The sequence below is a fragment of the Elaeis guineensis genome, chromosome 8 (genome assembly GCF_000442705.2).
Source record: "Elaeis guineensis isolate ETL-2024a chromosome 8, EG11, whole genome shotgun sequence".
Classification (NCBI taxonomy): domain Eukaryota; kingdom Viridiplantae; phylum Streptophyta; class Magnoliopsida; order Arecales; family Arecaceae; genus Elaeis; species Elaeis guineensis.
Genome location: NC_026000.2, coordinates 4,448,091 through 4,520,179, shown reverse-complemented (window position 1 = coordinate 4,520,179; position 72,089 = coordinate 4,448,091). Strand labels below are relative to the sequence as shown.

General features: G+C 36.5%; 2 protein-coding genes across 2 annotated transcripts in view; one reads left to right on the top strand and one right to left on the bottom strand.

Moving 5' to 3' along the window:
- The window catches only part of LOC105050694 (uncharacterized), a gene marked incomplete at its 3' end in the record, with an annotated part of 692 nt that extends 271 nt beyond the window's left edge, over window positions 1-421 (bottom strand). The window contains 1 exon segment of the mRNA XM_010930809.4: window positions 1-421. This exon segment is cut by the window's left edge and continues 271 nt beyond it. Coding sequence (XP_010929111.2) covers window positions 1-325 — 325 coding nt within the window.
- Window positions 422-32,207: 31,786 nt separating this feature from the next.
- Window positions 32,208-70,591, top strand: LOC105050930 (protein ENHANCED DISEASE RESISTANCE 2). The gene is given in 23 exon segments (XM_073261753.1): window positions 32,208-32,556; window positions 36,154-36,228; window positions 36,382-36,435; window positions 38,089-38,154; window positions 38,488-38,543; window positions 38,667-38,743; window positions 43,460-43,585; window positions 46,082-46,116; window positions 47,220-47,320; window positions 47,401-47,496; window positions 54,116-54,180; window positions 54,890-54,961; window positions 58,462-58,629; window positions 58,859-59,058; window positions 59,192-59,258; window positions 59,757-59,932; window positions 61,460-61,561; window positions 62,299-62,346; window positions 62,966-63,109; window positions 63,200-63,295; window positions 66,587-66,611; window positions 66,614-66,687; window positions 70,383-70,591. Coding segments are annotated over 23 exon segments (2,202 nt in total). The 5' UTR covers window positions 32,208-32,364; the 3' UTR covers window positions 70,470-70,591.
- The last annotated feature ends 1,498 nt before the right edge of the window (window positions 70,592-72,089 follow it).

Genomic DNA, 72,089 nt, shown 5'->3' with positions numbered 1-72,089 from the left:
TGACCTCCTCCATGACGAGAGGCCTACGCGGCCGGATCTCGGAGTCCCCGGCGTTCTCCTTTCCCGGAGACCCTGTTTTCCGGCCGGACCGCTGAGGGTTCGATCTTGTGGGCTTCGTCGACTGGGGAGGCGGGGACAACCGTGCCAGCCGCGGCTGGTGACTCCGGCCGGCATTCGGCAGCTGAGATGCAGGAGAGATGGAGGGTGTGGAGCGTGGGTTTTTCTTGCGCGAGGGTTTCATCGGCGGCGGAGGACGGGATCTGAACGCCTCCAGATGGAGGCGGTCTTGCAGGCAATCGTGTGATCGGAGCACTTCTGTACCCATCGGGCCCCGCGGGGTGCTACGTGAGAATACTAAAGAGGGAGAATAGGAGAAGGATAGAAATCAGGCGGCGGCGAGAGAGGTGAGGGATGGGGAACGGGCTCGCTTTATATATAAGGGAGGGAAGAGGAGACCCATTTCGTCCGGCAGATTTTGTATACAGACGACCGCATATAAATTTGCATGCGGACGTATGATCCACCGTTGGATTTAGCAACAAATATAATCACGGTTTTGTCGTTTTGGCTAGGCTGGTTCTGGATGGCTTCTTATTGGCATATCCATGGCACACTCGTTGTCGGTATAGAAATATTTATGCGGCACTTTATTCGGAGCACCGTCCGCGTTTAGTATTGTTGACGATATGACGTGGCGAGAAAATCACCTGGGTACGCAATTATCATCGTCCTTAAGCTTATGCTCTCCACATTTAACAAAATTACATTGCGACCACCTCACGGGCTGGCGGGCTGTGGTGGTGGGGATGGCGTGCCTACGGAGTGCTGACGTGATGGCTCCGTTTTGTAATTGTGATGGGGCGTGGATCCCGAGTGACGGCCGCGTGGCCTGATCAGAACCATCGAGTCTGAGGATCATCTGATCTGAACCACCCATCCACCCTGGGCGAGAAGATAACTTTTCTCATCAGGATCGTCTGATCTGAACGACCGATCCGATGTGGTCCACCGTTTCCTCGATCTTCGATCGGACGGATGATAGTAATGCAGAGGGGAGCTCGACAATAATGCGACAAAAGTCCAAGCCTGAAGCGAGAGGGGAAGGGTGATTTCGTAATAACAAGAAGAAAAGAGGAGCGTTAAAAGATGGTCGGTTTGGAAGGCGCCTCGATTCCCGTGGTGTGGGGACACGAGTCGCCGTCTGGAATCTCGTGAGACGGTGGAGGTACCGACAGCTGGCGGGCTGCTGGTGGACCGACCTTGGAGGGCGGTTCGGAGGAACCGCCTTCAGTTTCTGGGAAGTGGGGCTGGGTACCGCCAGCGCCGGTTGCCGGTGACGCGCTCGCCGGATTCGTCGCTCACTCCGGGGTCCATGAAACGCCGACTTTAACCCACTAGCGTTTCACGTGATCAACACGTGTGTACGAAACTGATGGTCCAGAATGAGCACCAACGCCTACCAAAGCTGTTCGAGCGAACACCTTCAACCATAATCTTCGCACTACTAATCCATTGTCTTCTTTCTCTCTCTTTCTTTCTTTCTTTTCTCTTTTTTTTTTTTTTTTTGGTGCATGGTAGAAGCAGAAGCTACGTTATGCATAAATGACAAAATAAGATCCATGTGCTGAGAAAATCAAAACAGCAACGGTTCTGAACGGCAATGGTATACTACATAATCTCAAAAGAAGAAAAATTATAGCCAAAAAAACAGATAATTTCATTCTAATAATCTCAGGAGCAACCTAAAATGAAAGCCATGCAGTTACAATATAAACATCATATGTCCAAAGATATTTTTAAGCGGCTAGAAAAAATCTAAGTGCCCAAGATGTTGACTAAAAGAGGCTTAATAATTTCACGGTTGTTTGTTTGTATATTAGGGACTTGCTTTTGTTAATCCCACATGCATGAATTATTGTGGGATTGAAAGCACAGAGGGTGGGGATTCATTAGAAGAGTTGCAACGGTTTATATATATATATAGCATAATCTAATTATTTGATTAGATGCATTGTCAGTGAAGATTAAGGATATTAATTTTAGCCGATCCACTGGATGTTCAATCTGATTTGATTCAATTAAAATTTAGGATGAAAATGAGTTATAAAAAAAATATCTAAAGCAAATTCAATTTCGATATCCTGAATCCAACTAAATATAGTTTTGATCTGAATCTATTTTTAAAATTATAATTATTTTATAATATTTATATGATGAATTACTTATATGATGAGTTATTTATATGATCGGTATCTCTACCTGACTCGATCAAATCCAACACAAGTGAGTAAGAAGATGAAGATACTAGTATGAGATTTTTAATGGGTATGGATATTAGCTGACCCGACACCATACTCAATTTGTTGCCATCTCAAGTGAAGGTGGTGGCTAAGGCCAAGTTGAAAAGGGGATAAGCAAGTCAATGTTTTGCGAATAAAATCACGTAATTAAGCAAATATACTTCCATGCCCTTCGCTTTTTGATTTTGAATATGTAAAATCATTCCTTGCGTTTCTGGCAAAGCCCGACAGATAAAAATGAATGTGTGGACATTTTGTGACTGGCTGGTTCTGCTTGGAGTGCTCGCTGGTTTGCTGGGATGAACAAATCTATTTAGAGATGTGAAACTGATGTGAAAATAGAAGACAAAATACCAAAAGTCATCAATGTTCAAGTCAGATAAAGATTTTAAAAAATACCAAAGGTATTTGAGAAAAACACTACAAGTATTCTAGTCGTTCACGATATTTAAAAATTAAAATATTATAAAAATATAAATTATTTGATGATATTACGAAACATCGCTGATAAGATAAATCATTATGATATTTGAGCAAACATCATAGATTGTAACATCTTTGCATGATGTTTGAGACTAAAACGTCGCGTTTTGGCCTAAAAAAATTTTCTTTATTTTTTTTCGCCTAAGTATTTTTTTCTCCGCGGTATACCCCTGTCCCAAAATAATTAAACCCGTCTCTTACCTGTGCCCCAAAATAATTAAACCCGCGGTGATCCTTGTTCTCTCGACGCCACCACCTCTTACCCTCGCGACGCATGCTGCGGCCATTCGCCTCCTCTCACGGACCACCGTTCGCCACCACCGTCATTCGCAGCCTCTCACAGACCGCCGTTCGCCTCGACCACCATTCGTCTCCTCTCACCCACACCACCGCCATTCAAAGTCACCGACCTCCATTCATCTCCATTCTTCACCGATCTTCATGGTCTGTGTTGGACTTTCCATTTGCTGACCATCGTCATCAGTGAGGTCTTGTCTTCTCCCATCGGCATTTCCATCTTCCCTTAGAAAAAAATAGAACCTTCATCTTCTTCCTCCATCGCCATCGTCATCATCGATCTTCCTGTCTTCGCTCGTCACCGTCACCGATCTTTCCATCTTCACTCGTCACCATCATCTTCGCCGATTCAGATATTGCTTGTTCCCTAATTTAATCTTTCTCAAGTTGTTTGTTGCTGATCATTTTCCCTAATCTATAATTCTTTGTTCCTTGTTCATTTGGCTTTGCTGTGGCATTCTAAACATAGGTGGTGTTTAAATGGTCCCCTTCCCTATGGGCTGTGGTGATAGCTACCAATTAAATAAAAAAAAAATAATTTACATGCTTTGACATTAGTTTGTGAATATCTTTCCTCAAGTTAACATTAGATTGTGAATAATTTACATGTTTTGAGGTATTTGTTGGTTGCTAATTAATTAAGAAGATGAAAAAAAATAAATTTATCAGGCGAGATTATCCTTTATCTATTGTTTGTCACTAAAGTATGATTCAAGGAGGGAATCAAAAAAAAATAATATAAGAATCTCCTTTTTCTTTATTGTTTGTCACTAAAGTATGATTCAGGGAGAGAATAAAAAAAAATAATGGAGAACGCAAGCAGGCATTGTTAGTTCTCAAAAAAAAAAAAATCATAGTATATAGTAGGGCACACATTGCAGGACTGTCAATATGGGTGGTTTGCCAAGGTCAAAATCACATTTAAAAAAAAAAAGAATATGTCAAAGCTTGCTCAACTTTGACTAGGTGAGGAATTAAGTATGAACTCAATGGAATAATTCTTAGTTATAGGATATTACGATAATATGCAGACTTTTGCTGGCTATTAATTATAGTCCATACCCAATTCAGTGAGGTAGTTGGTTTTATATAAAGGAAAAACTGTCCTTTTCTTTTTGATTCGTGCTGTTAGAAATATGCATTCCATATCTAACTAGGTCATGATTTGCAAATACTTATCCTTTTGATCATTTTATTTTCATTTTTTCTTCTTTTTCGAGGAGAAAACTTCGAACATTTGCTTCCACAAACTTCACATGTTGATCCATGCCACTAGTCAGAAGAAATCAAGTGTAGTTGCAAATATTCTAGCAGTTCATATTTTATTATTGGAAGGTGTTAGCAGAAGCCTACTTGATTATATTTACCATCAATCATGCAAACATACCTATAGCAAAACCAACTAGTGTAAATTTTCTTAATTAAACTAGCAAGAATATAAGTTGACCATTCTCTTGTGCCACATGGGGTGTATGTGTACATATACATATACATATACATATACATATACATATTGTCACGCCCCCGACCCGAGATTGTGAGTCGAGGGTCATGGCAACCGCCGCATACTTATAGAATACTTTTTTCATAAGCATGCAAGGCATCTCATCATGATATCTTCACAAATAGTTAAATAAATTTTTCTTTATTCAATAATCAAACCTTGGTTCAAATAACAAATCAAAACTAAGTGTTCAAAAGAAAGTAACTGTCTGACAAAGCCAATACTAAAAACAAAACTAAAGGTCTTGAATCAATTCTGAGAAAAATCCTAAATCAAAGAGTTAACTCCATCTCTAATCGCTCTCCCAACCGAAATCCCACATCATGCTAATTTTCTGGATCTGTAAGAAAAACATAAAACTTATCATGAGCTAAATAGCCCAGTAAGCAGTGTATACCTTTAACTGAATAATCAGGCAAATAATACTATGCATAACAAATCAATATGTAATTTCATGAAATCATAATCATACTGTCAATCATATATAAAAGTCAATTCATCATAATTTCCAATTTTGCTTTTCTTCTTAAATTCATCAATTTCTTAAATTCTTCTTACCAACCATGACTATGACCACATTATCCCTGTGGCAGGGTCATAATACCGCGTGTCTGCTTGCGGTGGGCTGCGAATCATCTGGCAGCCAAGTCCTTTGGAACCGCTGGTCTAACTGGCGGTTTTGTCGCTGGTCTATCTGGCGACATGTCGCTGGTCTCACTGGCGACATAACTCCTCAGGACAGTCAATTGCCAACGTATATGCCCCCATTGACGGGGTCCTCAACACAGTCAGGTTGTCAATTTCATATTGTCTTCCAATTCATATATTATTTTCAAGAATAATAAAATTAATTGATATTCGAGTCAAATCAATTATAACATTCTTTGAGATCATATATCATCATAATAATTGCTCCACAAATAACTTCAATCATAAATAATTTTCTACAATTAACTTTCATCATAAATAATTTTCAATAATTATTTCAATAAATAATTACAATCGCAAGCATGCATAAATTTATTTAATTCATAATTTACCAGATAAATTCAGTAAAAGTAAACACTACTTACCTCAAACGTATTCCAATAAATCCACATAATTCTATAAATTTTCTTTCAAAAATTCTATTCGTAGATCATATCGCGATATCCCATGATCAAACATCCACAATCCTATACAGAATCAATTTCAATAATTAGAAAGAATACGAATACCATATTTCAACGGTTTAGATTGGGTCCGATCATCTAATTTTATCTAATCAAAATCTAATTAGGACCTAAATGATCCAAAGTTTGACTATCAGATCAAATCAGATTCGAAGTGATAGGATCGAGGTTTCTTCATCGATTTCATAAAATCAAGTGGAGAGAGAAAATCAGAGGAGAGAAAATTCATGAGGTACAATTCAAATTGATCAGGTGACACAATCCAACATTACGATTGGTCCAATATCTCAATTGGTGAAACCAACATGATCAAATCAAATCATGGCTAGATCGGAATCATGGATAATCAAATCTAAAGATTCATGGTCTGATTAAGGTGGGTGCTAGTACGCTGTCTGACAATCATGGATCAGGATTCTTCATTAGAATCAGATCAGACTTATTAAAAGAAATTTCTTCATTCACTAACTTTTTTTAGAGAGAGAATCAATCAAGAGAGAGAATATTTTAGAGAGAAAAATTCTAGAGAGAGAAAATTCTAGAGAGAGAAAACTCATCTTGAATTCTTCAGACAATATGATTTAACAAATTCTGATCGATCAGATCAAATCATGCTAAAATTATCATGTGAATAATTAAATAAGATCATGAGAAATAAAATCTAAAAATACCTGATCTGATCAAAGTGGATGTCGGTGTATCGTCCGACGATCACAGATCAAAAATCCATTACGAGAATCATTTAAATTCATCATCATTCTTCTCAAAATTCTAAAAATCTTAGGAGAGAGAAATAATCTAGAGAGAGAAAGTAGAGAGAGAAAATCCAATTCTAGAGAGAGAAAAATACTAATTCAAGCTGAAGAGAGAGAGGGAAGAGAGAGAAACTCTCTTTCGCATATTTTATTATTTATATTATTATTTATTAATTAATTTTATTTTTCTCTTTCTTCTTTTCTTTCTTTCTCTCTTTTTTTTTTCTTTTTCTTCATGGAAGAGAAGGAGAGAAAATCCTATTTATTATTATTATATTATTATTATTTTATTTTTTTTCTTTCTTTTTTTTTTCCTTTTCTCTTTTCTTTTTCTTTTCTTTTTCTTCTTTTTCTTTTCTTTTTTTTCTTTTCTTTTCCTTCTTCTTTTCTTTTTCTTTTTCTTTTCCTTCTTCTTCTTCTTCTTTTCTTCTTCTCCCGTGGGCTTCTTTTGGGCTGAAACAGGGGACCTTAAGGTCCCTCGTTGGGTGGCCGGCCGGCGGCGTGGTCAGCGTGAGACTGCCGTCGGCAGGAGGAGAGGCGATCCACGGTAAGAGGAGGCCAAACCGGTGGTCGACGGTGACCACCGGCAACGAAAAAACGGCAAAAAAAGAAGATTTTTCCGCAATAAAATCCGGCGACTTCGATCGCCGGCGAGTGTGCACATCGGCACGGGAAGGAAGGGGGAGGAGAGAGGAAGGGGAGGAAGCTTACCTCCGACGCCGGCGAGGTTTTTCCGACGAGAAATTGGATGGCACAGCGACGAGTCTCCGTGAGGAATCTCCGGCGATTGCCGCCGTTTGAGCTTAGGATTTTCAGTGGAAAGGAGAGAGGAGGGATCTCCTTCTTAAATAGGACTGGAGGGAGATCGTTTCCGACTCCGATTGGGAGCCGGCGAGAGGAGGAAGAAGACTCCGTTCGGGAGTCTTCTCCCCTGTTTTCCTTCCTTTTTTTTTTTTGGGCTACTGGGCTATCACATTCTTCCCCTCTAAAAGAAATTTCGTCCTCGAAATTTTTCTTGCTTGAGTCTTCATAGTTTCTTACTTGAATCTCATCCACAAATATTCTAATTTTTGATATAAATTCATTCTTAAATCATTTCATAAGAAAAAGTTGGTACATCAAATATTGATCTGAACGGAACCATCCTTTTTCTTATTTATCAAGATCACCATCTCAAAGATTTTCAATGTTTCAAGATTTCGAAATTATGATCTTATTTTCTGTAAAAATTAATATTCAATATCTCATGACTCAAATTAAAATCAAATCTATCTCTTGTGAATAGAAAAAGGTCAATGTCTCTATTCTTGCATAAGAACTTCATTCATCATTAAGTCATTTCATAAAGGTCAATATCACCATTGTTGATTGAAATCAATATCACTATTTTCTAGTCATTGAAATTCTCTTACTCAAACCCTCAAACTCTTAAAAATTCTAATTCTTGAAGCAAATTTTATCATTAAGTCATTCCATAATAAAAATTAATAACTCAAAAATTGATCTAAATCAAAACTATATTTTTCTTATAATCAAAATCAATGTCTCTGTTCTAAGTAAGTATATCAATTTTTCTTTATCTAAACATTAACAACTCTTAATTAATCGATTCATTATTAAATAACTCCAATCCATCTTTTATAGAACAATCGTCAATATCAATAGATAACCTCAATCTTTTCCATTCAGTCAGAGAAATAATAATGATCAAAAGAGTTCTAACTTCAAATTTCATTATACCCTGGAGATAAATATTTGAGTATAATAATTTAAGATCGAAATCATCATTCGATAAACAATCTCAAATTCTTCCTAGAAATTAGATAATTATAAAATTTAATTCTAGGATAGAAAAAAAATTATCTCTAAATATTCTAAATCTAAAATCAAAAATCAAGGGTCCACTCATCCTAGAATTAGGATGCTAAATATTTTTGTAGCATAGTAGGTGGAAGCACTACTTTTAAAAAATCACATTAGGATATCTAAAATGATTCAAAATTTTAAAATATTATTTTTTCTAATATCAATAATTTTTTGTATCAAACCATATCATCTATCTAATTCTTTGACTCAAAGAATCAACATTCCTGACTTACTCAAAGTAATCCAGATTACCATGCTTCCGCTGTGCACTCTGATCTAACAATCAAAATTTCTTAGGTTCACCAAAAAAAGTTTGATTAAATTATTTCTTTATCCGAAAATTTTAAATTTCAATTGAAATCAAAGATTAACTTTCGATTCTCATTCATACCTTTACTGGTGTACAATAATCTTGATTAACCCTTGAGTCCAATATCATATTTAAACCATCATATAGATTTACTATAATCAATATGAATCAAATCTCAATTCTCATATCAATTCAATTCGATAATTTTCAAACAAAAAATCTTTATAAGTCAAATCAACGAGAAAATTCTTCGATGCTCCATCAAATTTGGACATAATCTGAATATATATGAATTTTAAATCATTATTATTGTTATTTTTTTTTTCTAAAATTTCTATCATCAGAATCTTCAATATCTATCAAATATCCTTTCATAACAATCATACAAGCTTCAAAAATCAAATCTCCATTTAATAGTAGATTCAATTAAGGACCTCGTTAACAAAAGCAAAGGAACTCCATATCAATTCCTAAATTCAAAATTTCTAAATTATAAAATTCACATGGATCCCTTAGTCTGAAATAAATATAAATCAGATCTTTTATCTTAATCTGAAGATATCAATTTTTTATTAACAACCTCAACAATAATATCAGAAAATCTCTTGATCAACTTAGATACGAAGTCTTTAAATTAAAATTTCATACACATCATGTAGTCTCCAAGAGACATAAAAGATCCATTATTTAGATCTAAGGATGATGATTAAAGCTTCTAGTATGATGAATATCCTATAATCTCAAAATCAATTTCATCAATAAGACATAGGTTTCTTTGCAATATCCTCAAATATGTATTCATCATAATATGCCACTTTATATATAATCCACATACCAAATTCAATTTCGATAAATATTCCAATCAAGCATCATAAAAGATTTTTCTTAGCCCATTCTGGAATAATATTTTATTATCAAATCTTTATCTTACCAATAATAGTCAATCTCTCAACTAGAAGTAATATCATAATATTATTCTCACATCGAATTTGAACTTACGATTCACTTGAATAACCAATGATCAAATTAATAACCATAATGCACAATACAATTTTTATATCAATCCTTTTGTGATTACTTTCGATCAAGATCTAACTAATCATATCATGATCAATAGATCATCCATCATATTTCAAATTCTATATGTTATAATCTATTGTGATCCTTTCATACATAATCTCAATGTTTAATCAAAATTTATAAATATTTCTCCCACTACAATCATCAAAGATCTACACTATAATGTCGCTGGTGTCTATCCACTTACACCCATTCTATATCTGATTCTATGTTTCATAATTCATCCACTTATGCTCTGATACCATATTAATTATCACGCCCCCGACCCGAGTTTGTGAGTCGAGGGTCATGGCAACCGCCGCATACTTATAGAATACTTTTCCCATAAGCATGCAAGGCATCTCATCATGATATCTTCACAAATAGTTAAATAAATTTTTCTTTATTCAATAATCAAACCTTGGTTCAAATAACAAATCAAAACTAAGTGTTCAAAAGAAAGTAACTGTCTGACAAAGCCAATACTAAAAACAAAACTAAAGGTCTTGAATCAATTCTGAGAAAAATCCTAAATCAAAGAGTTAACTCCATCTCTAATCGCTCTCCCAACCGAAATCCCACATCATGCTAATTTTCTGGATCTGTAAGAAAAACATAAAACTTATCATGAGCTAAATAGCCCAGTAAGCAGTGTATACCTTTAACTGAATAATCAGGCAAATAATACTATGCATAACAAATCAATATGTAATTTCATGAAATCATAATCATACTGTCAATCATATATAAAAGTCAATTCATCATAATTTCTAATTTTGCTTTTCTTCTTAAATTCATCAATTTCTTAAATTCTTCTTACCAACCATGACTATGACCACATTATCCCTGTGGCAGGGTCATAATACCGCGTGTCTGCTTGCGGTGGGCTGCGAATCATCTGGCAGCCAAGTCCTTTGGAACCGCTGGTCTAACTGGAGGTTTTGTCGCTGGTCTATCTGGCGACATGTCGCTGGTCTCACTGGCGACATAACTCCTCAGGACAGTCAATTGCCAACGTATATGCCCCCATTGGCGGGGTCCTCAACACAGTCAGGTTGTCAATTTCATATTGTCTTCCAATTCATATATTATTTTCAAGAATAATAAAATTAATTGATATTCGAGTCAAATCAATTATAACATTCTTTGAGATCATATATCATCATAATAATTGCTCCACAAATAACTTCAATCATAAATAATTTTCTACAATTAACTTTCATCATAAATAATTTTCAATAATTATTTCAATAAATAATTACAATCGCAAGCATGCATAAATTTATTTAATTCATAATTTACCAGATAAATTCAGTAAAAGTAAACACTACTTACCTCAAACGTATTCCAATAAATCCACATAATTCTATAAATTTTCTTTCAAAAATTCTATTCGTAGATCATATCGCAATATCCCATGATCAAACATCCACAATCCTATACAGAATCAATTTCAATAATTAGAAAGAATACGAATACCATATTTCAACGGTTTAGATTGGGTCCGATCATCTAATTTTATCTAATCAAAATCTAATTAGGACCTAAATGATCCAAAGTTTGACTATCAGATCAAATCAGATTCGAAGTGATAGGATCGAGGTTTCTTCATCGATTTCATAAAATCAAGTGGAGAGAGAAAATCAGAGGAGAGAAAATTCATGAGGTACAATTCAAATTGATCAGGTGACACAATCCAATATTACGATTGGTCCAATATCTCAATTGGTGAAACCAACATGATCAAATCAAATCATGGCTAGATCGGAATCATGGATAATCAAATCTAAAGATTCATGGTCTGATTAAGGTGGGTGCCAGTACGCTGTCTGACAATCATGGATCAGGATTCTTCATTAGAATCAGATCAGATTTATTAAAAGAAATTTTTTCATTCACTAATCTTTTTTAGAGAGAGAATCAATCAAGAGAGAGAATATTTTAGAGAGAAAAAATTCTAGAGAGAGAAAACTCATCTTGAATTCTTCAGACAATATGATTTAACAAATTCTGATCGATCAGATCAAATCATGCTAAAATTATCATGTGGATAATTAAATAAGATCATGAGAAATAAAATCTAAAAATACCTGATCTGATCAAAGTGGATGTCGGTGTATCGTCCGACGATCACAGATCAAAAATCCATTACGAGAATCATTTAAATTCATCATCATTCTTCTCAAAATTCTAAAAATCTTAGGAGAGAGAAATAATCTAGAGAGAGAAAGTAGAGAGAGAAAATCCAATTCTAGAGAGAGAAAAATACTAATTCAAGCTGAAGAGAGAGAGGGAAGAGAGAGAAACTCTCTTTCTTATATTTTATTATTTATATCATTATTTATTAATTAATTTTATTTTTCTCTTTCTTCTTTTCTTTCTTTCTCTCTTTTTTTTTCTTTTTCTTCATGGAAGAGAGAGGAGAGAAAATCCTATTTATTATTATTATATTATTATTATTTTATTTTTCTTCTTTCTTTTTTTTTCCTTTTCTCTTTTCTTTTTCTTTTCTTTTTCTTCTTTTTCTTTTCTTTTTTTTCTTTTCTTTTCCTTCTTCTTTTCTTTTTCTTTTTCTTTTCCTTCTTCTTCTTCTTCTTTTCTTCTTCTCCCGTGGGCTTCTTTTGGGCTGAAACAGGGGACCTTAAGGTCCCCTCGTTGGGTGGCCGGCCGGCGGCGTGGTCGGCGTGAGACTGCCGTCGGCAGGAGGAGAGGCGATCCGCGGTAAGAGGAGACCAAACCGGTGGTCGACGGTGACCACCGGCAACGAAAAAATGGCAAAAAAAGAAGATTTTTCCGCAATAAAATCCGGCGACTTCGGTCGCCGGCGAGTGTGCACATCGGCACGGGAAGGAAGGGGGAGGAGAGAGGAAGGGGAGGAAGCTTACCTCCGACGCCGGCGAGGTTTTTCCGGCGAGAAATTGGATGGCACAGCGACGAGTCTCCGTGAGGAATCTCCGACGATTGCCGCCGTTTGAGCTTAGGATTTTCAGTGGAAAGGAGAGAGGAGGGATCTCCTCCTTAAATAGGACCGGAGGGAGATCGTTTCCGACTCCGATTGGGAGCCGGCGAGAGGAGGAAGAAGACTCCGTTCGGGAGTCTTCTCCCCTGTTTTCCTTCCTTTTTTTTTTTTTGGGCTACTGGGCTATCACACATATACATATACATATACATATACATATACATATACATATACATATACATATACATATACATATACATATACGTATAGTATACATATGCATGTATGCATGTATGTCTTTGTGGGAGAGAGAGAGAGGGAAGTATTATAAAAAGTAGGAAAATATTTAGATGTGAGTTTTAGGAGACTGTAAACATTTGGAGGTTTAAATTCAGACCAGCCAATACTTGATCTGAATAAATAATTCATATTTTCTTGTGTTAATGCTTGCTCTATTGCTCTTCTTTTTTTGCCCTTTTTTCCTTGCCATTTTTTTTGTAAAGACATGATTTAAATGGCACATTTGCTGAAGTTTGTTTGGATTTTAATGATAGGTATTGTATATAATATGGATAAGCATTGGATGAATTGTGTTCAGTTCTCTCGCGAATACATAGAGGGAGTTAAATCGTTTATGAATTTTGTGGCTCAAAACAAGGATAAAGATTGTGAAATCCAGTGTCCTTATTCACATTGCTTGAATATTTATACGGAGCCTCAAGAGAATATCTTTGACCATCTATTAAGATTTGGCATGGATCAATTATACACCCAATGGATATTTTATGACGAACGGATAGAATTTAATTCTCCGACAATTGAGATAGATTTTTATTTGTAGATACAGAAAGTGATGAGTTAGGCAATGACTCAAATGAGGATGATGATGATGACAGGATAAGAGACTTGCTACGTGACATCGGTAGTTTCTTTAACGATTGTCCTATTGAGAAAAATTTGGAGGCTTTTACAGGTGCTAGCCGTTCTTGTACCGATATCTTTAATGATTTATTGATGAAAGCTACCGAAGAGTTGTATCCAGAATATACAAATTGTTAAAATTATCATTTATTATAAAGTTGCTTCATTTGAAAGTATACAACAAATAGAGTAATAAGTCTTTTGATATGCTATTGTCATTGCTAAGAGATGTCTTGCCTAAGGGTCAAGCCTTGCCAAAGTCTTATTATGCAACAAATCACTTTCTACGAAACTTGGGTTTGGGTTATGTGCCAATACATGCATGTAAATATGACTGTGCTCTCTTTTGGAAAGAGCACAAAAACTGTGATAGTTGTCAAAAATGTGGAATATCGAGATGGATGATTAATGATGGTAAGGATAAGAAGATCTCTTATAAAGTGTTACGGTACTTTTCATTGAAGTTTAGACTGCAACAATTATTTGTGTCGAGAAAAATAGCTAAAGAAATTAGATGGCATAAAGATAGATTTAGACGTGAGAGTAATACCATGAATCATCCATCTGATGGTGAACCTTGGAAGAGCTTTGATGAATAGTATCCAGAGTTTACTAGAGAATCCTATAATGTGAGGCTTGGCCTAGCAACGGATGGATTCAATCCATTTGGCAACATGTCTAATGCCTATAGTATATGGTCTGTTCTTCTTTTGGCATATAATTTATCCCCTTGGATGTGAATGGATGAGTCATTCTTTATACTATCACTGCTTATTCTAAATCCGAAAGCACCGGATAGAGACATTGATGTCTACTTAAAGTCATTAGTAGATGAGTTGAATGAGTTATGGGATAAGAGTATTGATATTTTCGATGCTTCATACGGTCAAAGTTTTCGAATGTATGCGGTTCTATTGTGGACTATTAATGATTTTTCAGCCTATGATAATATTTCTGGATGGATCACTAAAGGATATATGGCATATCCTATTTGTAATAAGCATATCCCTTCTCATAAATTGAGAAGCAAGATTGGTTACTTGGGCCTCGGTGTTTTCTTCCTCATGACGATGCATGAAGGAAGAGCAAGAGGTTTGATGGCAATGTGGACTATCCACCCTCACCTGTCTTACCAAATGGAGATAATGTGATGCAACAACTTCTCATTTAAAGAACATAGACTGTGGAAAGCATCCTAACAATAAAAAAAATCGAGATCAGCAAAAGAGTTGAATTGGATAAAAAGAGTATTCTTTTTGAGTTGTCATATTGGTGTAAGTTCAGATTGAGGCATAACTTTGATGTCATGCATATTGAAAAGAATATTTGTGACAATATCCTTGGTACCTTGTTAAATCTTGAAGATAAAATGAAGGACACTATCAAGGCTAGACTCAACTTGAAAGATATGTAAATTCGAAAGGAATTGTACTTAGTGAAGAGAAATGACATATCCTACATAATTCCTCCTGCATGCTATACAATGTCGAACACTGAAAAGAAGAGTTTCTGTAAGTTTTTTAAAGGGATAAAGTTTTCGGATTGGTATGCATCTAACATATCTCGATGTGTCAATATTGAGGAAAAAAGATTATGGACTAAAAATTCATGATTGTCATGTTCTTCTACAAAGCATTCTTCTATAGGCACACGTGGAATCTTGAAGAAGGATGTGACAGCTGTATTGATAGAGTTAGGCGACTTCTTCCATCGAATATGTTGTCAAACTTTGATTGTAGATGACATCGAGAAGATGTGTACAGACATATTCTTGATACCGTGCAAACTTGAAATGATTTTTCACCAGCTTTCTTTGATGTGATGGTATATTTGGCTGTTTATTTGCCAAATGAAGCCTTGCTAGGTGGACCACTGACATATCGATAGATATATCCAATCGAGAGGTATTATAGTAATTTTTTTAGATTCTGAATTTTTAATTTAGATAATTATTTGTGCTATGTAATTATTTTAAATTTTGAATTTAGATTTCTTGGCTCTTTAAAGAGATTTGTTCGAAATAAAGCTCGTACAGAAGGGTCTATTGTTGAGGCATATGTAGTCAATGAATGTTTGATATTTTATTCTATGTACCTTTGAGGTATCGAAACTCATTTTAATGTAGATGAGTGAAACAATGATAAAGCCAATGACAGTGATATAACAGTATTTTTTTAACAAGTTAGGATATTTGGAGTAACTCAATTTATTTTCCTACCCAAAGAAGAGCAAGATATGGCTTATTGGTATGTGCTTACCAATTGTAAAGAGATTAACCTTATTTTGAGTAAGTTCTTACTATCTAAATTTTATTATTAAATATTCGATATAGAAATATAGTAGTAAACGATATCTTTTTGTTAGAGAGCATAAGGTTGAGCTGATGGAGCAAAGTTTGTTAAATGTTGAGAACAGACATAAAAAATAATTTCTTTGTGGATAAAGCATTGCGTGAGAACACAAACTCTACGAGATGTTTGTGCGCATACGTATTGTATTTTCATATATTCAACTAATATAATTTGTTTTACATAATGGTAGATGGCAACATTGTACAGACTAGGCAAGAAAAGTAGAATCGAGTCTTTATATGCGTTGGCATGTGGACCTCATATTTTGGTACAAAAGTACTCGGGATGTATTACAAACGGTGTGCGATTCTACACTGAAGTTCATGATTTTCGTAGAAAGTCGCAAAATAGTGGTATTGCGGTAAAAGGAAACATGGAGATGATATCATCGATTTTTTTAGGGTATTAACAGACATTATTCAATTGGATTATGTCAAGGGTAAAATGTTGTTCTTTTTAAGTGCAAGTGGTATGATCTTGGGTCTAGAAATACTAATATCAGGATCGATGGAAATGTGCAAAGCTTAAATATAATCAGATTAAGGTATAAGAATGATCTATTTATTCTTGCAAACCAAGTGAAATAAGTTTATTATTTATAAGACACGAAACTGGGATAAAACTAACATGTTGTGCAAGAATGTCAGCATAGATATGTGTATGACTCCCTATTGGTGCAACAACAGAAGAAGATTCTGATGATGAAGAGGGTCTTGAAATAACTCATGCAGATATTGAGGAATGTCACATGGAGTCATTAGATAGAGTTGATATCGAATCTAATGTAGTAGATGACACTTTGTTGAATATAATGCGAGGTTTACATCATGAAGTAGAAGAGTTAGCAACAAGGGATAGTGAGGATGAAGATGATATCTTGGTAGAATATTGCACCGAAGATGATAATCAACAGTATGATGATAACAATGACCATGATAATGATTTATTTTGATTCCAACTGTCCAATGTTATACAGCAAATTATTGTTTCGTTGGTGTGGCTGATTTGGAGTTATAGGTGCATCTTACTAGTATAATTCTGACTGTAGCACAAAGTTTTTTTTCTTTCTCTAATTATTATTTTTCTGTGATAAACTGCCTATATGAATATCTTAAAGTTGACCTTAGTTGATTTAGTTTAAAATCTTGACATTGATTTTATTGACTATATATTGCAGGTATTCTCATGGCACCAAATTGTCTAAAAAAAAAAAGTACCAGCAGCTATCGATCTCGATCCATCGTACTCTACTCAGCAACCATCGATCCAGGAATGGTCTTGCCGTCATAGTTACGGTCAAGGTACCAACAGCTTCTTCAGAGCCGTGACATCGTGGCTATACCACCTTCCTCTCAGTTGCTACCAGCTCATATTCCATCAGCTTCTCTGGATCTGACATCATCAGAAGTCACACCTTCAGCTCCATCTCTAATGATGTTGCACCCCCTCTATCTAGGTACCAATAATTTTTCAGAGTTATGATGTCGTGGCTCCACCACCTTCTTCTCAATCACCATCAGCCCACATTCCATCAGCTTCTCTAGATCCAACATCAGCAAAAGTCACACCTCCTGCTCCACCACCTTTCTCAATCGTCACAAGTCCATACACCACTATCGAGCCAGAGCTTACTGAGCATACACATCCTACAATGGACTTGACTCCTAATGTTAGCTTTATAGGTATGAATCATTATATACCTATTTGTATTCAACATCACCTAAATATTTTTAAATTAACATTCTTATTGTTGCTTGCTTATCTTGTAGGATCCATGAGCATGGGTGGACGAAAGAAAAAAGATTGTACTAGAGGGGTTGGGTTAAGTAAGATAAATAAAACCCTTGATAAAAAATATAGATCAACATCTCAACGAAAGAAGGACGATCCACTAATGCTGTTCAATCCGCCAAGCTATCAAATGAGCTTGGAATGATAACTTGAAATATCTTACCTGTCAAACCTACATGGATCAAATTAACAGAGGTGGAGATGCATATTACATTTGACAAACTAGAGGTAAGTAGAAATCATTATAGTTGCATTTGTATTCTATGCATATTTGTTAACTAGTATTCAATACTTGTTTGCAACAAAAACTAAATGTCAAGGGTTAAGGACAAATGAGGAAGTTTGTGCTAGCATCAAGAAGTTTCTTTGGTTGAAGTTAAAGGATCAAAAATATCGATTACATATACATTTCTTTAACTATGGAAAAGACTCAAAGCCAAGTACTGTGACCACAACAGAGTGGATAGATCTTTGTACTTACTGGAGCAAAGAAAAAATATAGGTCAGTATAACTTGCATTATGTTTGCATGTAAATATCTCCTTTAAAGAATCTACTTTACGTTGACTGGCATAAAGTTTTCTATCTTTTCAGCTAACATATAAGCATAACAAAAAGTCCAAAAATTTTGTCAAGTGCCAGCAAACATCGGGTCAAAAGCTTTTGTACCTATATGGCATGAGATTGTGAGATGTCGTACTTTGATTATGACTAATATCATTTGACATTTAAGTTTCTTATAATAGTAACTCATCTTTTAAATAGAGTGAGAATAAATTGAATGGAGAAGAGTGCAATCGAATTATGTTGTGGTATTGTGTCATTGCACCCCAGGTCATGGTGACACTCCAGGTAGATGGACAACTTCCGAGTGTGAGGTAAAATGGGTGAGGAACTACATAAAAATGAAATTATGATTACTATTTTAAGCGAGCTTAGTTTTTATTTTGAAATTAATTCTCTTCAAATTTGTTAGAATGAAATGATGCAGGTGCTAGAGTAGTCCATATCCGATGGCCATCCTATGACAGCAGACCAGATATGTGATAAAGTTCTAGGACCAGACCAGATTATATCTATGGTTTGGGAGTTGGACCTCGTCCAGAAGGAAAGAGTTCCTCTTTTATGTCTAAGAAGAGACTTCAAAAAGGAGTTAAGCAGTCGCAAAAGTATAACCAAGAGATAAGAATGAGATTGTAAACATTAAGGTGCAGATGAAGTATCAACAAAAAATTTGGAAGCTTTATATGCATCACAGAATATCTCTTTATCAGATTTATGACATAAGTTACTTAAGTTATTTTTTAAATATGTCCCTAAATCTTTTTGTAAGCATAATGGAACAATGTATGTATTTTGTTATGTAATATATAGGTAATTAATTGATTATATTTTTTTTTTTGACAGGATCCCATGACTCAAAAACTTGTGAAGATGTGGTTTTAAGACATGCATGGCAAAGGGTTTTTATGCTTTGGATTGTCGACTTATGAATTCATTTGTTTTGTTATAGACAATTGGATAATGAGTTTGTTTGCTTTTGGTTAGAGGTGAATTGGTAGGTTAGATGAAGACTTATTTTTTTTGGTAGAGACATGATCTCTTGGTGCTTTTAGTTGGAAATACCATCTCTTTGGATGTCTAGGCAATTTAATTTTTGGATTATAAACTTTGTGTATGGATTCATCTTGATTATGAATTGCATGTGAGTTCATACTTTAGTTGTTGAATGCTTTGTTGACTGAAAATGAATAATTTACTTGGTATGTGAATATATACCATGAAATGTAATATTTTATATAGTTATAATTGAACTATCAATGAAGCAAAACTTGGCCATTGTAAAAATCCTTATCGCAAAACATCCTTGTTTTGCAACGTTTGCAAAATCGTTCCATAATGTTTGGGAAACGTCGTCAAAAAGTCTCGTTCATTCTGTGATGTTGGCAAAACATCGCATAATCAGCCACATTCTGCGACGTTTGTCAAATGTCACGAAAGATATTTTTCCACGACATTAGTGAAACATCGCTCAATCAACCTACGTTTTGCGATGTTTGAGAAACATCGTGAAAGATTTTTATTCCACGATATTAGTAAAACATGCTCTATCAAACTACGTTTCGCGACGTTTGGTATACGTCGACTTTTGACGTCCTTTCTATATATTTTATGATGAACGTCATGATTGACCATTAGCAATGCGGCTAGCGTGACAATCTTGATGATATTATGCCAAACATTAAAAAAATTTCAGTGACATTTTGGAAGATTTTGATGATATTTTTTAATGACGTAGAATTTTTTTTTTTTTTTTTAATGAAATAAGACGTGCAGAATATGCATACCCCTCGAGTGTTGTTTATAGGAGGTGGTCGGTGTCCATTACCAAGGAACATGAATATGTGCTTTAACTACTCCGTGACCATCCGCACATTCTGTGTGGTTGGGCAAACTTTAACAAGCTGTATGGTGAGTTTTCATTTGTTGGTTAGTTTGTGTCAACAGGGGTTATATTCAAGGCATGTCTCCTTACCTCTTCTCCCAAGCATGATCGTTTGAATATCCCAATGGCAGGTGTCTTTGCTATCTTTTCATGCATAACATGTATATAAGGAAGACAACCAAGTGGCAGATTATTTGGCAGGTAGTGCTATGCTCGGCGGCTTTGCTCGCACAAACGTGGCTGATGTGGATACCCATTGTTTTTCTCTTATTCAAGCTGATGGTTATGGCATCTGTTTTCCTAGAGATCACTAATGATCTAAGCTCTACTACTTTGGCTAACAGGTTTTATTATCTCATAGGGATGCTGCTGCTGTTGAGGGATCTTATGTTCAGCATTGTTCACTTAATGCCGGCCTGTGGTTCCACTTTGTTATTCATTGGGTCTATATTGAGTTGTTGAGATCTTGCCTTATGTTTCTTGTTTTACTTTGGTTTTTATGTTTCCGTCAAATTTCTTGCCTACAATTCATCGCCAAACAATTTCTTTCATACAGATGTTATGTGTTATATTCTAGGTTTTTGTAGTTATGTTGTCAGGGTGCAGCATATGGCAGTCTAAATCCACCGTCCCTCTTTGCCTCTGCTGCTATGCCACAGTCTGTACTGGGGCTCTGATGTTTATTTTTCTTTACTCGCTGTTTTCTTTGGCTCCTGTGATGGATTATTTGAAGAACAATCACATCTTCTTCTGCTACATCACTTCCATATGTTGTTATATCGAGGTCTCTGTAGGAGGATCGATGCACCACAAAAGTTTCTTGTATAAGGGCGTCACCTTTGGGGCCTGTTTTTGGTCTTTTGTCTTACTTCTGTAAGCTTCTACGGTTCCCTGATATAATGCTTTATCTTCTTACCAAAAGAAAAAAAGGCGTATCACCTTGGTTGCATATGTAGTTTTAGCATACTGCATGTTGTTGCGGCCAATTCCTTTATCATTTGTTATCGAGAATGAGTACCTACAAAATAAAATCCATACTGATTGGAGTTATCTCCGACAGAAATCCTCCGATGCTTAAATCAGAGAGAGAGATCGGACAACAGTAATTAAAATGAAGATAGTGACAGAACACAGCATAAAAGTGGCTTACCGAAACTATTGTCTTACCATTTTTTTTATAGAGTAGATGGTCGTAACCGTCGGATATGGTCTCGCATTTGGTGGTATAGAATCACAGGACGGTAATCTCATAGTGGGTTATTAATCTCCACGAATTACACCGCGATATCAGTGGAGTAACCATCAGTGACGGTTATGATATATTTGAATGAGTCGGCCGACTATACATCGAGGGTCGACCATCGGTTAGTAACTCTGAAATATCGATGGTCGAAGTAGTCTGTTATCTGTAGAGTTCGAACAACGGCTGCTTACCGATCCGGAGTCGGTGAGGGGTGTTCGGTTGGTCGGTTGAGGGTAGCATCGGCCTATTTAGTCGACACTCGATCGGTAGTCGCTTTCAAAGTCTTCTGTTTGTGGGGCTAGAGTTGGGTATCAGTCGATCTGCACTGGAGATTGATCGGTTTATGAAGGTCGGTCGGTTTATCCCAATAATTGCCCCCCCACTCCTGAGTCCAATAGTGAGTTGCCGCGTGCGTAGCCACGTGGTCAGTTGTCTTGGATGAAAGGAGTTGTTATCTATCATGTTGAATCCTGACTCTGCCACCGTATTTTTTAAAGTATGGTCGATCAACCACTTTGTCGTCTTTGAGCTATCGTATCAGCAGAAAGATCCGGTGTCAAATATCGTCGATTTAAATCTGGCTTGTAGATTTTCGCCATATGTCGGGGCGTCATTGGGTCGGAGTTGTTCACATAGTTGGAGGTGATGTGGTTCAATCTGATACAAGTGCGTTAAACCGTCAGGTCAATGATGGATCCAGATGCTTCCACGTGTCGTCATTCGATGTGGTCTCGATCTGACCGCTTTCATTTGGACCGTCGAGCATTTCTCTATATAAAGGGGCCACTGTCAGTCAAGTATCCACCCTTATTTTATCTTTTCTGATGGGAGAACTCTATCAGAGAGCTATCCTCGTGCGAAAACTATCCCTTGTCGCTTTCTTCCTAGTCTTAAGTCCTTGAATAGTTTTCTTGATAGGTGAGGTTCTTGTAGGGGGTGGTTGGTCGAGATTCCGGCCAACGACTCTCTATTGGGTCCGAAAGTTTTTCATTATTGGGTCTGTCCATTGGTCGGTTTCGAAAGTGTCATCGTGCTTCGGACCAATGTTAGCTTTTCACTTCTGATGCCAATGGTGGGGTCAACAATCCGTTACCATATATCCCACATCCTCGTCCCAACTATGCGATCAAGGTCATCTTCGTCGGTGGACAAAAATCTGAAGCCCGCCTCTAGCTCCTCTTTCGAGGAATATGTGATCGTCGCCTAGGCTTCGACAAGGAGGGTACGATCGTCGATCGGGCTCCAACGAGGAGGGTGCGGTAAGTAGATCAGGCTGTTGATAGGGTTGGCCGCGCAATGTGATCGGTCAATCATCTTCGCAACTTAACTCAAGTTGTACCATCTTCGAGCTGGAAGGTGAAGTTTGTTGGAGAAGTTGATCCAAGGTGGGCCTGTCAATTCTTCAATGGAACAAAGGGCGATGATGAAGATGAGTCGGTGCTTCTAATTTTTTTTTTTTGTAAAAAAAATATGTAATCGAACTTCGGTCCAATTTTGTAATCCTTCTTTTTGATAATGAAAGTACTTTTTTTCTAAAATGCTTTTTGTATCGTTGAATTTGTAGTGTCTATTTGTAGAACAATCTCTGAATGTAGATCGTAGATCCGACTATTTTGTAGACTTTGTGGAATCTGCTAGTCGTGTAGTATCCGACGTATTTAGTTAGGATAATGATGCAAGTGAATATCCATCATCCGAAACTTGGTCAGTTTATAGGTCGTATTGTCTGATAAATGGTGGCAAGTCGAATATCCTTCGACTTGTCGTGGCCATGTCGATATGATTCTAATCCGATCTTGGTCATCTTGGTATTTTGCCTTTCTTAGTTGATACTAAATCGGCAAATTAGCCAGCTGCTTCAATGGAGAGCCGACTATGAGGGCAGTATGATTTTTGTGGAGAAAGTCTGCATCACTAATGCTGGCCTCAAGTTGAAGTCGATAAGTCGGTTCTGCAAGGAAATCAAATATAGTCGGTGTCGAGATAGTGATCTTCTGACTTTACAGTGAAAGCTGAAGTATATTCGATATCCAAATGGTCGATCTTCTGGTTTTTACACTGAAAGTCGAAGTATATTCGGTGTCAGATAGTAGATTCTTTGACTTTACAGTGAAAGCCTGCATACTTGATATCGCTTTAAAATCACAGTCAGGAGGTTTTTGCAAGAGGATCGAAATATAATCGATACTAAAGCAGTTGATTCTCTGAGTAGTTATATTCGGAAGGAAGTCGAGCAGAATAAAATATCTGTCATATTTTTATTAGCTAATTATCAAAATAACAACAGCTTCATCATGAGAAGTTTGAATTCTCCAAACATCCTCTTTCGAGAAATTATTACATTGAGTTTTTATCGTTTCACCGACTCTTCTTTGGGAGTTATCTCTTAGTTCAGTCGTTCGGAGATCATATTGATGACTCCCCAATCGGCTGATTATTTACAGCTTCTTTAGTAGGCTGGAGGTTAAGTCGGTGGATCTCTCTGATATTTTTTGAGGTAGCCTCATCGTATCAGGACCTCTATTTCATTCCTGAGCTGGATGCATTGTTCGGTGTCGTATCCATGGTCATGATGAAACCGACAATACTTCCTTCGATCGTGGTTCCTCATTTTCATGATGGAGGGTGCCATAGATATTCCCCTTTCATCTCCATGAGGATCTGTGCACGGGAGCAGAGAGAAGTGTAAGAGTCATACTTGTCGTAATTCGGCCTCAGACTCCATCATCAAGACGAAGCTCGTTCATCGATAGGTGGCCGATTTGATTCAGTCAGAGCTTATTCTTTCTTCTGTTTCTTCTTCTTCTGACTTTTGCCTTCTGTATGGCGTGGTCAGAAGCTCCTTCATCTGCATGCATATATTTGTATGCACATTTCAGAAGTTGACATACGTCAAGGGAGAGTCTTGTCTAGTGAATATGTAATCGAGACCCCTCAGACCTCTTTTCATGGCTGATATGGCCATGTCTTCATTGAGGTCCCTGACCTCAAGTGTGGCTGCATTGAATCGGGCTATGAAATCTCGAAGTATTTCGGTCTTTCTTGTTTGATAGAAAAGAGACTATCTGAGGTTCGTGACGGCTCCAGCTGGTGCTGAAGTGGGCCATGAAAGAATGCTCCAACTGTCTGAAAGAATGGATGCTTCCCGATCGAAGCCCGAAGTACCAGGCCCGAGCAGCTTTTCAAGTGTGGCCGGAAAGTGATGCATAGGAGGGCATCGGTTGCCTCCTGGATCGTTATGAAAGCCTTGTAGCTCTCAAGATGGTCAACTGGATCGGTAAACCTCGTAAGGCTCCACGTGCGACATCTTGAACCGACTCGGGATCGGTTCATTCAAGATAAGTCGGAAAGAGGTTGGGCGGTAGGAAGTCGAAGTCATTCGAAGACTTCTGATCGTCCATCTGAAGCTGGACGAGTCGGCGGTCGATTTTTTCGAATTTACATTCGTAGTCGTCGAGCCGCCGATAGTGGGAGACTCCAGGGTTGAACCTCCGATAAATTAGAGGGAGAGCAATGGTGTTCGTGGTCATTTTCGTTTCCTGACCCGATCCAATTGGAAAGGAGAGGGGTGTCGTAATGGTGGGTGGCGCTCGAGAACGCTACGAGTGTCAATGTTCTCTCGATGAGAGAGCGAGATGGCCTCTGATGGAGAGATGGAGATCACTGTGGATGATGGCAACTGTGCCTGGATGGCATTGAATGCACCATCGTTACTCCGCCGGTGTTGTGGTGGCTGGTCTGCTGCTGTTGGAGGCTTCTGACCGCTTCCATAAGAACATTCATTTGCTACATTATCACGGCAATCTGAATGTCCGTGGTGACCACGGGGTGCAAAGACTGATTTTGCTACCGGAGAGAGGGGAGGAGCCTCTTCCCGATGGGAAGAGTGTCTCGCCGATCCGGTCGCTATTGATTGTTGAGCTCTATTTTCACCATCGCAAGTTTCTTTCTCGCCTATCTGGCAGCCAATCTGTTACGGCCAACTCTCTTGTCGTCTGTCGTCGGAACGAGCACCTGCAAAATAAATCCACGCTGATCGGAGTTTCTCCGACGGAGATCCTCCGATGCTTAAGTCAGAGAGGGAGACTAGACAAAGCAATTAGAATGAAGATGATGGCAGAGCACAGGTAAAAGTGGCTTACTGAAACTGTTGCCTTACCCCCTTTTTATAGAGTAGATGGTCGTAACCGTCGGATATGATCTCGCATTTGGTGGATAAATACAGGACGGTAATCTCATAGTGGGTTATTAATCTCCACGGATTATGCACGATATCAGTGGAGTAACTGTCCGTTACGGTTATGATATATTTGAATGAGTCGGTCGACTATGCGTCAGAGGTCGACTGTCGGTTAGTAACTCTAAAATATCGACGGTCGAATTAGTCTGTTGTCTGTAGAGTCCAAACATCGACTGCTTATCGATCCAGAGTCGGTGAGGGGTGTTCGATTGGTCGGTGAGGTAGCATCGGCCTATTTAGTCGATACTCGTCGTAGTCCTTTCAAAATCATCTATTTGTAGGGTCAGAGTCGGATGTCGGCCGTCTGCACTGGAGATCGATTTATGGAGATCGGTCAATTTATCCAACACATGTTTATCACATTGTACTGATTGTAGTGGTTTTAGATCAACTCAAGTCCGGCATGGTTTGGGCAAGAATGTCCCTTAGCCCATACCTAACCAGCACGTATTAAGTGAGCGTATAATCAATTATAATTCAATGATTATACGATATACATTATGATGACCCACATCATGAAATTGGGCACCTAGAACCTAATTTTTAACCTTTTATGTGATGACTTAAAGATTGTGATAGTTTTAATTTTAATTAGTTTGTTTTATACTGAGGATTAAATATTTTACCATGTGCAACATTCCTATTCATTTTTTACATGTAGTGATTCTGAAAACATAGTGCTTTCGTATCATTTGTTACCAATAAGAATTGTCATTTGCGTCCATGACATATCACTTAAATAATGACCTTTTAATTTTACTAAAACAAAAGAATGACTTTCTTAATATCTTTTAGCTTCTTCAGTAGTCTTGCATGCAACGAAAACCATGTAAGGCTATTGCCCAGCTATGCAACCCAAGAGGAGGTGAATTGATTTTTAAAATTTTAAATTAATTTAAAACTATAAAATTAAATAATAATAAGCAAGTTATTGTAGTAAGGATTTAAGCAAAGTGTAGAAATGAAATGCAAGAATACAAAAAATAAAAAAATTAGATAGAGAGCAAGTAAGTACACCACAAATAATCAAGTTTATAGTGGTTTGATGCCAACCTTGTACCTACATCCACTCCCCAAGCTCCTACTTGAAAATTTAAATCCACAAAATGTATTCAACAAGAAGACAACTCGGTACCTCCGACTCTAGCTATCCCAAGCTAGAATACTTATTTTTCAGATACAAGCCAACCCAATACAATCAATTCAAGTTTGGATCAACCTAACCAAGTTTTGAAATAACAAAAACAGAGTATAAGAGTTAATGACAAAAAATACAAGTTTAGCTCCTTTAATGAGAAATAAAACTTTAAGTATACTTTACACAACAAGGAGGAAGTTTTTATGATTTTTCTTAAGTTGTTGAAGACTTGAATGAGCTCTTGAGAGGTTGGTGAACTTGAAATGAAAGCTTCTTTTGCTTGAAGAGGGCTTTTTACTTAGGGCTGAAATGAATGCTTGAATCTCTATAATTTTTTTTTCCTTTAAGTGCCTTTATATCTTCAATAGATGCTAGAGAGAAATTTGGATATGTTTAGAGCCGTTGGAGAGCTTTAAATGAGCATTAAATGCAGCCAAAATGGATTGAAAACTAGTCGTTACGGAAATTTTCCGTCACAGGGGTCGATCCTAGGGTCGTCCCCTGCACAGGGGTCGACCTCTGTGACGCAGGGACGACCTCTGTGAGCAAACAGAAAGTGATATTCTGTATCTTTACTTACACAGACAACAGATCGACCTGGTCGACCCTGGAGATCGACCTGGGTCTCTCTTTGGGTGTGCCAGCCAAAAATACGTACCGTTCAGCTCCTTTTGACAGGGATCGATCTTTTCTTTAAACTTATTTTCTCTAAAATATACATCCAAAAAATGTGAAATTGCCTCAATAGATCACAAATCTTCTGTTTTTGCTTTGAACTTTCGAATCAGAACTTGATAAAATTATGATTTTATCTCTGAAATACAATAAATCTTTTTTCAAGCAAAATCATTAGTAACCCCCTCAAATATTTTGTAATCATCAAAATCAATTCATGGAGCAACAAAGGCCAAGTTCAGTTGGGTTCAAGCTGAGCAAACCTTCAACTAATAGCTATATGCTAACTTGGACTAGATTGAAATTCCAAACTGCAAGCATGCTGATCTTATTTAAATTGAAATTCCAAACTGCAAGCTTGCTCTGCGGACATTGATCGCATATTAACAAAATTGTGGTTTATCTCATCTGCACACACGCCCCCATGATCTTTTATGCTGCAGAGTAATATTTATGCTTTCCAAGTAATGCTTTTGAAGCTCCTGATGGGAAGAAAACCAGTAGAAACAACAGCACCATCTCAATGCCACTCTATTGTCGCATTGGTATGCATCACTTTGCTTGGCACCATTTTATCTGAAGAAATCTCATTTTGGTCACCATTTTATCTGAGACTTCATACCTTAGTTTGTAGGCTATGCCTCAGCTCCCTGACAGATCAAAGCTTCCAATCATAGTGGATCCTGTGATAGAAACACAGTGGACCTGAAACACTTATGCCAGGTCCGCTGTTTGGAGTTTCTGAAAACTTTCCATGATTACATTTCTATTTTGCTTTGCTTACCAGTATAATGTGAGGTTGCGCAGATCGCAGCCATTGCTGTGCTATGTGTCCCACCAGAACCTAGTTATGGGCCATTGATGACAGATATCCTGCAGTCTGTCATTCCTTCGGTGCAATAGATCTTTGAGGCACACTGAGAGTTGTGGAGTCATCAGCTTGTGTTAACCAGAAATCCTGTTTCTTTTGATGGAAAATCATAATTTATTTACCTGACGAGCATTTTAAGCCTGCAGCAAGTGAGTGCAGAGATATGTTGTCGCCTATATGTGTTCCAAATTGTTCTCTTGAGAGGTCGCACTGTTCATGTTATTCTGGGAATCCAGTGATAGATTTCATTGCATAATGTGGACTGATTCAGAAGAAGTCTTTCTTTTTTTCTTCAACACAGTTGGAAGAAAGTTATGTAGCACTTATTTTTCTTGCATTCTGGAAGATAATTTGTAGAGATATGAGCTATATGAAAATAATTAAATAGATATTAGCTAAATTCATGAAAGCCATTTTGAAGTTGTTAAATTCCAAGCAAAGTTATGCGTCAGTTCTTTTCCTTGCATTCCGGGAGATTGCTTGTATGGATTACTAAAGGATTGTTATTTTGTCATGTGATGGGCATAATGATTCATTTACTTTCTTCAAACCTGCTACACATACAAATTGCAGAATATGCAAAAGATGCAAATGTGCTTTAATGATTTTTTGAGCAAAGTTGATATGTGTTAATTATTAAGAACCCGAAAAACTAACTGCATTAACATTATTTGGAGTATCACATCCCTCAATGTTGCCTGACAAAGGAACCTAATTCATGGTTATCTGAATCAGGAAAAGATGATACTAGATTCGGTCATCTGTTGGAGCTTATGTATCTGGAATTTAGTAAATTTCTATATTATTCATAGATCGAATTACTTGTTACAGAAATTAAAAGAAAGGAGCTGTATGTAATTTTGTTTTTCGGAGAAAATTCAAAATTGTGAGGTGTTGAGTAAAAGAATCAAAGAAACAAGCAGAAAAAATCATTTTAAATTAACCTTTGGGGCTGATAAGGAGCTAGAAGGGCCCCTTAAAGGATAATGAGGCAAGTAGCTCATGTGCTGTTATAGTGCGGGACAATGCATAGATGGTTCTTTCGGCAATGTGAACCAGTAATGGTGTGCAGGATCTGTGACTGGTTGTTAGAGATTCTGGCATCTGTTTGACATGTCTAGAAGAAGATGATTCGAGGACACAGCAGGCATGCTATGTATGCTTTATGCTTCATATTACTGCATTAGCTAGCCTTCTTATATAAGTTGATTGAAACATTTCTGATATCTTTTTCTCAGAATATCTTGCTGACTTATAAAAAGAGAGGATGAAAATTCTAAAGAAATTTCTTTTCACGCATAAGTTGATTGAAACATTTCTGATATCTTTTTCTCAGAATATCCTTGCTGACTTATAAAAGAGAGGATGAAACATTCTAAAGAAATTTCTTTTCACGCTGGTTCTTGTTGATTATTTTTTCCTCACTGGAGCCTTGAAAGATTAAGAGTAAATTAAATAGTCGGGTTCCTTTCTTTCTTATCTATTCATTTTTTTTTTTTTTTTTTTGAAGCTTTCCCAGGGACCATAGTCATATAAGCTTGTCCCCAAAGTTGAACAGAGCCTGAATTACCAATAGACTTCAGATCATATATAACTGTAAAAACAGACTGAATTACCAATAGACTTTCTTGAAATATCTTTTCTTATCATTAGTAATTTTGAATTCTCTTGTTGTGGTAGACATGTAACCAAATCTACAAGGGACACTAATTCAGCACGAATGGAATACCATGGACCTCAAGTTCCAGGACTATGGAGAAGAGCAAGTCCATTATTGCGGACGCTATCTTCGAAAAATGGAAGCATTTACGGAGCTAAAATACCATGGCAGCTGTGCATTTTTGTAAATTAACGAGTCAAACAAACTATTGAACTATTCAAAACTACAGATGACCAACCAGTTTGTGATCTAAATTCCTACCAATATTCAGTTTGCAGCAGATTTTCTGCTCTTATCTTGGAGATTAGTTGCAATTTCGCAACATAAATAGGCCCAATATTGTAATTACAGCACTTAATCTTCCAATTTGTACATCAACATATAGTCTAGCAATCCATTTGTTTGCATAGTTTTTACAAAGTGGACTTGGAAATCTCTGTGATCCAAGCTTTGGAGCCCTTAAGAAGAGAATACCATAGCAAACAAACTTGAAATTTCTAATAAGAAGAGAATGATGCAAAGAATTAAAGCAAATAAGAAAGTAATAGCTCAACAGATAAATAAATGACCCAATGAAGGCTTGATCTCATGAGTGGAAAAGCAACAAGTGTAAAATAAAATTCTACAAGATGGAATGAATGATCATTACGCCTGAGAATAATATAGCAGAGGAAGTCCATGGGTTCTCCCAAAGAATTCCATAGAAATTAGTTAGATGGTGTGCAGAGAGATCGCAGCCTAAGGCTCCCTTTTAAAGCTTGCTAATGGCGAGGAACTGACTCTGAGGGATCAATTTTGCATTGTGTCCACGCCACTAGTATCGTGAGTCGATCATGCGCCCAATAACTTCTCTACTTGATGCGATCACGTCTCCAACCTTCTCGATGCTGGTGCTTGATTGGTCTTAATGTATGACTTGATCGGTTCATATTTGTATAAATGTGATCATTGAAGTATAACCTATTGTGGATGGCTAATAAAATTTAGGGTAGACAAGCTTGAAGGTCTATTCAACCAGCAAAAAAGTAAAAAAAAGGGAAGAAAAGAAAAGGCGCAAGCTTTTAATTCCATCACTTTGGGTTGATAGAGACGGAAACCAGCACTCTCCTAACTCCTAGATCTGCACAACCGGCTTTTTTTTTTTTTTGTTTGGGTACAATCGGGTGTTCTGACAAATCTAGTCTGAGAGCAGTTTTTTTTTTTTTTTAATACAGTTCGACATTTCGATAAATTTAGTCGAAAGCATTCAAAAAATCAGAAAATAGAATATCCTGCAGGACTCATAGTAGTCATTGCCCTGATGTCATTTTCACTCTCCAATATACTTCGTAATAAATGATGCCATCCAATCTGCTGCATTGTTGTCTTCCGAAATACATGTTAGTCAGACACTGCAATACACTCGTTGGTGGCCTATTAAATATCATCAAAAAATGGATGAGTATTACGGTGCTTGGTCTCCTCCAGTATCTAACTGATGACCATCAGAAAATCTTCCTCAATAATGATCCTTATCGTACTCTCGTAGTACAGATGCATAACCAGCTTTTAACTTATGCATACCTTCTAAATTATTAAAAAATATATATATATTTTTTGATAGAATAAGGTTTTGAACATAAAGGTCATGCAATTAATATGAGCCACTTTAACACGAGAACAAATTATTTGGACATCATGTATTAACGTTGGATAATGAACATGCCGGTCCATCTATTAACTTAATTGAGATCGTTCGGGAAGCTGGTCAAGCAAACCAACCCGAGAATTCTGACAAAGGTGGTGCACAAAAGTTTGAACTGAAAAATGATCTCACGCTACGTGGCATATATTTATAAATATATTTAAAAAAAAACTATGGAGAAAGGACAAATTTATTAGAGTCAAAAGTAGACCATGCCTAAAATCTAAATATGTAATTTAGAAGACCCGCTCCTCCCCGCCTTCTCTCCGTCCCCTAAATTATAAGTCCTAAAAGACCTCCCATGAGCTCAAAAATACCCTTCGAGTCTAGTCTAGACCTAAAAAGATAACAGTATCAGACTCCTGGGTCCCACGGCCTTTCTTCGTATAAAATAATAATGCCGGAAATGAAAAGGAAATGGGCACCCGGACCGCCGACTCCAGATTATAAAAAGCGCTGCCACCCACCCCAGGTCCTCCCGTCCAAATAAGATATTCCACCCTCCTACCGTTTCTCCTTTCAATAACCAACGGCACTCTCTACCCTACCTCCCCCGATCGCTACCAAGGAAAAGAGAGATCGTTCTCTTCTCTCTTTTCTTTGGGTTCTTTTGGTTTCTTGTGAGGGAGAAGGGTTTGATATGGCGACGGAGAACGGGGCGGAGGAGATCGTCGAACGGACCGTGAGCGGCCGGGAGCTCGAATACTCCGGCTGGGTCTACCACCTCGGCGTCAATTCGGTCGGCCACGAGTACTGCCACCTCCGGTTTCTCTTCCTAAGGGGCAAGTATGTCGCCATGTTCAAGAGGGATCCTCATGAGAACCGTGGCATCGTTAGTATACTCTATCCTTCAGAAAAGATCCTTTCTTGGCCCTTTTTTTTTTGATCTTTTTGTTATGATCTTTGAAGTATTGATTGTTTTTTGAGTTTGCTTGAGCTAGATGATACAGTATCAGGGCTTCGCGTGTGTTTCTTCGGAATTGTGGTTACTGAAATATAAGAATGATCAAAATTGGTTTGGAAATACAAGAAACACGTGGCTGAAAAACCTTTTTTGCTCCCTTCCTTTTCTTTTGGTGTTTTCTAAAGATTGATTATTTTCTTGGACCGGTTTGTGTTCAAGTTATATTTCTTTGGTCATCGAATTTTCTCTATCTACCTCCTCCTGATTTTGTGTTCGAATGTGATGCAATAATGGGAATACAAAACCATGTGTTTATTTGTTGAAAATTCAGGTTTTATCCTTCGTACTTTGATCATTGATCTTTTGAATTAATTGACCATCGGTTGCATAGTATGTGTCTCATACAAATTTCTTGAGTCTAACGGTGGTTGAGTTTTGCATGGAATTAAGGGAATGTAATTTTGATCTTTATCTTAACTGCTAAATTGGACATTATTTATGTTTAGAATTAGAAGCATGATAGCCTTTTGTATGCGATATATCACACTTACAAATGGGGGTGGCGAGTAATTGGTGGGATTGGGAAGTAAGAGGCTCGGAAGATTTACTCAGACAAGTACTTCTTATTGACGATGATATTAGTCAGCATGAACCATACAACATGGTTGTTTTTGATCATTAGCTTTGTTTCAAGCCGTTTCGTTTAGTTTCAAACTTAAGAATTCTTCATGGAGCTTCAATAATTATGTTCGTGTCCTCTTGTTCCACGTAGACACCGTTGAATACTCCAAACCACAGTTTTAAATCTTGGCAATTCTGGGGGAATTCCGGTTGTCCCATTCCATTCTGATAAGAAAATGAGAACTTGGATGGGGTGGGACTAAAACCCATCCATGCAAGGAAAGAACATGAAAAGAAAAAAGGAAAGGAAGAAAGAACAAGAAAAAGGAAAGAAAGAAGGAAAGGAGAAGAAAAAGAAAGGAAGGAGGGAGAGAAGGAAGAAGGAAGAGGAAGAAAGAGAAAAATAAAGAAAGAAAGGAAGGAAGAAGAAAAGCAATGAAGGAAAGAAGGAAGAAAGGAAAGAAAAAAGGGAAAAGAAAGAAAGGAAGGAAGGAAAGAAGAAGGCAACAGAGACAGAGATACCCACTGGGATGCTCAAACAGGACAACGAATGCCAATGGAGATGGGATAAGGTGTCCACTATCCTGTTCCATGGAAAAATCAGAATGCCCAATCCCACTAGATTTAAAACTTTGCTCCAAACTACACAAGATATGGCGGGTCTTCCTTACCTAAACCTTAAAACTTCATCATCCTAGATGATCCTCGTTCTCCTGAAAACTCCTAATTAATCCATCAATCACAATCACCATCTGTTATTCTATGTCATTGTCCATGACACCACTTTACCAATCCTCCACCCTACAGTCCATACCTTAAGGCAAGGTTTGCCATCTTGGTTCGGACTCCGTACCGGTAGTATCTTATTATAGTGTCGGTATGCAGAATGGTATAGTACGGTAGTGTCGGCATGGGGTGGTACGGCACGGTATGTCCCACATTGTCCGGTATGGGGTAGTATGGCGAATCATGTCTTAAGGATTCAATGTTCTAGATAACACTATACTTCTCCTTGCTTTGTTTAATGGTAAAAGCTCCTTCAACCTTGCCATCTTCAATGCTATTTAACCTTTTCATCCTTTTTTCAGGCACCCTACAGCTTGGCTAATGCCCAAACACCTAACCTTTTAAACTTTCCATTCTATTTCTCCATACCTATCTCCATCGCAACCAGGACCTACCAACAGCAAAACCCTTTGATGGAGGAGCCCAAGGAGAACAAATGAAAGCTTCTATCATCTATAGCATAATACAATTGCAAAAATTGCTTGCTGGATTGTTGATAAGTCTTTAAGGACCTTTAGCTGTATCACTTGCTGCAAAAGAACTCAAGACGAAGAAACCATAGAATAAATCATGAAAAGTCCAATGATATGCAATTAAGGCTTAACTAACTCTATTGGATAAGGATGTTCATCCAAACAAGCATTTCAGGATGATTGTTCATGTGGTTAAATAAGGGTGCGTTTGGTTACACTTTTTGATTTTTGATTTATAAAAAGTACATTTTATTTTTTTTGATTTTTGCTATTGAGTAAAAGTAAAAAAGCAAAAAGTATGTTTGGTAATTACGTTGCTATAAAGCAAAAAGCAACATTTGGGAATGGCAGGTGAAAAGCTCGATGAAGGAGAAGGGTTCAGGAAAGGAGGGAGAAGGGGTGGAGAGGTGAGGAGTTCGACGAGGGAGAAGGGTTCGGGCTCTTTACTTTTTGGTTTGGTGTTTTAGATGTGGGGAAGCAAAAAAAGCAGAAAAGCAAGTTTTAGAAAGCAAAAAATATTTGCTTTGCATATAAAGCAATTATTTTGATTTTTGCTTTTTGCTTTTCATGGTGTTACCAAACATTGCTTTTTGATTTTTGCTTTTTAAAAATCATAAAGCAAAAAAATACTTTTTTAATGGCTAACCAAATGCACCCTAAGGATTTTAAAACTTGGAGTCTTAAGTCATCTTTACCATGAAAAAGCAGGAAATATAAGATGATAACAAGTTAGAGTAGAACTCTTACTTTTTATTTTTATTTATTTATTTATTTATTTTTTGAGATAAGGAGGGGTTATCCACCACCATATTCATTGATATTGAAAGTAGTCAAATACAAGTAGTTAGAAATTAAAGCAGGAAAATGAAGGATTAAGTAAAGATTTAAAGAAGAAACAAAAATGAGAAAGGGTAGAACCAATCACAGACATTCGTGTTGGACATAATGCACTGATATTTTCTCTAGAACTTCTATTATATAGCTCAAAGTTGTACTGAATTTCTTCTGTTATAATACACCTGAGGTAAATATTTTATAGTTTTTATTGTCATTTGAACTAATAAGGCTCACATGTGGCTTAGAATTGTTCATTGCTTACACAGCTTGACCCTACATGTTTACATCATGTAATGCCTCTGTCAAATGAGGATGCTGACAAATTTTATGACGGGCTTGACCCTGTGACTGATGAAATGGACTCTTGACCTGGTCTATTAATTGATCCTCAAGCTCTCAAATGTCTAGGATTTTTCAGGTGAGAAAAAAAAAGGTGCTGTAACATAGAAGACTGAATCAAGAAACTGACCTAATTTTATTAATGAATTAATTGCAGAAGGCTTTCCTTAAGTTAAATTACAGATCTGTGTCCTCCAGTTGGATGCAGTGAACTTACTCCAGGTCTAGCTTTAATTGTATTTTGTGTTACCTCTTCATAATTGCACCTGTTTCGGATTTTATCTCCTTTTTTTTATGAATTAAAATACCTTTATCTCTTCTTGATCACTTTTGCCTATAAATCTTGAGATATGGTACCGTAAATTTTACAGTAGTTGGCCGAATTTGTTATATCTGTAACATGAGAAGAATGCACGTTGTCTGGAGTTGAGATACTTATATTGCAGTCTTTTTCACTCTATTTCTGCAGAAACCCATTAGGAAAGGTGTTATAAGTCCTACTCTCATGGTGGAGGAGGTAGGGCGTCGGAAAGTCAATCATGGGGTAATATTCAAAGACTTAATGAAATTTAAATTAGTAGATGGGAAATTTGATATACTGTGTTTATTGGTTTGCCATTCTTTCCTCCTGTTAGGTATGGATTTGTTCTACTGTTTATTTGTTCAAATGATCTGATGAAAATGCTATTATTTGTAGGAACTTTATGTTCTCAGGTTCTACAACCGATTGGACCAGACCAAAAAAGGAGAAGTAAGTGATTTTTCCTTTCAGACTGGTTTTGGTAAGTTTTTGTTGGAAGGTGATATCTTAAGTTTGCAGTGTATAAACATTATATTTTGTAAAATCTTGTATTTTGAAATATCCAAGAATATTTTCTGTACAAATTGTCAGGTTGTTGATTATGTTATGTCAGTGGTAGTTTCATGATTCATTATTCTGTCAATGTTTAAAATCTTTGTATTTAAAATTACATTCATTGCTGCACTATTGCTATTTTCAATCTGTTATGGGAGGATCTATCTATTCAATTACTTGAGAAAAGTTTAGATGTGTAAACTTGTTGCTCTTTGTAACTTGAACATATATTTTTTGATAGGTAAGAGTTTGAGCCAACAACCTTATTGATGTTAATATTCTTGTTGATTACCCTTGTATAAGTCCAAACCAACTCAATTGATGTACTGTCAAGGAGATTTTGGGCATATCGACTGCTTGCTTGCTTTTCTGTGATTGGTTATGATTTTGCAATTTTGCTTTCCCTGAAACCATAACTGTTGCTATCCAAGAGATATGAGGAACATTCATTGGCCATCGCAACCACTAAGTGTCAGTTAATACTGCAGAACCCATGCTCTATTATCATCAGAGGCATGTTTGGATGGCTTCTAAGATATCTCACGGCACTGGTTTGTGGTCCCCAGATAATTGTACAAAGCTAGCCTTCCTAAGCCATTTGCAGTATCTTGTGTACTAGTGGTTGTAGAATGATACACGGAGAGGACTATAAAGCATTGACAATGAAGTCAAATGTTAAAGCTCAGTTTTTACAGCTGGAAAATGTACACCACAGTCTTGTATGCACACGGAACAAGTAGACTAGCATACACATTTTACTGTTTTAGGTTTTCTGATGAATTACTATCCTACATATACATACATTTATGAATAGTTTGTTCGTTTGGAGAGCGGTCCTAAGGGAGGAGGCTCTCTCTCTCTCTCCTCTCTCACACACCACACACACATGCATGCATGCATGTGCCACACACAGAACGACAAGGCGACAACCACACATACATACACCAACAAATACCCACATCCACATTTACACAAACAACAAAAGCTATTTTATCTTTGTAAGATCATCCGTAATTATATCTTATACTCCTGAAAATGAAAATGATCTCATGTGCATTCTTCACTGGGAGAGGAGGAGGTTAATGACATGCTTCAATTCAGTGCTCTTGTTCATTGATATAATATATGCTCCCAAAAGTTTTCATCTTGATAATCTGAGACATATCATCTTGTAGACATCATGCAATGAATATCTCACTCTTCTAACCCAATGATGGATATGTGTCCAATTTCATAATGCATTTATGATGTGAAATATGTAACTTTTTTTTTTTGTTCATTGTAATCTATTACTATGTAAGTTCAGAGGACTACTAGAAGACATAGAAAGTGGAAAATGCATCGTATTTATCATAATCTATAAATCGTACAACATCTGATATTCTGTCCTTCTCTTTCGAAACTTATTCAAAAGGAAAATTTTTTCTGTTTTGTTCGATCTTTGTTGCATTCTTTTGAAAAAGAAAAGAATTGCGGTGATGATGTTCTAGGCATGTGCATTATCATGGTTTAGTGCAGGGATTAAGTTTTTGTTGTTGTGTCTGGTAGATTGCTTGTGCTTCTCCAGGAGAGGCACATAAATGGATGGAGGCATTTGAGCAGGCCAAGCAACAGGTATGCAACTATTAGTCTAAAATATGATTGGTTTTTAGGTGCATGGCAATATGGCATGATCAGACTCCTTCACAGAGCTGGAGTCAGGAATATTTTTGGTCATAAACAATATGCAACTGAATTCGTGTTAACCTATTGTGCATGTTAATGATCCCTTAGCAAGCATTTTTCAGTTGAGGTATCATTGGTTATTTTTTATCTCTGTGTGTCGATTATTATGTTACACAATCAATCCCAATAACATTTGTAGCTGATTCTTTTTCTTTTTCCTTTTTTCTTGTCTAAGCATTAGCATTCCTATGATAATCTAAGGTTCATAAATTTCTCTAACAGGCTGAGTATGATCTTCTCAAAGGGAGTGACAGAAACAGACTAAGCATGGACTCTGAGTATGATTTATTTTCTAATGTTTAAACGATACTACAAGTGCCTGATTTTTTGTTCAGTGCATTTCTGACATGCCAATTTCTTAGTAATGTAAAGCTGTCTCATTTGAAGTTTCATTGTGACAGACTCAACCTAGAAGGGCATCGACCTAGAGTGAGGCGATATGCACAGGGTTTGACCAAGCTTATAAGAATAGGAAAAGGTGAACTATATGAGTCTGTATTATGGAGTCATGCAGATTTGTTTCTTTATTGTTATTATGTTTCATAATGTTTTTCTTGATGCATTATGGGGTCTCTGTTGACACTTTCGTATGGCTTAGTTGTAAGACTTTTTGTCACCTAAATTTTGTGAAGGGGCCGTTTGCTTGCAATTCAAAAATAGGCTATAATTAGAAATGCTGCAATTGGAATTGTCGTTGCAAAATCTGTTTGTGTTTGGTTGCATGCAATCGAAAACTCAAATGCAATTGTAGGTCTTTGGTTATATAATGCTGAAAGAGATATGGTAACCCTGCAAATGATCCGATCAGGTTACCTCCTTGGAAACAGTGAACTTTATACTTTCTCTATATAGTATAATAGTTATGATACAATTTCTACAATTATAACAGAAAACTTAGTATGATTGTTAAATTATTATTGGATTATTATAACAATAATTACTATGCTAATTCTATCACTATAGAATAACTTGATATTTAATAATCATATATTATCATAATTATAAATATAATTATAATATATATTATTATAATAAGTACTAACTATTATTGTAATAGTTATTATAATATGATTATGATTAGGATTTAATATTATATATAAATAATAATAAGAATTCTTATGACACAATAATAATTAAATGTGTATGTTATGATCATATAGCATACTATTTTTACCATGTAATAAAGATTACAATATAAATCATTATTATTATATTATATGTTGATTATAATAAGAATCATCATGATACAACAATAATTAAATAAGTATGTTAGCAACATAATAATAGCAGATAGATTATTATTGTTATAACAATAATTTTTATTTGATATCATAATAATTGTATATTATTATAACAATAGATTTATATTTTATAACATTTATTAAAATAATTAAGTTACAATTAATTTGTGAAAACTATATAATATTAAATTTCAATGGTTGTTGGTGAGGGGCTCCTTCAAGTGCTGCTTCCAATTATGACAAATCTTGTACTTGGAACTGTGGCCAATTTTGCTTATAATTCCAATTACAAGCTTTGGACTCTTTCTGAATGCACTTTGCAGTCGCAATTTCGATCGTCCAAAACAGTTGTTTTAAACACCTGAAATTTAATTACAGCATTTATAAGTATAATTTATCCAATTAGAGCTAACATACAGCCCCTACATGGATCTATTAGTCAAAGTTTGGTGAATATCTCTTTAAACCCTATCATGGATGATCCATTCTTGCATTTTCCTGATCCTTGATTGGTGCTTAGGCAAGCTGCAAACATATTATGATATTATCCAAACCACAATGCGAATGGTGGTGCGAGTCTCAGGTGAGTTTAAGAATCCCTTTCATGGCAAGACACCACAAGTGTTTGCAAGTGTGATTGCCTAGGAAGCACACATATTATATGGGACACGTGTATGGCACGATATAGATACGGGGATATGACATATTCTTAAACATATAGGATACGATACGGCTGGGATATGGTATATTAAAAAATATAAAATTAATATAATATTAACATAGAAGCATAAATACTTAAGATAAATTTAACATATAAACACAAATCATAACTCAAGAGCACCTATATTTGAAAAGTCAGCATCATTTATTCATAGTCATTACAACAAAAATTCTATAAAGATTAACATAAAAACATCAATGTTTCAGTACCCAGCCATATCTTAGCCGTACCCAGCCGTATCCGATGTTGGAAAACCCAGAAAAGAGAGGGAAAACAGCTGGACACGTGGTGGATATGTACCGCATCGTGTCCTCGGCATTTCCGTATTGGAAATGTGTCCGGCACTGGTACAGCAGCCATTTTGCCGTATCCGTGCTTCCCAGGTGACCGCCCACCTTACTAGAGAAAAGTGTAACACCTCCATCATGAACAAAAGACTTTTACTGTTTAGTCTTTCCATCATTCTTGTTCTTGTATGGTGCTTAGGCAAACTCCAAATGTATTTTCTGATTCATGATTAATACCATCTAGGAGTTGCAAAATGATCATATATCTGGATGTGCAATTATTAAAGGAAAACTTGCATAAAATGCCTTTCATATCGAGCTTACCGGCTAATCAATCTTTATAAAATCGTGTAAAACCAATAGTGCATGCTACTAGGAATTCTATCTAATCACGTCTCCATCCTAATATGGCTCAATCCAAGCAATAGATTTCTGGTAACTTGTTTGCACTTCCACTCACCCAGTCAGCTCCATAAAATGTGCTTTCTTTTCAATACTCTAGTTTGGCCCCAAAGTGCTTATCACTTGTATATTGAGTATTTGTGCCTTCATCGCATAGGACCAACCAAGATTTATGCAAAGAGAACCAAGCACCTAAAGTTGGGTCCTTTGAAAGTTTTTTCTAACCATCAATCATGGGAGTTATACCCACATGTTAGTGTGAGCGAACCATGGCTTGGTGGAAAAGAAATAGGAATTATAGTTTGTGTACACCCTAGATAGAGTGGCAACCATTGAGCATGCAATGTAGCCTCACCATAATAGTGAATACAATTTCGACAAGGTTTCAAATATTGGTATGGAACCCTACACTGTTTTTCTATTAGAATGATATAGTATGCATTGAAACTGACAGCTTAAAAAAAGAATGAAAAACTATCAGTACCAAGTTCTACTGTACCATCCTATACTGAACATACTGTACCATATCGATACTGTGGTTCAATCCATATGCCAAATCGGATCAAACCAGAGGAACCACCCCATACCACCTGGTTTGACCAGTATTACCCATCTTCGGGTGGTATCATGGCTCGGAGTGGGAAAAAGTGTTGGAAGATTGTTTTGATACAAGGTGCGAACCATACCATACTAACTATACCACTCCAAATGAGTAATATATCAATATGGTTCTCGATACCAGTTTTATGGATGTTAATCAGTATTGACTGGTATTGTCAGTATATAGTGTGTGACATTAAACACTAGTACAAATCGGTATGGTGCATGTACAGATGCCAGTTTTGCATTGGAATGGTATGGTACTAACAATACCATTCCATTTCAGTGTCTGTAAATCCATGATTTCAGGCACAAGAATGCTCCAAACTTCCTCATGACTTAGCCTGAAGCTAATTTTTTTAGATAGCATAACATGTTGACTTAGCTTGAGGAATCATGTAACAACATTACTTGTAACTTTGTGTTTTCATGTTGTGTTAACCTATGAACCAGAGTTCCATGGTCTCCATGGTGATAATGGTTTTAGGGGATACCTATTCTAGCATCTTGACCAAAAAGTTCGTATTATTGATGCTTGTCCATGTACACTATTAAATGAATTAGAGATTCATGCCACAGATCATCATTATGCTTCACACTATCTTTAGCATTTTATGGTCGAATGATATCAATGTTAGGTATTGGAATAAACAGAACATAAGTACAAAAATTATCTATTATTCACATTTGTAATTATGGATTTGATGGTTGGTTGTAAAGATATGCTCCTTCTTAACCCTCAAGCTTATTTAGATGCCAAGTGAGGCTTAAGTTGCTCATCCTTAGTGTATTGTTTTGACAATACAAAACAATGCTAGAAGCTTATCCGTACAATATATGGGTGCTTACCTCTACATCATCTGTGTTGGTGCATGTTGATTTGACTCAGCTTGTGTCAATGTGTCTCACTTTGATATGCATCATTGCAAGCCAATACATTGTGGAAAGAGCTTTTACCCTATGTTCTTGTTTTAGACATGTTCTAGAACATCCTGAACAAACTTTTAGTCCTACTGGAGATGGTTTGAAACTCTTATCCCGTGAAATATTTATCTTTATTCGGTGACCATATGGAGGCCTGATATATAGATTAGACATCTTAACAAAAGATGATTGTTATTCTGCATAACAGGGGTTAAAAACCTAGTCCTAAAGTACTACATGCCTGCTTGTGGTTTTATCATGAACTTTAAAATTATTTGTTTTGTTCATGTATAAAATAGTTGTGTAATGATAATTTATGCGATAAACCAATAATTCAGGTCCCAGTGGGAAATTGGGATGGGGGACTATCTCATGTGCCGGGATAGGGTAGTCCCTCTAGCATCTCGACGTTCCGATCGGAACGGCTTGGGACATCCTTTGTCCCAAGTGTTGGGATGGGGCGAGACAGCGCGTATCCCGTTCCATAGAAAAATTGGAACAATCCCATCCCACGGGATTTAAGACCTTGTGACAACTTACTCTAAAATTATGGAATGCACATTTTAGACTGCAATCCACATAACTCTTGGATAGTTTATCCAAGTTTATGATTGATTTGTGAGGAACTATTAATATTTTTTCAATTATTTTTTGGACTATTATGGGTTAATTTAAAATTTGTTCATATTCTTATATGTTTAAAATCCTGAGTGTTAGCATGCCAGTTCCAAGTATTTCTATAGGCCTACATATACTTTGTGCCAATGTGTGCCAAGTGTTGGCACATGTGCTGACCCTTGATTGGTATGGACATGATATATCATACTTCAATTCTTGTGCCCAGCTAAGTGGCCAGGTGGTGTAGGAAATAAGCCTAGGGTCACCTTTGTTCTTTGGGAAACTTTCACTTGCATTTTTATTGTTCATTCAGCTAACTTCGTCTAAAATAATTCCTGATGTTATCAAAATTTTAAGATTATTTGCAATTACAGGTCTCTTAAGATTATTTGCAATTACAGGTCCAGAGATGCTTCTTCGGCAGTCTTCAGATCTCGGAACTAATGTGAGGACAAGCACATATTTTGATGGTGATATGGGAGATGCTTTTGAAGCTCAGGATTGGAGATGCGTTCGTATTGTTAATGGTAGCCATCACTTAATTGTGTTCTGGTGTCATTTCCTAAATTCTGATGTGTATGGTACAAGTATCCAGTGATAATTGAACAACTTAAGTGCATTTCAAAGCATGACATGGTTGTCTAAGATTTCAAAATAACAGGTTCACTGAGTCAAGTGGTCATCTTCAAACATATCACATTTCTAGCACATACAGACCAAAAGATTGTTGTATGGCTTTTAAAGATTTTATGTCTTATATTAACATTTGGATTGATTTTTGGCAAATTAATCAGCAGGGTGGGGAACAGTTGAAACAATAGTCACAACTAAATATCCCATGTCCATGTAGATTTATCTTATATGTAATCATGAATGGAAGGTGAGCTTCACATATTATAGTTATTGGTCAGTCCCGTATGCACTATCTACTCAGGTTCTCAAGTGGATAGTTTATGAGGTCTTGTAATAAATGATTGAACAGCCTGCAGCATGCATAGGAGACCATCAGATGATGGTTAGAATATATCATACTGCAATATTTAGCGAAATAGGTGCCTGAACACCTTGTGGGAGAACAAATTTTGGGCTCCTATAATGTTTTTACAATACTGTTTTGATTTTGTTATCAGAACCAAAACAGTAAATGCACCAATGAAATTAATATTAGATTATTCACTTTATGGTTGTGGCAATTGAGGATGTTGTATCATGTAATGAGATATAATGTCAAGGGGTGTAATGTTGAATCCTTGAGTTCTTGGGTGTCCGTACTTCTTGTAACCACAATCTTAACATATATGTAGCTGGCCATGCTGTCATTAAAAAAAGTATGCACAATTTCGAATTCTGTTGGTTTTATGAAGCTTTTATAATGGATATTGTGAGAAGTATCATTAACTTTCTAACAAGATATTCTAACATACAAAAGTTCTTTTAAATTTTGCTCAACTCAGTTAGATGGCTTTAGGCGTTTAGCCTTGTTATTAATGTTCTAGCTGTTTCTTACCATGTGACACTCTTTTGGCCACGTAATTTACTATATTAATCAAGTACTTAATTAATAATAAATTCAAGTGATAAAATATTATCATTGACTATAACTTGTGAATCTGTAATTCGTTAGTATTAGTATGTCACGAATACAATATACTTAAGGAGAACTGTACCATGTTTTGTCCATGCCTTGAGGATCCAAAATAGGATATACTTTCCCTTTGAAAGGGCGGTTCCACCAAAATAGACTAATATGATGGAAAAAAATCCTCATTGGGCACCTTAGTTCATAAACACTATGATCTCAAATCCATTTTGTGGAACTAGTTATTGTCATCGGGGATGAAGAGGATTAATTGCTACTTACTAACTACTTAGGTTCTACTTTGCAGGTTTTTTTTTTCTTTTTAATCATTTCAAAGTAGTAGTTTATATGATGAGTCATGCTCATGGTCTTTATATCAAACTCCTGATGCCGATCCTGATCAGACATGATCACAACTTTCTTGGATTCCTTTTCTGATGCCTTTTGCAAATGATATCAAAACAAGGAATCTAAATACGCCTTTATATTCTCTATGGTAAATTTTCTTTTCAAATTAACCCATCTCTGACTTGATGTCTTTATTATCCTCTTGATGATTTCTAGTAGCCTCTCTTAGATAACAATTTTAAAATGTGCAAGGGTTCCAAGTCAAAGGACCCCATTATTTGGCTAAATTTCAAATGGAGGTGTGCACAAGAAGATTTCAAAGAATGATTACAATAGCAAAGTGTGAATTTTCTTTGTTCTTGGTCAGTGCCCTTGAGCAAAGGCCATAAAGGGGGGTTTCGTTTAAATGAATAAAAAAGGGAGTTAAGCTACTTTAGAAACTTAAAATCGTCCCCATCAACCTTAGCTTCTTGAAGCAGAACTTAAATATTGTGTTCAAGTGATGTGCCAAAAAAGTATCCTCCTTAGTTTGTTAATCATAGCATCACCATTCGTTCTCAAAATCAGGTTCTCATGACTAACAGAATATAAAATTTAGCTCACACTTCACATTTAGCTGATGGGCGTTGAGTCATCTTCTATTTTGCATCAAGGTTTTCAGTCTATCAAGTTAAGATACAACTATTTAAGCAGTTCTGTTATTTGACAAACAAATGATTTACATGGTCATGCCAAATTGACATGACATTTAGCTACAAATAAAATCAAGTCATCAATTGGTATAGGATTGTTTGGACGAAAAATGACGTGCATAACACAGAAGCCAAATGGTTAGTTTTAAGGCTTGTTGCCTGTTGTCTTTATAATGACCTGTTGTCTTCAATGTCTTGGGAAATTATGTCCTCTACCATTCATGAAAATTTGACATGTTATGCCATTACTTATATCTTGATGTTATATGTTTAATATGCCAAAATGAATGAGGAAGCATGTTCTTTTCCAGTTGAATCTTAAATTGTAATATTGCTGGAATTGTTTTGTCATTCTGATATTTTAGTTATATCTTTAATATCTTTTCTGTTTTTCTGGTTTCTAGGTGTAAGAATTTTTGAGGATGTGGCTGATTTGAAGGTACCTTTTTTTCTTGCTTTCATGGGTTATGGATGGTGAATTCAGTTACATTTTAGTAAGATTACTGACTTTTAAATTGCTGCACTGTACATGAGTGAAATCTGGTATTTATGTCAGCTACCCCATATGTTGTCACTCCTATTTATAGAAGGCTAAAGCTGCTCAAGAATACTTTCCAGTGAAAAGTATATATTCATAAGAAAAGGATAAGTTTTGAGGCATCATTGGTGATTACATTAGCATAAAGATAGAAGGTAACTTCACATTTTAAATGCTACAACCAATGAAACTGATTGATTACTAAAATTACCCTCTAGTCAGGACTGGTGATGTTTTGCACAGCCATCTTGGAAGAAGCAAGAAAGGTGGTTTGGTTTGGGAATAGAGAAATTGGCAGTTACTTCATATAACTTGAAAATGGAGATACAGTGTCTTTTCAAGTTGCCGAGTCTTGCAAAGTAATGGCGGGATATCAAGAGGAGTGTATTGAGCACTATTGATTATGGGGACAGAATCATCATTGGAAATTTTGGTTTCACTTCTAGTCATTGACCTTTTGATAAGACTGATTTCTAATGTGAACAAAATAATGTTTCAGAAATAAAATCTGATATTAAATATGAAAAATTATGATAATATAATAAGGAATGCCATGCAACATTCATGAATATTGTATATAATATGCAGAAAGAATATATGAATCAAGTCTGGACAAGTGCAGATAAGCATGCTATGCAATATTCTTGCAGATGACATTGCATCCAAGATGTATTTTATGACTTGTTCTGTTAATTTGACTACAAATTAAACTTCTCAATTTTTTTTGAAATTCATATATAGTGATTTTTTTGATTTTAACAAAAGTATTCTTTGTTTACTCAATAGTCATAATTGTTTGGTCTAATCTATTTTCCTTCATGATTTCTTGATTAGTGTAATCTGAAATATACCTTTTGTTTTATTTCATACTTTTTTTTGTTTGAATAAAGTCAATTTGCTCTTTCAATTTCAATTTGGCTATGTTTGAAGTATTTTAGTTTCACATTATTTTTTAAATAATTGGAGATGATATGTATGATGCAATATGTGCTTACCTTTTGCAGGGTGCAGAAGGTTGCCTTCTTAAGTCTGTTGGAGTTGTTGATGCAAATGTGGATACTGTCTTTGAGGTGGTTCTCAGCCTTGATAGGCATAAGAGAAATGAGTAAGTTGATTAAATTGTATGTTCTGCCTTTTATACTAAACTTTGTGTACTAAACTTTTCTTGAGAATGACTCTATGCAGGTGGGATATGTTAACGTCTGACCTAGAATTGGTGGATTCGGTGGATGGGCACTACGATGTTGTTTATGGAACATATGATCCAAAATTTTTAACATGGTATGTTAAGTTTATGCCTTTAATGCATTTTATTCATTGATAACCAATATTTATAGGATATAGATAGAGATAGATTTAAGCTAAAATTATAGAATTGAGCTACAACAGTGCTTGTGCAAAATACATTTCGAACATCTAAGATGGAAATTTGACATCACCTCTCCTTCAGAAATTTTACATCATGAATCTGGACCTTATAACATATACAGGGTCTAAGAAACAAATGACTTTTAAGTTTGTAAATAGGATTCAACATATGCAACAAATTTCTCTATAGGTAACAATGATCTAAGATTTGTTGATTGCTGGTGAAACATGTTGCATGATTTCATTAGAGCCACATTCAGTTCCATCCTTGAATCAGGTGACCTTTGATTAAGTGGTTGAGATCCCTGTACCCAATCTTAGCTATTGTGTAAGTATGGGCAAACTAAGGATTCTAGTTATGCACTGGACCCAATTTTGTTTGTTTCTAACTTTTTTTCATAGTCTTGAGTGTTACTTTTTATGGATAATGATGGAGAATAAATCAAATGCCTCAAAACTTCTCCTTGTCCTTTTAGGAGCTGGGTGCTGACATAGATCATTAGCACCAAAACCCCTTAGCCACATGAGGGGTATTGAAAGGAAAACATACTCAGAGTCTGCACATTTTCCTATTGAGATGAGAGTATTGGAAGTCAAAACAATGTTATTGTGGCTTATGATGAACTTGTAATTCCAGTTAAGAGCTGCTGGAAGAAAAAATGTGGATGATCCCAGTAGAGAGGTATTCAAAGCATAAATTTGGTTAAGCTCCAATCAAGGAGTACTGAATAGCATAGATGCACTCTGATAGGGGATTGTTGGAGTACATAAATAAATTAGACTCTAGTAAGGACAATTGGAGAGTATAATCTTGCTATTAAATCTGACAGGTTTCAAATATGGCTTCTCCCAATCTAAATATTTTCAAATGGAGCTCTCTTGATATTAAAAGGCTCCAGTTATAAGGTAGATTTGGCCAACCTCAGGGGGAGGGCTTGTCCCTAGTGATTTTATGGTTTGAATGGATCCTCATTAACTATAATAGATGAAGCTTGATGTCTCAAAACTTGTTTCCTTTACCACCATGAGAAGCAAGCTTCAACATAGGCCATCAGCACTGAAACTTGCCCTTTAATGGAAGGTGCTGACCTACCATGTAGATCTATTGGTCCTCAGACATCTTTGATGATGCAAAAGAACTGAACATTAATAATGAAGATGTATAGCTTTGCTAAATAATGTGATGCAGACCCATGGTGCCCCTCAATTATATATCAAGACTTAAGGTGTCCACAAACCATCTGACGATATAAGGTGTCTACTGTCTATGAATTGCTTGATAAAATAAACTTAGTGTCCTCCAAATGTCTAATGAAGAATTAAGGTGGGTGCAAACCATCTAGTAAAGAAAATATGCTTCAAACTGTTTGATGCAGACTCAAGATGTCTTCCTATTGTGTAATGAAAATTTACTGCATCGGCAAACCATCTCATCAGGACTTAAGATATCTCCTGACCATTTGATGAAGATCTAAGATGTCAAACTGACCATCTATTGAAGACTTAAGTTGTCCTGGGACTGTCTTATGAAGACTTAAGGTGTCCTTGGAAACTGTGATGAAGAATTAAGGTGTCCAAACCATGTTATAAGGATGCATGAGCATTATGTCTTTCCTACAACAACAAGGGGAAGCCGCAAATGATGTCGAAGATTCTCTGCATTTCCTTTTGTTTCCTGTAGAGTATTAGGTTGTAAATTTAATGATGAAGCTCCCAATCAATGAATGAGGAATATCTATAATAAAGAAAAGGTGCGTTATGTCATGAATTCCACTTGAGAACTAAGGGTTATCTGATATCTGACCCAGATAGTTGGAAAAAGGATGGATAGTTATGGTTATGGTAATTAAGGGGCCCTGATGTTTTTGAATTTTGATCATTCAGAATACTGAACTATTCATTTTTAAATAGATGTTGATCAAAATTTGTCCAAACGTTATAATACTTGCTTTTATTTAACTCTAATGGTGCAATCATGGTAAATTTCAGTATGTATGATTGATGGGGCTATCCATAATTTTTTTGAGTTTTAGCTACAATGCTAAGAGGATTGGAGGAAAAGCTTATCAAAGTCAAGCATGGTATTCATTTAAGAGATGAAGCATCCTTGATGACTTATTGTTCATTAATGACTTTACACTCGAAATATTGTCCTAGGTCAATTTGCCAAGTGCAAACTATGATGGGTCATGGTCACAGTTCCTAGAGTCTTCTTGAGATATGGTTTCTGCCATTTTTAGTGTAAATTGATCTTACTAGGCATTTTTGTTGTTTACTTCCCAGTTATGATAAATGAGAAACGATGTAGATACTTTGATGCGGAAGAAGCCTCCAATCTGATGCTGCCTCTCCCTCATTTTTAGCATAAAAGCAAGGAGGATGAATGGGAATTGGAGTGGTAATAAATTTCTTGAAGCAAACAATATATATTTCTATTCTTCATAGTTCAACATGGTACAAGAAATGAATGTGGTTGTGTAATTTGAGATAAGTTTGATGAGGTAGAATAGGCAACACTATTTTGGTAATAAAATTTTGTGAAACGCTTCTAAACAGAATGGAGGAAAAGGATTCATGTAGCCAACCCTACCAAGTTTGAGATTAAGGCTTAGTTGGGTTGAAGTTATGTGAAATGATTCATGGTACAAGTTAATGTATCTTGTTTTGGACTTATCTGGATTGTGATTTCAAGATCTTTAATTTGAAAGACATTGATGATTCCATTGCCTTTTGTGCTGATTGATCTATTTAAACTCAAGACGATCTTGTTTCAAGATACCAGTTTCAGCAAAATTCTTCTAAGCAATCAGTGGTGGGAGCTAATGTCAATCCAATGCCTGTTGTTTTGATAGCCAAGGAAGTAGGAACCATGGTGAAATAGTTTTCTATAACATATCTTCAGCTCATAATATCAAGGCAAGTAATTTCAGAGAATCAATTGCGAAGGCTGAAATGAAGTTAGGCATCTAATGTAGGTTTTGTCTTGTGGCACCCACTTGCTTTCTTCTTTCATTTTGATGGTGGTTCCTTTCCAAAGAACTGGGGAAGACACTGGAAGAAGGTTTTGACTTTCAGAACACTCAGATTTATTGCTAAATCATAATGCTTGGGCAGAGTGTTATCAAAGACTTAAACTATGCCTCAACAAACAAGTGGTTATATGTGCCCAAATGTCGAAGAACATTATCAAGAGAATGGAGAATGGGTCTTGGGCTCTTGGTTATATAATTTTGCAATGATTTGATGGTAGATCTCCAATAAGAAATGGTCCTTTCAAAATGGTCTAAATCATGGAAGTCCGCAAGGGTTCAGCAGGTTGTGGTCTGATCCAAAATTAAAGGTGGGCTCTATCGATATATGTATATATATGTGCGTGTGTGTGGTATGCAAGTTGAAAACCTGTCCCTTCATCAAGATGTTTTGGTGAGCAAATTATAAATTTGGCTTTGAATACCTCTTGTTGGATCTTAAAACTTCAACAAAGCTAAACTTTTTATCCTTTCTGGTCCTCTCTATGCATTGTCCAAATTAATCAAACTCCCAATATTAAGTCTACTGATGAGTTTTTTTGGCTAACGGTGAAGTATACGGTGATCAGATAAAGTAATTAGATACATGAGACATCCCAAATCAATGCGTACCTTTGGAAAGCATGCTTGCTTCTTATGGGCATAATAATTGAAAAGTGGCAAAACATTTAGCATGTAAATTCTACATCCTATAATCTGAAGTTTGTTGTGCACTTATTTTTAATAGATCACCTGGTAGCATAGGTGGGGATTAGGCACATCTCTATCTATTCATTGAAAAAGAATGATGATGCTCAAAAGAACCACAGAGTGCAAGATACAAGGATTTAGCATTTCTCATATCTGAGATTGGCATAACCACATTTATCTTACCTGATGGTGCCTGCTAAGGAAAGGCCACGAAGATTCAAAGAAAAAAAAGCAAGAAAATGTACTACTATAAATTCTTCTTTATTCTGTTCAAAGGAGCTGTCATATTCTTCCACTCAACCAAATCATGCCTTATATTTTGGGGAGGGTTGACATTATCCAGTGAAGATCTAACCAAGTTCAATGCGCCAGTCTCTAGGGGGGTATTAAGAATCCTCTTATTAATAACTGATCCAATGCCATCTAAAGCAGCTTGGATGCTATACTATTGTGCACACCTATTTGTTCTCCTCCTCTAGGAGAAAATTGTATGGAAAAGGTTCATAAAGCAGGTTGTTCTCTCTCAGAATTACTTTATAGAAATTTAGCCTGTTGTTATTTGAAATGAAGAAAACCACAGGATTTTTTCTCCAAGGGTATTACATTGAAAGAGCTTCTAGAGAAGGTTTTGATTGTTGCTGCTGAAAGCTGGGCATGGAATTTGGTTGGATCAAATCAAAGTCCAGATTGGATACTTCTGGTCTTGTTTCCTATTTGATTGGGTATCTTTAAGTAGATAGCCTCTTCTGATTCTTATTTCTTTGAGAGTTCAGAAAGTATCTTCTTTTCTTTTGGTCCCTTGAACTTTCACCTAGTGGCTTACACTCCCAGATTCGTTGTGGTTAACATGGGCTTCATTTTCCCTTGTTTAGTTTTGGTGCTTTTTTTTCCATCTTAAGTACACCTTTTTTTTGGCCCAACAATCTTCTAATTTGAATAAAAGTTCTGGTCATGCATTCCCACATTTCTATAAAGGTAAAATATTGTATAGCCAAGGTTGGGGAACCGGTACCGGTGGTGGATCGGCCGGCGGTATGGTACGGCACGCCTTTTTCGTTCCGAACCGAGCGAACCGACGAAGGAAAAACGGACGAACCGGGGAAGAAAAAGAGAGAAGAGAGAGAAATAGAGAGAGAGAGAGGGAGGAAGAAAAAGAGGGAGGAAATCCGCCGGAGGGCAGCCGTGGCCGTCGGGCGGCGGAAAGCGCTCCCGGCTCCCGCGGGGAACAGGGGCGATCCGCCCCTGTTTCTCGGGACTTTTTTTTAAAAATCCTTTTCAAAGTGAAGCCGGCAAAATCCATGCCGGCTTCACTTTGAAAAGGCTTTTTTAAAAAAAAGCCCAGAAACAGGGCGGATCGCCCTGTTTCCGCGCGGAGCCGCGGAGCACTTCCGCCGCCCGACGGCCACGGTGGCCCTCCGACGGATTCTCCTCCCTCTTTTTCTTCCTCCTCTCTCTCTCTATTTCTCTCTCTTTTTCTTCTCCAGCACCAGCATGTGTCGTTTTGCATGCCGGAACCGTGTCGTTCTCCGTCGGGATGGTTCGGCACGCCCCGTACTGGCGGTTCAATCCGGTACGGCAATCTTTGACTATCAGCATTCGCCTAACCATTCGACCAGACAGTTCAGGGCATTTCGAACCATGCTAGCGGCAAATTTGGACATTCGGCTGAGCAAATCGGAACCCCGGATGAGGGAGAGGGAAAGAGAGAGAGGGGAGGGAAAGAGGGGGCGACGTCGTTGGAGGCCCGTGGTGGCTTGCTGAGGCCGCATCGGAGGGCCACGGAGGCCGCCCGAAGGACGATTAATCGAGAGAGAGAGGGGAGCGACGGTATCGGAGGGAGGTATAGCCAGTGGAGAGGTTGTGGAGGGCGCTGCGTGGCCACCGGGCGGCGAAAAATATGCTGGCGGAGCCGTGGCCATAGAACAAGGGCAACTGCCCCTGTTCGGTCGTCCTTGTTCACTGATCATATTTTTTTAAAAACAACGATGAATAGTGAAGCGGCAAATCCTTTGCCGGCTTCACTGTTTGAGAATTTTTTTAAAAAAAAGTTAAAAACAGTGAAGCTAGCAAACCTGTTGCCGGCTTTATTGTAATTGTAATTTTTTTTTAAAAAAATTCGTAAAATAGGGGCAATCGCCTCTATTTCACACCTGCGGCGTTGCAGGTGTCGGTTGCACCGTCCGGCGCCAACTGGAGGCCCTCTGTGGCTTTTCCTTCCTCATTTTCTTTCTCTACCCCACTCTCTCTATCCTGTCTTTTTCTCTCTCTTCATCTTCCTCGGTTCCCTTCTGCTCCTCTATATCGGTTCGCGTCGGTTTGGTCCGATACGAATCCGTACCGGCTCATACCATCGGCCGGCCGGTCCCTGTTTCGGTTCCGGTTCTGCATTCTTTGCATTGTACATGTATGTGTTGTATGTTCTCAAAATAAATTTGTTGTTCAAGCATCTGAACCTAATCATGAATGTAAATCCATATGCTAAGTTTCTCAGGATTAAGGTGGCCCTTCAGTTGATTAACAACAACTTCTTTTACTTTTATTTAGATAGTTTTTCATCCTTATGTGATTATTTGTTGTGTAAGCTTTCTGTCTTGATGATTAGGGTGATTAAAATTATTTTATCTGAACTCCTTTATGTAAACCAGAACATCATGTTTTGGGTTCATTGACTTGTATTTTTTGATGCTGGTTTTGATTTGTATAATGGCTAGAATAATATAATATGATATCCGCATCAAATCTACGCTTTGGAACAAAAGATTGTGCTTTTTGTAATTATAGTATTATCTGTGTCTTTCTCATTTGTTTTTCAGGTGGAACTCACAGAAGGATTTTGTTTTCTCAAGACAGTGGTTTCGTGGTCAAGATGGGGCATATAGTAAGGGATCATTTCTGTTAAATTCTTCCGCTGTTCTAATCTATGAATTTATATGTTATCCTAGTACATACTTCTCTACATTGTTGTTGACTGAAATGCATAAGATCTTGAGGAACATTTCTCCAAGGTACAACAGGATGTTGCTAGTAGTAGATTATACTTTCTTTTTCTTCTCTCATCATATTTCTACACATGGTATATGCAACACCATTAAGAACTTATCTTTGAAATCTACAACGTTCGAGAAGATATTTTAGTTGGTGGACTATAATGGAAATAATTGCTGGGTTATATCCTATTATCTTTTGAGGTATTCTTATGGACTTAAATGCGGGTTAGAATTGCATGAACAATACATAGTGTGCCAATGCCTTGCACATAGCAACATTGGCACACTACCATGTGAGTGGGCGTGACACAGCACAAAACAGCATGGCACAGCACCACACAGCACAGAACTGCCACCAAACGGCACAACACATCACAGTGCAGCATACGTGATACATGCTCCTTCATTACAGATCAGCATGACACTGGCATGCAATACTTCAATAATTGGGAATTTATATTCTTATGAAATAATAAAAATTACATAATTGTAGCAAAAAATTGTTGCTAAAAAAAAGCATCTGTTATGTTCTTACAGTAAAACATTTAACATAGTGCTCACATTTATTTGTATGGCTTTCCTGGCTGTATACATCTGCAGCCATTTTACAGTTTCCCGCTGTCAGCAAGAATCGACCTCGAAGATCTGGTTATAAACGTACAAAAATCAATCGTAAGCTCTCGTCCTAGTTTATATATTATATACACTTTTTATTATGTGTTACTTCATTGTTCTCTCATGCCTAAGTTTGCTTTTCCTCCGTGCTGATAATGTATTGTCTGTCTGCTTTTAGATGTTATTGAGTTGCCTTTGTTTTCTACATGTTTGACCAAATAAAGTCTACAGCTGTTCATGATTCAAGCTTTCTGTGGTATTTGCCTTTGCAAGCCCTTCTATTTTGTCTTACTTGTACCCGTCAACTGCTAGAGTACATGTTGGGTACATATTCAAATAAGATATGCGTCAAATGTTGGAAACTTCGAATACTTCCAACATCATTTTTGTTGTTGCTTCAAAGTTGGACTGTTTTAGCAATGGGTTCATTGCTTACGGTAGTGTTTATAAAGTGAGCTTTTGTGAATTGAGATTCACACTATTGATCGTTGCCAACTTTATTTATACAACTTAAAATTCAAAAGAAGCAAAATTCAATGAGCGTGGCTGCTTAAGTCATAAATCAAATCAAAATATTGTGCCCTGCCACAAAAGTTGCCATGTATGACCACTAGATCTAAGAAAAGAAAGAAGAATTATGTTTTTCTTTTGTTTTTTGAGAACTGTAATGCAAACTTTAAATTTTGATGGCTTATCATTAACTTTAACTCATGATTTCTATCAATAAGATACTTATACCTGCACACCACATGTGCATGCATTCGTACATACATATACTAAGAGAAAGCAATGGTAGGAGAAAGAGAAGCTAGGTTGCTTTAAAGAGGAGTGGGGTGTGAATTCTATTAGTCTATTAATAATGGAATCAAGAGACCAAAATGTTAACAAATCATGGTAAAATGCATGTTGTCCTTTCATCTTGCTCTATCCCCAATTATCTCCTTGTCTTTTTTGTTTCTTTTTCTTGCATCATGCTTGAGCCTCCATCTACTGCTTTGCCACAACATCCTCAAACTGTCAGCGACCACACACTTCCACCCTGATAATTGGGATAAGTTTGTAATGATAAAACTCCACCTCAGTATTGATAGTGGTTGGTTAGATGAATTGTCCTCAAGGACAAGTCTTATCCGAGGAGTTTTTGTCAATTAGTGATTGGTGTCACTAAGAGACAAAGGAGATTGGAAGAGGGATGAAAGGTTCATGTTAGATGTGGTTGGTTGGTGGATGACATTTATATGCAAGATAGAGGTAAAGGGCTAGGGGACGAGAGAGGTGAATTGCTGAGGATTGAGGCTCAGTAGATGAGGAAGAGGTAATTAAAGGTGGTGGGTAAAGGAGAAAAATGGAGGAGCAAAGGTGGCCATCAGATTAGGATAGGAATCGGAAAGGCCAAAGTTGCATTGACTGTTAGGCAGCAAAGGATCAAGACAAGGAGGGTGGAAAGAGATAAAAGTGGGGCATGGCATAGTGAAGCAAAACTGATTGCAGAACAAATCAATTATACTTCTAATAGAGAAATTATTCCACTAGATGATAGATGTACAAGGCTCTTTCTTTAGTAACAGGAAAATATGGGAGTAAATTCAGTCCAAATAGCAAAGAAAACCACATTCCAACTAGTAACAGCAGCTAATATCAACTTTAGAGCATAAAGATCAGGTATTTCCCTAGATCCAAAGGAGTACCTGAGATCTAGCTTCCCAGCTTAGAAAAATAATCAGAAAAAAGCAGCATGTAGCTAGCCTTCCACATGCGACACAGTGAAAGAAGGATCAGAAGGTGCCTGGGGATGACTCCTTAAAACCCTCATTTCCAAATGTTGAACCCTAACTGGGAGAACAGCAGCTATGGAGAAAACAGCACATAGAAAGTCCCCTCAAAGAACCGTCAAGCACCCTTTTAAAGTTAGAGGCTTTTATGAGAAGCTTCTTGCCTCAAAAGCCAAACTTCTCGCTAACACCTCGTCCCTTACAATATAACCACTATTACAAATAAGACAAAGAGATCAAAATTACCCGAAATGTGTCCCAATAAGACCTAACGAGATCTGGAAAATCAAAATGACCAATGCCACTAGACCATTAGCACACCTTAAAGCTCTAAGTTGACCTTTACAATGTTATCAGCAACTTACCTGTTGACAGTAACATTATTTGCATCATTCTCTCTAGGTTAGAGAGAACTCATCTCCATGCCAGTCGTGAGCTTTGCAGCTTGGCACTTGTCAGCATCAATTTCATGAATTCTTCATTATCCATTAGTCCTCATGATCAGGTTTACCTGCCATTCTGACAAGGAAGCAGTAGTATTTACTGGCTCTAACCTTGAGTTCTCACACTAAAACACGTTTTCAACCTCCTTTTCCTTGCTGCATGTCTGATCCAATGTTTCATGGTCTATGCTACTCAGTTTAGTCCCTAGATCACCATTGCAGGCAAAAAGATCCGAAATAATAAAGACGGGAGATATGCTTAAAACATGGAGAAGCTCCACCTCATGGTTAGTTTCTCCAAACTTGTGCAAAATTCTCCATGGGCTTATCTTTTTGCTCTTCAATTTGTGATGGTACCAATGGGAAGCCTTTCTTTTCGAAGAAACACCATGACATAGTCCCCAACTTGGTATTCGTCCTATGTTGACCATAAACTTCCTTGTACTTCTGATCCATCACCAACAACTTTTGACAGACCCCCTCTTGGGTTCCTTTAAATTTTTGGTAGAAGCAAGAGCATCATCACTAATATCTGCTAGTTTCATATGTCCACTGCTTTTCTGGCTGTATGGAATTTCAAAATGGCTGTATGGAATTTCATATGCCTGACTAGTTCACTGAGTGTCAATACAGTACGTCTCTTGCTACCAACACACGGTATGGTTGGCTATTGGGTTCTGGTGTAGTACAGTATGCCTCATATTAATGGGTATGGTCTGGTAGGTAAAACCTTGTCAAAAATATCATATCCCATAATTTAAAGCTCTTGGTTTATAATATAGTCACTGTAGTGTGTATGTTTCTTTTCTTGTTTGTAAAGTTAATAACGGTTTTTCAGGTTAGGAACAGTTTCCTTTTCACCTGTTTTGTTTCTTTTGTCATTTTTCAACTCATTGTTTGTCATGTTATTTAACACCGTTCGGAGTTTTACATAAATAAAGGTTTGGTTGATTTTGGCTTCATCAATAATTGCATGGACCGTGCACATATCTGATTATTGAATATTTGAAAGGAGCTTATCTTTATGTATACAAAGCCAGCTTAAGCAATGATTGATTTTATGGACATGAACATGTTTTTGATATGAGTCATGCTCAGAGGTTGCCACACATTTCTTTCTAATAATGCAAATTATCTTAAATTGATTGTAATGCCATACTTGTTATATTCTTTGATTGCTGATGTGGTTGTAACTTATTAATGATTGACTTCTAATGTTCCAATTTCTTTCTGGCTTAATTACATCCATTCAGGTATTTGTTTTGGGCGTCTCTGTATGTAACAGTTGTATTTGTTCTTAAAGTAGTAGTTCTAACTTCTAAGGCTGAGCCTCATTTTTCAGCTTCCATTTGGGAAATTAGAACACTAAACACATCAGAGTCTTCAACTGCAAAATGCCTTGTGACTCAGATGTTGGAAATCCGTTCAAGTGTCTGGGGTAGATGGAAGAGACAGCGCATCTCCAATTTTGAGAAAACCATTCCTTATGCTTTACTATGCCAAGTAGCAGGTTGGTTCATCCTGTGTTTCATTATGTACACGTGCATGTCTATTTCCATGCATGTATTGTCCACGTGTAAGCAAGTATTTGCATGTGGACATGTTTCAATTCTGGGAGTCTCCTGAGTGTAAAAGGAGATACCTGATATTATTCTGTGGGAAATCTGTGCATTTTGAACTATTGAACAGTATTCTTTTGCTCCTGTAGAGGAAGTCCGCTGACCTCTTTGACTATGCAGGATTAAGAGAATATTTTGGAGCAAATCCTGCCTTAATATCTGAGTCTTCCTCCCCAACTGTGCATTCAAAAATCTCTTACATTTCAAGTGACCAGGATGCATTTGAGGAATCTGAAGTTAAGGATGAGTTCTATGATGCAATAGCAAATGATGATTCATTGGAAGATGAAGATAGTGATGATGATGTCGAACTCTCCAAGGTAATGCCAATTATTTAAAGAAAAAGAAAAAAAATAATGTTTGTTGATGACATGCCACTGCATGTTTGAACTTTCAAAATTATCCATCATAATCATGTAACAAATATATAATTCTGAATACACTTTTTGTCAGGATGGAAAAATCAGACTAAAGAATGTTTCATGGGCCATTGCAAGCTTGGCTTTGAAGCGAAGTACAGGTCATCTCTGGCTTGAAGCTATTGATATATACCTGAGATGCATCTTTTAGCTCTATTTAAGGTTTTAAGGATCGGACCTTGCTGTTCCATACTGGTCTTACCCTACCACCCGGTAGGGAACAAGTTTTCAACACAGGCCTTTCCCAAGACTAGATACCAGAGTGGCATTACCTTAATGTTACTCAATATGCTCAATACCACTAGTGTGCCCGTACCGTTACCAGTACTCAAAACATCGGCTATATCATTACTAATTTTTTCTATTTCTAATGCTTAACCATGTTAAAGACAATGCTCAACAAAAACTATTGTTTACAATAAGCCAAACTTATGTCCTTTTTTATCAACTGTTAATGTTACTTCTTCATTTATCATGATCCAAGGAAAAATTTAGTTTTATCATTATTTTTTTGTGCTACATTATAATTTTCTTCATGATGATGATGAGTCAATGTTCCACAATGTTATACTGAATTAGAAAATTCTTCATTGATGCAGCTTTGGTCGAGAATAATGAGCTGAACGTCAACTTTCCTCCAATCACCATTGATCCAAGTCAATTTCATGGTTCATTGCATCAAGGAAAAGGTGAAACTGACACTAACTGCTGGACTACTCCTAGTGGTCAAGGGTTTATGATAAGAGGGAAGACCTACTTGAAAGATCACTCTAAGGTTGGCAGCATATTCTCATTCTACATTCTTTCAACATGATTTATGTAGCTCACCATCATTTTTATCTTAGTCTACTTACACAAAGAAACAGCTCTAGATACTAAATACCAATTCAACATATTTCTTTTGAAGGTGACAACTAATATTGAATTTACTTCCTAAAAATGATAAAAAGTTAACTTTAGGGACACTATTTGTCTGCAGAACAAGTCCCTGATATTGGATTCCTTGAGAAAAATATCTGAATGCAAATGGCACAAGTCGCCATCCTTAAGTGTTGAACTTGATGCATGTCTTACAACTAGGTTGGTTCTGTCCAAGTATGCCTCACTTTGTTTTTGTGAGTTGATCTGTTGTCTTGATAAAAACATAATGGAGATGTAAACATTATAAGCATTCCCCTCCAAAAATTTCAACATGGAAACTCATAGGAACCAGGAACAGCTTCTTAACTTCACATTATATGTAACAAAACACAGGAAAGGACCATTACAAAGACCCATCTACCTTGAGATTTAATACCACCATGATCTTTATACTTCTTGGGTCTGTTTGCATGTTAGAGATAATGATGTAACATGTGATCACTGACTTTAGCATGCATAGTATATGCTTATGTATGTTTTTCATGTTAAACATGAGGAACCATAATCTATGAATATATGTTTATGTATTTTTACACCCAAAACATGATACACCCATATTCTGTTGTAATTGTATAATTGATAGGGCATTTTATTGTATCGGTGTATTGTCATCTAATCACTGGGGTCACTACCTTCTGCTAACGTTGCTAGTTCTAGAAATGTTATGGTGCTTTGACTTAAAAAAACATGGCTACCAACATCCATCATGACTTTGTCTTTTATTCTAGCACAAGGTCTTTGGGTTTTTGTGTTTAATTACATTGATAGATTGCATGATAAATTGTTTGGCATCTACGAGTTGGATCTTATGGCAGTGGACTTGGCCACTATATGAAACCATGTCTTTTTTGATATGCAGAATAGATGTTCTTAGCTGCTTTACAAGAGCTGTTTATAGTTTTTTGATATTTTTTTATTTTTTATATGCTATGTGTAATTAAATAAAAAAAATGTAATAACAAAATATGCCATCCCCATATGCTTAGCAAGATGGTGTTTTGAAGTATCAGTGTAGAGTGGAAAAGAAAAAGCAATCAGGCATTTTTCATTTTGTACATGTTTTATGCCAGACATGTATGCAACTTAATGCCATTTATGTCTCTATAAATTAATGGCATTCATTGCTACTATGTAAGTTTCGTTACAGGCTCTGTTAACTATCCTAACTTGCTCCTACAGTGATTCTGAAGTTCTGTTTAAACATTCTAATTTAATGGATATTTTATTCATTAATTGCATGGATAACATATTTTCATCAAAACATATGCTATCTGCAATGAGCTAAAATTTTGACATATGCACCCTTTTTTTCATAATATATACAAGCACTAGAATAGTTAATTTCTGTGGCAATCACTAATACTGTAGCAATGCAAAATAGGTTGTGGGAGGAGATCCTCTTCTGAAGCTCATTGCAATTGACTGGTTCAAGGCTGATTGTAACATTGATAAAGTTGCATTGCATCCCAAATGCCTTGTTCAGGTAAAAATTAATCTCCATTAAAATTTTATAGTACTCAAACAATTTTGTTATGATGCATTTAGAAGCAAGGTGTTTTACATCTCACTTCTCTGCAACGAAACAATGGTTTTTACATGTTCAGCTTACTGTTCATATCGCTTAATGATTACAATGTGGTAACATAAACTTATGAGACTGCAAGTTAGGCATGGAATTAAATTTCTCTCAGCCATTGTTTTTTAGAAGTATGAACTTTAGAATATGTTATTACATTCCATTATTAGCTTGTACATAATATCAATGCAAATTGTGTGATTGGCTATCTAAATTGAGAATTTGTATTTCTTATTGTGATTTAAACATTGAAAAAACCAAAAATTGGTGGCCAAAAAAGAAAAAAAAAAAAAAAATCAAATATGTTTTGGTGGTTTCTTGCTTAGCATCAAGTTGTTATTTACTGGTTAGACTTGCCTGCACCCCACCCTAGCCCAACCAACAACAATAACCATCCTGTTATGTCATAACTAGATGAGTGGACAAAGATAGGAATAAGGAGATCTCCATGTAGCTAATGTGCATTTCCGCTCCTCCCATCTCCATTTCAACAAATCTATCAAGTGAAAAAGATACAAGTTCTGACACTAGTACAGCAATTGCATGTAATACTTTTTTATATATTGGATTCTGTTGATATTTACCAGAATTTGGAAGGTAAAATACCTATTCTGATATTTTTCTTTTCCGTTATTCTGTGTCAGTCAGAAGCTGGAAAACAACTGCCATTCATTCTCATTATAAACTTAGAGGTAAGTCCATAAGTGTCTTAAATTTCATTGTATTTCTTCAATTCCATACTTTGGCTGTGTCATGAGCTGACGTATCATTTCACATCCTTAAAATGATAATGATGACCATTAAGCCTTATCCTAGCCTCTTGGTCCTATTTGATACATATATTTGTCTTCTGAAAAGTTTGAAATAATTAAACTGGAAGAATTTTAAAAGAAGGCGTAAATTGTAACTTTATACCATGATGAGCATATCTTTATGAGTCACACAGTTCTGTATAACCATGTACTCAGCTAACTATGTGAGAATCTACAGCTTGAGTTGGAAAATATTTTTTTGTTGCCATTCTCTTTTGGTAGCCAATGAACCATTGAAGCTTCTGCAAGAATCCACAATCAAAATCTCAATTAGAGTTTTGTAAAGGAATCTAGATCTGAACCTAAAATAACCTCGTAAAATCCAGCTGGCCTATTTGTTGAGAATGTCAACCTGACAGTATCTCAAATATAACATTCATTGAAGTTAAGGCTAACTGATTAATTATGTTTCCATCAATGAAATTAGTTTCTTTTGATGTTGCTTTCCAAATTTCTATGGTATGTTTCCTCTAATAAGGATTGTTCTGTTAAATTGCAGATTCCAGCAAAACCAAATTACAGCTTGATTCTTTATTATGCAGCGGAGAGGCCTGTGAATAAGCAATCTTTGTTGGGCAGATTTGTAGATGGAACTGACATGTTTCGGGATGCAAGATTCAAACTAATACCAAGTATTGTAGAGGTCTGCATTGTTAAGCAGAAAGCATGCTGTTGTTTTACATCCTGTTATTTGTATGGAGGATTCAATTGTTTTACCTTGTTTGAAACATAGGGCTATTGGATGGTCAAGCGAGCAGTGGGAACCAAAGCTTGCCTATTGGGGAAATCGGTGACATGCAAGTACCTCCGTGAAGATAATTTTCTAGAGGTAGTAATCATGATCTGAGTATGTGCTTGTCAAAATCATCATTGGATTGTGTTGGGATGGTCAGGCTGGGTTAATCATGTTGGATTGAGCATTGACTTTTGAGAGTTTAAGGCTTTAAGCTTCCAGCTGGTAATTTTTAAGCTGATTTACCCAAACCTGACCCGGCCTGACCTATTGGCACCTTAGATGCATCACCCCAAAATTATTATCTTCCTCATCCAAAATAGGTCACTAAATTGGCCTGTCATTCAATATGACAATATTGACTCATCTTGGCCTGAGCTTCAAGTTTTTCTCTTCTTGCCTTGAATTTCATATGAATTTTCGGATTATATACTTAAATCTTTGTCTTCATATGGATCTACAGACAAATATTTTATGCTAATACTAAATATTTTACTCCTTCATTATCAATAGTGTAAAGTAAAACCCTCCTACTTCTATGTTCAAATTTCAAATATATTCAAATGCAAGCACCTTCTGATTTTCTACATGCAAGTCCAAGGCTACACAATGCTCTTCAGCATCATACAGATCCCTACTATTTGATGCAAAATTTTGATATAATGGTGACAATAATACATCTAATTAACCATATAAACAGTTTTACAAAGTTTGAGTAACTTACCTGGCACCTTGTATTTATAATAATCAGCAATATTCCTCCTATATTTTCCCCAATGTGCATGTAGAATAACATTTGATTCATCATTTTACCTAGTTATGCTTTGTGAGGCACCACTTTCTAGTTATTTGATTCATCATTGATTTCTACTCGTTTGATTCATCATGATGTTGAAATTGAAGTACTTGAATGAGGGGCACGGAGAGCAGCCAGGAAGACCCCTGGGCGGATTGACACAGCCGGAAAAGGGAGAAGGGGAGATTTGATTGATGAGGTTGCTTTGAATATCAACATGCAAATAGAAGAAAACTGAATTGAAAAATTCTTCACTCGGTGAAAGAAATTCTCTTGGAAAGAACTTTATTAATATCTCAGAGGTTGCCTCTTACAATATACTATACCCATATTTGTAGGACATGATACCCCGACCCTAATTTGAGCATTAAATCCATTACAAATCATGCTCGAAATAGGATTTGGCAATAAGAAAACATACTAGAATTATTCTTTTACAAATATGGAAATTTGACTAAAATTTGATACCATCCCTAGCAAATAAATCAATTATTTGCTTATTGCAATCTTTGCCTTCAAATTCGCTTGCTTGTTTGATGCTTGTTATGGTCTAGTTGGTCATAGTATATATTGGCTGCATCCTGTGTTGCATCACAGATGACTTTGTCCATGATGAGGACCCTATGCTTTGTTGGTTATATATTAACAAGCTCGTAAGAGCCTAGACAAAACCATCACAAAGGAGCTATGTGTGCACAATGTAGACAGATGGCAAGAGGAGAATATCTCACCCACCAATAGCTCGAGTGATGGATTCTAATCAACGGCTCCATCCCCCGATGTTCGGGTTTGGGGCATAGTGCATGGGCCTTCAGAGCCAATCAAGGCATAGGGTCTAGTCATCCAGCCACAACAGGAAACTGCAGCATGAAAGGCAAGTCCAAGGGCAAAGAGCTAGTTATTAATCTAGTTGAGGCAGTTGATGACATATCAGTCCAAGAAGATGAAACCAAGACACCAGGGCCATCACATGCTATCTTGCCTAGATCATCTGGTGGATGCCAATGGCAATGATAATGATAATTCTAATGATAGGTGTGGAGGTCAAGGTGGACAAGGTGATTGGTCTGGAGGTGTGGTGGTGGTGATTATTTCATAGACCTAGTCCATTCAACAGCAAGGCAGATTACACATGCCACACTAGCTCAAGACCATGAGGCTTGAACAAAATTCAAATGTGACCGAGAGTCATTATCATATAGGAGAAGGGGATCCAAGGGTGATGCAACTTAGGACACACAAGATCAAGGTTATGGCTGTCGGTATTGGGAGATTAGAGAGTCAATTGCAAGAAGCTGTATCTAGGATAAGAGAATTATATGTGCACCTAGCATGTTAGAAGCTGAGTTGATGAAAAAATGGACAGCAGATGGAAGGATATAAGGGGATGTATTAGGATACTCAAGAGGTAATACATCAGTTGGAGGGAGTGGATAATAATGACAGATCTACCAATGCATGAGATAGCTGCAGTGGACTGCAGTTCTCATCGTAACCCAAAGACAGGTCTCTTAGTGCATCAGATAGTCCGAATGGGCAGTATGCTCCATCCACATGCATTTCTTATATATTCTTCCACTGATCATATCCTAAGGGATTTGACTTTTCATATTACACCTCCTAATATGGGTATAGTGAGGTGTCAGAGAAAAGTACCACCTCTTACTACCCTAAGTTGGGATGGCTAGGCTCCTGCGACTACCAGATGTACATGCAGCCATAGTAGCAACAGCCATAGCTAGGTCAATATGAGCTATCATATGACTAGCTGGGTTGGTATATTATCCAGGCCGGTATAATATTCAAGGTCAGGACTGCAAACAAGACCCGAATGTCTACAAGAGCCATGGATACTCGGGTTTAATTTTGTAAAGTGAATTGTTATTTTTTTTTTTTTAAGCTATACTCTATTTTCACTTATAAATATTAGTTTCTTGATATATGTTGACTCAATGACTATTGGTAGCAATATCGACACTTCGGTATTGCTCATCCATTGAAATACAATTAAAACACTAAAAGTACAAACAAAGTCGCCCCAGTAGCCCTATTAGACATAGAAAAACAAAAAAGTCCTAAAAGTGGGGAAAAAAAATGGAAATATGTGTGTATCATTACCATGTTGATGTGCAACCCTGTAGTACATCTTGATATGGGATGGAATGATTCTGTACCGATCTAACAGAAAACCTGATACTACCCTTGGTACCAGTTTTTGAAACCTTACTTATAACATTAAAGTTGAGTCATTGGTGGTGCATTCCAGCTAGCCTGCTCCAGCTTGGACTTGCATAGACCAACATGCATGATACAATGGTATGTACCACTATAGCATGACTGGATTAAAAATTCATACAATGGAATTGTGAACAAGTAGTTAGGTAATTGTATATAGATGGGATAAGGTACTTGGTCATGTCCTGTGAATCCAGTTTTAGATTTTTATAATCTTCCCTTGAGTCTAAGATTTTTCATTTGACCACAATATTCTTTTAATTGACATATGCTGATGATATTTCACTGCAGAATTTAGTGTTAGCTCCTCTGCTGTCTTTCTTTTGAGGAATGCTAATGTAACTTCTCCTTTGCAGATTGATGTTGATATTGGCTCCTCATCTGTGCAAGGAGTATAATCAGTTTGGTTCTTGGATACATCACAGGCATTGTTGTTGACCTTGCCATCCTGATTGAGGTCTGTAACCCAGTTAATCACTACCTAAGAGAAGTTTCTCTATTATCTTTTTGAAAAATGTTCCTATCATCATCAGTACTTAATGATAAGTTTTTGATGTTAACTTCACGACCTTATTGTTATTCAGTTATTACTTATTATATTGTCCCTCTACCATCTATGGCGTTCCATAGAAGCGCATGCATTGACTTTTTTCTGCTTATTGATATCAAACTGTTGTACCAGTTACTGACTTACTGTAAATATATAATTAATAAATTACCAAAGACCTGGTAAAAGTTTCTGTTTTAACATTGCTAGAAACATTAGTCCAATGACAATTTGGATCTGAAAAAAAAAAAAACAGAAAGATTTCTGATGATCATAAGGGCCCGGTTATGTGGAATCTTTTATGTTTTTTTTAACTTGGCATGCACTTTAATCTACTTCAGATGTTATCTCCTTTAAGAAAAGAATGTTAAGAAATATGATAGCATAAACCTCTTACAAGAGCAATCATGTCATGTTAGAATGGGGGGCATTTGGACATTTATATGTGCTATGTACATTCCACACATATGGTGAGGTAGATTTAAATAGAATTAAAGTATAATTAATCAAATAATCATATTAAAAATTTAGTATATCTTCTCATAGCCAATGAGTTCTGTTCTTCATATAACCTATGTGCATTATCACTCCAAAGAAATGCTTAAGTTCTATCGTTGACCAAGAAGTTGTGGCTTGCAAAAATATTAAAAATTTTGTTTCCATTGTAGCATTCAAAGTAGTCTTTGCTTTTATGTTCTAGATGTAAACACAATAGGATTGTGGTAGTGATTTTTTGTTTCAAAATTGTGCGGTAAAAATGGACAATCTAGGCTACAGAATGCAATAATTTTCATGCACTCCTATTCAAAAGGATTTTAATGGAAAAGTTGCCATCCTTGATCTAGACTCTAGAGAATGCACTAGTCATTCTTATATATATCTCCATCTTTGTTTCAGTCCCTCAGTTCCTGTTGGTGTCTATATTATCCACTTGAATTTAGCTAACATATCTGCGCTTCACAGCCAAAAAACTGATATCTGCGAGTAACAGAATAAGAGTTTCATGCAGGCAACATCCAAGTCAACGATATACAAATTATGCTTCAAATTGAACACAAAAATTGAGCACTAATTGATATTTTATGAAAGGGATATAAGGTAATAGCTTAGAAAATATTATCTTCTGAATGTAAGTGTACATTTTCATGTAATCCTCCACCTTAAAGGCACTGTTTGTATTTCCAATATTAATGACTTAAACTTTACCATTTATTCTTCAATAAACATAAATAATAACCACTCATGTGGTGACAAAAAGGGAATCAATGCAAAGCACAGGTGGTTTGATGATTGAGATGCAGAGACTTTTGAAAGTTTAGGGAGCAATTAAAAAGATAGTTGATAATTGCATAGTATATTTAACTGTAGTCAAATATATAAGAATAAAACATGTCATTAGTGAATAATGGGGCATTCATTAAGATGAATGCCCTCAGGGCATCTGTCAATATTCCCCAAACTTCTCTCATCAGAATATACTTAAAAGTTTCTATTTCTAGAATCACAACACAATTTCTTCGAACATCCAACATTGGCATCTATGTCCAAAACCTCACTAATGGAATGGAATTGTTGGAAAACATCTTCTCAACTTGAAAATAAAATGCCCTTGGCATTCTATATAGTCATTCAATTTTTTCCCTTATTTTTTGTATTGTTATGCTCTCTTTACATGCATTCTCTCCTGTTTAGCTTGTACTTATTACCTTGTTAATTGCATTCATCTAGGATACTTATCTTCTTTACTCGGAACCTTTATTTCCATGACATATCACCTTAGATGAGTTTGTGCTACTGCGACCATTCTATGCAAGATCATCTTTCATGAATCTTCCTCTTTGACCATGTCCTCTTTATCTTTGGTACCTTTTGTTCCTCTTTGTTGTAACCTAATTTTGTGCTACCTTACAAGAAAGAACCCTCAAACTGCACTTTTCATTCTAGGCATCTTTGGAGCCTGTTCAATGTGAAATGCCCTTTAGGCATTTTTTTTCTCTGATTTTTATTTTGATACATTTCCCACCAGTCTTCTCATTTGCGTTGGATAACTATCATGTTGTTTTGCATCTGGATTCATAATGTTATCCCTAACTTATATACTAAGCATCTTCTCATTGTGGCTTTTTTAATCGACTCTGCCACATTTGGTCTTTTCCAATAGTCGGTAGACCTAATCATAATGCGAGGCAATTGCGAGGTGCCTTATGCTCCTCAAAACATTTCTATACTCACGATAATGTCCCCTGCTAGAATTAGAAAATTCTACCAGTTGCAAGTGGTTATAGATATATAGGTTTGGCTCCAGTGGCTCTCGGTCTTTTAGCATGAAATCATTCAATCAGTGTAGTGGAATATCTTTATGTTTCAGACTATAATATATCCTCAATAGAGTGAGACACCTGATCATAAAAAAAATTTACTACTTGTCATGCTTCCATCGAACTTTTCTTTAGTTTCTGGTATTGCTCTGCCTTTGTTTCTCATACGTGTGATGGCGCTTTGCTTCATACTGAAGTATGCTTAAATGAATTTGAATATTGAAGCATTTAAAACTAGTTGCTAAGGTACAGTTGTTGACCTTTCATGCACAAAGTACCTTTAGGGCTTTGTGCATCTCCATATGTAATTACCACTGAAAGGGGTTCTTCATCTTTAGTTTATGAGAAATTATTTTTCCAAATTCCTTTTTCTAAGGTTTTATCTAAGGGTGGGCCTGTTTGAATGATTGGGTCCAAAATCATATGAGATTCATGAGTTGGGCTAGTATAACCAGCAAAATCAGGTTGGGCTTGACCTATATTTATAAATTGGAGCATCTTTTGAGTAAGGTGGTTCGAAGTTGACCTATGAATCCCAATCATCCAGACAGGGCCTTAGTTGGAGATTGAACCATTCAGTCTTTCTTATTGGATATCTGCATAGCTATGTCAGTGATATCAATGGTATTCAGTTTTTTGTTTTCTGGGAGGTGGAATCTTTCATGCATCTTTGGGATTCTGGTATATGGCATCCTTTCTTTGTTTCTATGTTTAAAAGAATAGGGTGGATTTAGATACCCATGAAGAGATGGGGAGAAATCGGCTAATTATCAGACAGGCAAGGAAGAGTGGCTGGAGGAAAACGCTAATACTTATGTTTTAGTTGTGTCGGGGCACATATATACATATATACATCCACGCGCTGCATGTTGACCTGTGGTGGAGTTTTCTTGTACATGTCAGCTTTGGACCTTTTAAGGGAAAGGACCATAATGCATATCTTTCATCCAAAGAATTTAGGAATAGATTTTTTAGTGTTCCCTGATATAGTTATGGATTGACTTGAATGTTTTGCTGATGAGATTTTTGCTATTGTCATTCGATTATGTGAATCCCATGCTCTGCCGTCACATTGTGGTATCAAATTTGCTTTATTCTAGTAATTCATGGCTTGGAACAGAAAGCAATGATCTTATTATTATTATTGTTATTGTTATTGTTATTGTTATTGTTATTATATTTATATTTATATTTATATTTATTTTTTTCAAGTGTGTAGAAATGATCCATTTAAGCTTACTAGCAAGTATATCAATATATGATGCTCATGAGCTGAGTCTGTTGCAGGCAAAGGAAGAGAAAGAACTGCCTGAGTACATTCTTGGGACTGTTCGGTTGAACCGTGTGAGGCTCGACACTGCAGTGCCATTTTGAGGCATGTCCTCACTTTGTACCCAGCTTTGGAGTGTTTTGGTGGTCTTCTGTTGTTGTAACTCAAGACATGCTTTCCAGTTATTCATTTATGTACTTTGCAATAAATGAGAGCATTCTTTCCACCACATGTTGCAACTAGCATGATTATTTGTTACTAATATCCATCTGAATACATTGAATCTAGCATCAAATGTGATGGTATTGATCAAGGTTCACGATCCCAATATCAAACCCCATCCAGAACCATCTGGTAGTGTGATTAAATCCGGTCAGCATGCTTCTGTAACCCATACTGATTTGATGTCAGTATAATATGTATGGTATGCATCGATTTGGATGGGTGCTGTGTACCATGCTATTATTAATGATATCCACTGTCAAAACTCTATTAAAAATTGGTGGACCGGAAATATTTGTGCAGTACTCTGACACATCTCATGTGAAGAAACGATGGTCGAATTTGTGTGGTGAACTGCGGTTGAAAACACTGGATCGTTCTAATCTCTGACTGTGAACAACGCAGCCTAGCTGTAGTTTAGGATGGGATTAGGCATCATGTACGTGTATCTATTCTGCCAAACGATAGTGTAGCAACCATGGTCCCGTTCCAGCGCTCACAGGCCCACCGAGCAATATTGAACATAGGTATACCAAGATTCATTGAACCCCCCAGCACTGATGGTGGATCAGCGATGGAGTCAAGCGTGGAGTGGCCATTGCGGAGTGATTGGATTGCACGGCACCAGTCCAGTTTGCAACCTCAGCTGCTACAGCATAGTAATTGGTCTTGTGAGAAATGATTATGGGTAAATAAGCATGACTTTGTAAACAGCAGATACATCTATGTTCCAGGTACCCCAATTGCCTTAATGGACTTAGGGCCTGTTTGGATAATGGGCAAAAATCCATTGGAATCATGGGTTTGGCCTTTACAACAATCTAAATGAGGTTGGACTATATCTGTCTTTAAAGAATCCAGAAAATCATTATAGTGGGCTGGCCCGAATCCTATAGGAAGAAAAAAGAATTGGTTAATAGGGTTGAAAGATAGGCCGTTTGGGCAGGTCGAACTGGCGACCGCCCAGCCCAAGCCTGCATGATATTCAATGGTGCAAGATAGCTTCTACAATATATAAAAAAAAATAATATATAGTTAATGATGGTTTACATACTGCTTAACGAACATATCTATAATAATTATTGCATATATTATTTTTCAATGATAATTAATGTTTAAATATGTTAATTTTATTAGAAGCTCATTTTTTTATTTGCCAGTTAAATATGTTAGGACGGATAGGATACAGATTGAATGCCAGCATATCCATATCCATATTTATTTTATTAGATGAATATAATATGGATATGGATGTTCTTATCCATATTTGTTTTAAACGAATATTGATACAAATTGGATATCAAAATTATTGATATAAATATGAATTTAATAGGATAATTAAACTTCGAGATCATAAAATCAAAGATATTACTAAGTGGATGATAAATCAAATTAATTAATATTAATATGGTTATTTATTTTTTTGAAAATTTATGAGTGTTATATAAAATTAAATAAGATTATAAATAGATTTAAATATTCGGATATAGATTGGATAGTTA